The following is a 72089-nucleotide window of genomic DNA, read 5'->3' as shown; positions in this document are numbered from 1 at the left end:
CCACCCTCTCTTACAGCCCCGCCCCCCCCCCCCCCCCCCCCCCCATGTGCACTCCATCTGGGGGGGGTTTGGCGGTTGTGGCGAGGGGGTTGATGGGGGGTGCTGTCCAGGCGGGGGCTGTGGTCCTCTCAGTGTGGCACATCAAACTCTATAAAGGGAATCATTTATGTGCCACTCCCTATTACTGAACAGCATGGAGACAGCTAATGAGGGCCAAGGCAAAAGGAATATATCCACCACTTTGCTGTTAGACAGACACTGGCATGGAAAGAAAACCAGGAGTCTTCAGGGAATCATTGTTTTCAGGGAAAAAAAGGGAAGAACAAAAGGAATATGTGTGCGTGTGCATGTGTGTGTTTTTCTCACACCCGGTTTATTTATTTCTTTCTTCACCCGCTAGCGCTGTACTTAAGCTACAGTAACAGCTTGAGGTGAAGATTCTGCAAAACACACATCGTTTTGCGCGTGCTGTGTGTGCGTTATTTACCCCCCCCCCCCCCCCCCCCCCCCCCACTGGTGTATTTATGATCGGTGATGATGGGAGTAAATACGTGTGCCTTAATGGGTTAATAAATGTATATCATGGATGTGAATGTGAATGGACCCTTAGGTATAACGCTGTATGTTAGCAGTGCATGTGCATACGTGCGTGTACGTGTACGTGAATCCGCACGCGCACAAAAGGGTCTAGTGGTGCTGATAAAAAGGTAGCTGTGACATTTCCAATTTGCCATGCACCAGCCCACTCCATTTTCTTCCCTGCTGCCTCTTACATGGTAGAGTAAGCCTCTAGGATTGACAATAATTACAGCCTGCATAAAATGAAGAGGGTAATATGAACACAGCTTTGCCATAATTGCCTTTTCATTATTTGCTAACAGTGAGCTATTCAGTCATAAGAAAGAGATTGCATAGTAATTGGCTGACAATGGGAGGCTGAGGCTCTGTTCAGAGGCTGTGGTAATTTTTGTGTTGCTGTGAAGGTTTTTTGAGGGGCTTTTTTTATTTAAAATCTGAAGCATTAAACTGTAATTTAAAACTACAATTTCCAGCATGAATGAAAATCTGGGTATTAACATGAGCTCCTATTTAGAGTGGAACATCCTATTAGCAGTATTAGCACTATTTGGTAACTTTCCATATGGGCCGCCTCTCAGCCCAAATGGGATTTGAGACAGCTTTGTTTCTCTCTCAGTCAGTCTCACACATCAACAACACAAGGTTGTTTACACTGGTGGAAATTCCCTGTGTAACGTGTGTATACGCGAGTGTGTTTGTGGTAATTGAGGGGTTAGGAAAAAGTTTGACAGTCTGTGGCACACAAATGCACACTCAAAGTGGATCGGGATACATTTGCTCACTGCACACACTACACAAGTGCGCACGATACGCGCATCAAAATGTAGCTCAGTTGTGTTTTCATTGAGCAATAATTGGACAGCGATATCTATTATGAGAGGCACATACTTTAACACCCAGGCAACATGAGAATAGATATGACACGCATCCAATGATATTTTTCAAAGCAATCCATCTCATATATTACATCACAAAGGGGTTGCTGCATTGCAACCGGAGTCCTCATGTTAATTTGGCTAAACAGGATTTTGAGGTTATGCCTCGGCCTCTGGAGATGCTGCTACTATGATGTCAAGGACGATGAAACTAGACAAGTATGTTGTGTGTGTGTGTGTGTGTGTGTGTGTGTGTGCGTGGGAGAGAGACACACAGGACAATGCACCAGTGATCCTTTATAAACTTAAAGACCCTCTCACATATCAGGAAGAATTAAGGTCATCTCACATTGCACCTGTTCTATTTTGATAACTATATTTTGGCATTTACTGACACACACACACACACACACACACACACACACACACACACACACACACACACACACACACACACACACACACCTGGAATGGTCTTTTACTGAGTATGAATAATTATGTTTTTTTATAACCTTCAAAACGTAGTGGGTTAATATTGAAATGTATTATTACTTGCTAGAAATGTCACGAGTAACATAACGCTGTAGAGAACAGAAACTAATGACTTTGTCTTCTGACAAACAATGAGCTGCAATGCACACAGTGATTTGAACTGCTATTGTCTGCCGTTATTTGAAGATGTATAAAATGATATTTGCAACTGGTCCCACATTCAAAACATCAGTGATTTGAATATATTCCACTTTGAACATGCTTAACATGAAAGCGATTTGATATAATTAAAAATGTAATTAAAAATAAAAAAGACCAGATTTTTGTACTTAGTGTAATCCTGTTATATATCATGTGTTACTAATTAACCTGGCCCTGTCCAGACAGAGGACAGACATGCATGTCAGCAGGCTTTTAGCACATTGTTGCTAAATGGACAGGAGGGAAATTCATAGAAAATGATGCTGTATCGAGAAATAAAGAGATTGAGCGAGATCCAGTCTGTTTGGTTTTGGATCTGAAAGACTGAAATTCCTGTGAAATGGTCGTTTGTTGCCGAGCCAGGTCGAGCCAGCCTATTCTTTATTTGGAACAAGTTGGCACAAGACAACTCAACACTCCTCTCCCTCTCCTCTTTATAGACATCTCCTCTCACTCAGACCTGCTTCTTCACTGTAGCTAACAAACCCTCCAGTCAATCAATATTTATCTTATATAGTGTGCCGCTCCTCAGTGGCCATAATCGTTTAGCTCAAGTGCTTGCATGAGTGAGAAATAAATTACATTTACAGTGCTATCATTGAGGGCCTGATGTTTCCCAGGCATTAGCGGATATTTAGAGATGGCCAAACGTGGTAGGACATTAAAGAACAAGGCTGAAAGAGATTGATTAGATGATCAAACAACAGGCCAAGCAGATGTGAAGAGTAAGTGGAGGTTAATATGATTGCTGAACTGAAGAATTATCCATCTAAGTCACTTAAGCTAATATTGACTCTTAACTTTTTATTTTAGTTAAAAATAAGTGATGTAATTCACTCAGGGTGGCGTCCAGTCCAATTCAGCGTCTAGAATTGTTTTTTAAATGTATTTAGTTTTTCATAAAGTGATATGAACTTGTTATAGTAGTAACTTACCTCATTTAAAGACATGTTGGCTTGTTTAAAAAAATAATAATATATATTTACATGTATATATATTTATAAAATACAGATTTTAGTTTGAATGTAAAACAAAATGTTGCTACAGGAGAATTCAAGTGGTGCAGTTTGGAAACTGAAACTATATTATCTAGTTGGATTGCACTTGGCATTTAAAGATCAAAAACAGATATGAATGTGTGGGTGTGTTGTAAACATGAATATTCTCCCACATGTGCTGACGAACTTTCCGTTGTCCGTCCACTTGGCCTCTGCAGTCTCTGGTAGTCCATGCTCGATTCCTCTCCCCCCTGTGATTGTAGCCATGGAGCAGCAGACAGCCAGGTGCTCTGTGTGTTTGAGGTGCAAGTTGGTGTCATAATTATCTTACACAACGGGGTTGCTGCTCTTATTAGTAATTAGCTCCTACCAAAACTGATTGGTATGGGTTCCTTCGCTCATCCCTTTTAATGTTTAAACATTTACTTTGTGCTTGAAGGATTTGTTTGTATATATCTTGTGTGTGATGAGCGCTTTTCAAGTAATTGGCTCCTAGGGGACAACACTTTCTAACAGTTAAAGAATAATTACAGCCCTATGAAATGTTAAACTGCCCGGACTGTCTTCTCGCAGGGGCTTAATTGCGTGCAACAAGTAAGGCAGGCTTTTCATTTTGTTCCATCACAGGAACGGACTGAACTCTCATGGAAACACACAGAAATTTTGTCGAGTTGTAAATAGCTTCTCATATGGTAATTTTGTAGGACACCAAAGCAGTTTGAAGGCGTAGCTCTCATTGAAAGCGATGCCGCTAGCTTGTATTTTTTTTCATGTTGTGGAAAGGGGAAGCGAGGGCATGGTGTCTGTGTTTTTATGCTCTAATGGACTTTTGCATATATTCATTATAAGAGAATCCGTAAAGAGGGAAAGACAGCATAAAATAGCTTAAATTATGGGCGTTTGGCCGCGGATGCATGGTTGAAAGGGTTTGTTTATATCTGTCCATTATACACAGTATATATACAATAGAGCTATCTTTATCTTTTTATTATCCTTTTTTTCTCCTATTTTCATTTTTGCTAAATATGTTTGTTTGTTAAAACATTTTCCATTAAAATGAAGATAATAATGGAAAAGAGGTCATGTGGACCAAGAATATTATTCTGGCATTATTGTGTGTGTGATCCTCACAATACAAGATAAATGACGGGGTTCTTCTGAGCCCCTGGGGTGCAATAGGTCAGCCATAGGTGATATTTTCACACTTGCATAAAGTGGAGATTATTCAGATAAGCTGTCAGTTCATAGCAACAATGAATATGAATTGAACCATATATTTTCATATATTTTGTGATTCTGCATTCATTGCATTCCATTGATACGTACTGCCATACCTTGAACCCTCTGTTTTGACCGTACATTGTTATAAGTGTTGGGATTGCTTGAATGTCAGTCCAAGAAAAACATTCAATGCAATGGTCATTTTCGTTTCTTTTTTTCTTTCTACAAATATGCATAAATATGTGCATCATATGCACTGCACCTTGATAACATTCACCGACATGAATACTTACTTTTCCATACGCTGCTGTCACTCCACATGCAAATGATTTAATGTTTGGTATGCGTTGTTGTTTTCCCCACTGTGTGCTGAAATAGTGTGTTTTATTGATTTTGGTCCAGCGGGGTCCTGGCTAAATGCACCATTGATTTAAGAGGAGTGGATGGGCGTTGCGGTGTGCATGCCTAGCATTCCTCCCTAAAATACAGTCTTGCTTCGGTCCTCGCTGGGGAGGCGATGCAGGTCTCACGGCAGATAAATTGAAGGCTTTGGGTCGAGCAGGTTAGAGCAGACTGACCCTCCCGCATGGTCCTCATCATGCATCATCCTCCCTATTTTTTTAGGTACCCTGCTGTTCTTTGCTGAGGCTGATGAGTGTTGGATTAGGTTTGCCTTACAGGTATCCATCATCTCTCAGCCCCTAATAACCCAGTGTGACTAAAGCCATTCCCTTTGCCTTTCCCCAGTTGGATTGCCGGGGTAATATAATGCATTCAAGTCAATTGCATTGGGCTCCGTTTGGCAGTGCTGCCATGCATTGTGCCCAGTGGGCCCTTTGTAAATAAAATGTTATTACACGCCTGGATATTTCATGCCCTGTGTGCACATACTGTAGGACTCAATGGTGCCATACTTCCACGAGATCACACGCAGATGTTAATCAGAGATTAACACACACTCAACACAGGACTCAATCAGCCTCTCAATTGCTATGCTTCCTAACACACTGATTAAGAGAAGTGCCTTCCATGCAGAACTCTCCTGTAGCTTTTTACTCAAGGATCTTAGGTGCTGATAATTATTCTCTTAATTAGTTGATAGGCGTATGATGCAGTGAGGTATGTGTTGTATTGATGCAGATGTGATGTTCCGGAAACATTTTATATGTCTAATTTTCTCCCCTTCTGGTATTTTCTTACTTGTTTAATTACGGAGGCGTATGGAAGCGAGGCGGATGAGCTGTATTTGCTGTTCCGACTGCCAAAGTCAAAGAAAATAATATAATCAGATTAAAAACTTAATCTGCGCCAGTCTGGTCGTCTTAGTCTCTGATTCCTTGACTTGATTGTCAGATTCTCCAGTAAAGAGAGGAATGTGGATAGAGTTACATGTTTTCACACTTCTGTCAGAGTGTGTAGTCATGACAAGCTTTTCACAGGACATCCAGTTGTGGGCTGTGGAGCCCTCCAGACCTCTGTTGGTCTTGGGGGAGTTTGCTATGACTGACTCAATATAGCAGAACCTAGCCACTAGAGAAAAAAAAGACAAGTAAACCTAGACTGCTTTGTTGTTTTCAAGACAGCACTTTAATTTTGTGGACGTTTCGGTTTGGATGGCCCGTCGGGGATATGCATTTATGTCAGAAGTTAGACATATAGTGTTTCATGTTTAACGTAATTATGTACCTTTGTAACCCACCATATTTTTGGGGCACTCCATGGTAGCGGTGATGAATTTGGGAGATAGTGCTAACAGCCTGTGCCTGCTAGATTGAGCCCTATGATCCAGAGGGGGAAGAAACACAGCCCATGGCTAAACAAATCCTCCTTTGTTTTTGGGGTGTGCTGAGTGATCTCCATTGAGAGGAGGGGATGGGTAAACACTGCTAGCTCTATAGAGCTGCACATTGTAAACACACAGCGCTCATTAACTATAATGAGATGTTATGAGGAAAACTTGAGCTCATTGTGTGGCTTCTACAGAAGAACCTGCCTGCTATTGTTGTTGTTGTTGTTGTTGTTGTTTATGCAAAGCAAATCATTGCTTTAGGTAGAAGAAGAACACGGCATTCCTCTCATACTTTTCACCCACTAATCATCAACGCCAAGGGATATGGTTCAGAAACACCTTGGCCTGTGATTTTTAAAAACATTTTTTTTTACTCTTACCTTTCATGCCCTGTGTTTCCCCCTGCCTTTCAAGTAATATTTGCCTCTTTCTGTAGGTGTGCATGTTTAACATGTGTTACCATGTGTTCCCATGGCCTTGTAAACGATAGGACTCACCCTTACTTGGTGTGGTCTTAAAAGTGCAATGCCTCTCTGTAAAGCTTAGCTTTTTAATGAGGACACTAGACCCATGCTGGGTTACCGTGACCTTTCTTTGGGTTTCACCCACTGCGGCATTCCAGCCAGTCCTGCCCACTCACCCACTCTGTTAAAAACTGTAAACCTACTTTTACTCTATGGATGTGTGCTTACAGTGCTGCCTTGCCGCCTACCCAGCATGCTCTCGTTGTGTCATTTAAGGCTGCAACCGGGGCCGCGCGCCATGGAGCACTGCACCGCATTCCGAGCCTAATTACAAAAGTGGCGTCAGATGCCGGCAAAGTAACGGGGAGGGTAGGAGTCTAACATGCATGGCTAGCATAGCCTCTTTGACGACAATGAGTGGCTTCACCTTGGCTGTTAATTGCACCCCCGCTCGGGTCCCTGGCTCCCAGTTGCCGGATGCTCGCCTGCCTTTTCTTCCTTTTTCGTCTCCCCGCTGATTGGGAGCGATCTGAATCGGCTGACAGTTGGCTGAGATTTCTCAGCCACATGCAGCCTTGACACCCCTAATTAGATGCTCCTATATGGCGGTTTACATTAGACAAACATTTGTGCAGGCCGTGGGAGATGCCAGCTTTTGTTTGGAGAGCTTACACACATACAGTACACACACACACACACACACAATCTCGCTGGAGAAATAAGCGAGTTTGCTCATTTGTGCTTGTTTCCAGACTTTGTGTGTGTTGTGTGTCTGTCTGAACCATAGCATGGATTTGGATAACTGTGCAGATAATGAATTTTAAATCCTATCCCAGAGATGGCACAGTGGTAAGAAACCCTTAAAGTTAATTTGCTTCCTGAAAATCATTAACATATTTCTAGTTATTGGCAAAAGGGCTGTTGAGAAGCCTCACTGGTTGTTTTTTTTATTTTGTGCCTACAGCTTGCCAGCAGCAGACTATGGATTCACCGCTGCTGTCTGCCCTGTCTCTCTTGTTGTAGAGATGCTCACTTGATAAGCGTCCTACAACGATATGCTTAACACCGATGCAGACATATTTCCATCAGGCCTGCCTTTTAATTTTCAGAATAAAAGCCACCCGTTCACACCCCTTCCACTTATCAGCTCTGCTATCGCTGGCCCTTTCAAAGCCAACAAACCAGGTTTCAAATGGCCTGTTCAGTCTGTGACAAGATGTACCTAATTTCCCTCACAGACCCACAGCAAGGTCACCAATCTTTTAGATTCATTCTGTGGGAGGAAGAAAGAGAGGAGGGGAAGATGAGGGAGCCACAGAACAAGGCCTTGTCCTCTGCCTGGAGGTCATTCCAAAAGCCAGTCATCATATTCAGCTGGATAAGGGAATTGGAGAGATAAGTGTGTGTGTGTGTGTGTCTGCGCACCATTGAATGAGAATGTGTGTATATATATATATATATAGTATATATAATGTTTTTGTGTGTGTATGTTTGTGTTTGTTATATGTATGTACTTGGGTCCACATGTGCATGTCAATAATAAGTGTATCTGTGTGTGCGTGTGTGTGTGTGTGTTGTAGACCTGATGGAGAGGTACTACATCATTACCATATCCCCACCGTTGGCTATTCTGAGGGATTTTCTATAATAAGAGGGCCTTTGTACTTGTGCCTGTCCTCTTGTGTGGCTGCTGGGCTTGTCAGCCTGATAGTTTAATCAGCCAACCTGTCATAACCAGTGCTGGAGTGGGACTTTGCCCTGTAAATGCAGATTTATATCTAAGTTACATCATTGAATTACATTTTCTGTCTAAATAGCAGAGAAGCTGGTTGAGGGATGTAATAAAGCTAATCTACATACAGCCCTGGGTGGATAATCACATCTAATAAGTGGGACTCACGCCCCTATTAGCAGGGAAACGATGGGGGGAGGACGGAGGACAATTCAAGGAGTCAGCTGTGCTTGCTAATTATCTCTTTGCAGTCCTGATGCCTGTGTGTGTTTGTGTGAGTGCTGTTGTGACATGTGAGTGTTTGGATTTCGATTCCAGTGCTTGTGCAGCAGGTCTACTTGCTCTGCAGATGCCATGTGCATTTGTCACAGTGCTTTGGATCAATGACTGTGTGTTTGTTGCAAGTTCTATCAGAGGTTACATGCATTTCCTATGAAACTTAATATCGTTTTGTTTTCCCTTGAATAATATCTCAAATCATAACATGTTTTATATAAGCATTCTGTAAATGCTTTTATTCCTCAAGAGCTAAGGATGGTAGTTTTGCATGTGTGGCCCCAGCAGGGATCCTACATCTCAGCAGCAATAGTGCACTTGAAGTACACATCATTCTGCCCTGTGCTTGAAATAACAGTATTCGTTTTTTGGTCGAAATCCATTCTCACAATCTCCGTTTCCTTTGCTTTTGCTCTGACAGGAAGGCAGCGAAAAGAGGGAGGCTACTTTCAGTTTGAGGCTTCACGGTTTGTGTCCAAACCCTCCGTGGTTTGGCTAAATCATATGCGTACATGCCTAATAACTAGTCTATCCAGGGCCTTCCAGAGGCTGTATCCCTAAAAATAAGCCCTGACACATTAAGAAAAATGCCATCTGCTTTGAATGATGGCAGGGCCTGCTCTCAGCGTCTTCTCCTTGTGTGGGTGGAGGCCCCGAGGTGACAACCTCAACACTTCTCCTCCTTAATCTGCCTGTTCCTCTGACCCCCGGCGCTACCCTGTGCTATGGCCCTCTGGGCACCATTATCCAAAAAACCAAGGCCCTGTGTCAGACTGGACCCTGTAGCCATGTGCCCTTTCGCCTCACATCTAAGGAATGATTAGTGACAAATATGCAGGACTGATTGGCTGGAGATACAGAAAACAATCACACATTTTTGTTTATCGGCAGAGGGAGGGAGAAAGTATCATAGCTCTGGGTGTCGAGGCAGTCAGGCTCCTCTCCGCTCCCCTAGGTGGAGCTGCTGAGAGTAGGCCAAAACATCCATCCATCCCTCCTGTGCTTCGACTCTCCTCCTCTGATAGCAGCTCACTCTCATCATAACACACACACAGCAATCAATATAGATTCCCCTTTTCCTTTACATAAGTAACACAATTATTTCACCACCACAGCAAAGAGAGACAACAATGAATTTCAGAACAATATTCGTTTTTAGCTTTTTTTCCCCCGAATAAAGTAATTTGAACTTATAATAATAGAACCATAATCACATGCAACCTTTTCTATGAAGCGATTAGACGCTTTATCTCCTTGACATTTGATTTACATATGATATTGCACATGGTTTGGTTTGAAATGGAATTATTCAGAGCCCTTTCTCCCATCATTTTTACATGAATGAAAATATGATATGAAATTAATGAAGCATTAGCCATTTATGATTTTTTCCACCTCACTTATTAATACCACACCACATGTAAAAGTTGACTTTATAATTGCCGGACAACTATTTCAAACATGATCTTCAGCTAGTGCAGAAGAAGACCTCTTAATCACTGCTGCATTCTAGTCCTCATCAATTACTGATTGCTGTGTCAAATGAAGATATTTCCACCTGTACTTAAACCCACCTCCTCACATGTATACTTCCATCATGTGAGGAGAGAGGAAGGGAGCTACCCCGACAACAACAGCTTATGACACTTAACACAGCCCTGTGCAGAGCCTCAGTTTAAAATGACATGTTTGGGTGAAATTCACAAAGACATTATCATCATCGCCCCTAACTGTGCAATCTCGGGGCTCCTGTGTGTACCGCTGTGTGCCACTGGCTGTTGTTAGCCAAGCGTTTAAATGAATGCTGTTTTACCCTGATTGAACTGTCTGCGTAGCACGGAGCAGTAAAGGCCGCACAGCCAGGCTACTTAGAGGGGAGGCTGAGCCTGTCTCGCTGTTGCTTTACGCCAAAGTATTACCTCCTTAACTGAAGACTCCTGTTTCACCAGAGAGCTATCACATTTCATAACATGGAAAAATAACACTTTAGCAGGGGGGTCAGGTGGGGAAATGGCACCTCTAAATGAGGGTTAAGGCCATATCATTGTCTTCTCCGGCGGAGCCACCCCCGCCTCCAATAATTCTGCTGACCTTCGGTGCCATGCGGCTGGTTCGACATGGAAGGGTGAGCTGCCGGGGAGACGATCCTTTTCACGCAGCCCGTTCCCCTCAAAATGGCTTTTTCTTCTCCCAGACAATCATCTGATACGGAGGCTGAATGAAATCACAGATTACATAAGAAAGGTCCTCTCTCTGCCGCCGATAAGGGCTGCACCTGAAGTGACTGCTCTCACCGCTCTCCTCTCATCTTCCACTCCCTCATCTTTCTTCCTCTCCACGCTTATCTGCTCTTTTCTCCTCACCTCGTTCTTGTGCTCTCTCTCTCTCTCTGTCTCTTTTACTTTAAAACCTGAGCTCTTGATTTAAAATATGTCGATTACGGAAGGCAGAGCAGATTAATATGTAAATGTCTGTAAGCTTTTTAATTATATAAGATTAACTGTTTTGTGGTATAATACTTGAGTGAGATGGAAGTCTATTGTCATTTCTCAGATATGTAATGCTCAATTTTTCTCATACCATCCCACCTAATGTTTCCACTTTTATATCTTCTTTCTTAATATAGGGACATCATCAGAGGAAATATTTCCCCACTGCGGCACATGTGGAATTGAACTAGTATTAAATAAAGAATGATATCCATTATACATTTAAGGATGAAAAATAATACTTTATTTCCCTTGTGTACATGCACTATATATGAGAAGAGAGAACAGTTCTATTGATCTTGGGTTTCATTAGGTGAAAATGCCTCCCCCGGTGTACAACAGCAACTTTTTCAAGCCCATTGGAGTCTGGGTAAACATATAGAGGGACACTCTTGAAAATATATTCCCCCACCTGAGATATTCTTCAAACAAGGCCTGAGGAATGTAAATCTAGTGACTTCTGTGATGGAGGGATTGTAATAGATTCAGAGGCATCTGCAGCAACGAGGGTAGCTAGACGGAGCTTAATCAAACACGTGCACACACACAGGCTCGCTCTCGCACATGAGCTCACATGCACAGACTTTTAATAGTGTGAAAAGTGTGTGTGTGTGTGTGCGTGAGGGGTGGTGCAGACGGTAGGCAAAACGAGGCTCATCTCAATCGGCTTTGACTGCAACAGGAAGAGAGAAGAGCGCCACACTGTGGACTGGAGGGATATTGAAGGAAACGCTGATGAATTTGGTGTTCTTATAAATCACAAAGTGGCAGCATTTTAAGTTTTACATTTTAAATACTATACCTAGCCCAGTATTTTTTTTTGCTTCAAAGTATAGTTTCAAAAAACACCTTCAAGCACTTTGCCGCTGTCGTCATTTCTCTCTCCTTCCCGGCACTTCTCTCTGTCTCTGTCTTTCTCTCGTACAGCAGCGGCAGAGATGGGGCTGGAGGGTTGAGACTGGGTTTAAATCAGTAATCAGTAATTAAACTTGAACATGGACCTGATGGTTTTCCTTCATGTCCTGGGGATCTACTCAGTAAAATTAAATATTTTAGTGCTGGGGGGGTAAGGGGGGGGGGTGTCACTAAACCCATCAGGAATGGAAATGGGCTTAGAGCTTTTGCATAGATTATCCAAATGCTGTTTTGTCTTTAGTTTTTTTGATATTGTCTTGCTTTAAATTAATGTTAATAATAATCTGTGAAAATGAAAATATTACAATAGATTAGCATAGATTAAAAAACGTCAATGTAATGGGTATATGACTGAGAGCTGTGTGATCACAGACTCGTGAGTGGGGAGTATGGATAAGCAAACTCTTTTTGATACAACTGCAAGCAAAGGAACATTTTTACAATGTTGTTTGGGGGTGGCGGGAGCACGAGTTGTTGCAGTTTTCCTTGTTGTGATTAATCGGATATATTTACATCACAATCTTGAAAGACTTATTTATGCACCGAGTTTCTGGTATCAAGTGTTTGCGAGATAAGAGGAGGAAGCCAGGTCTTGTCAATGGCTGTACTTATCTTGGGAAGAAGTGAGAGGCAGATTGCATTTCAATCCACATGTATTATCTTAGACGCTTTGAGGTATTTTGTATAAGAGCAACTTAGCTACTTAAGAATGCTTTCAGTGTTCATCTGGGGATGCACTTCAGAAAGTTTTTTGAAAACAAACATCTGCATGGATTAAAAAATTAAAAGATTTCTTGGGAGAAGTGACCTGAATATATAATCTACAAACAATGCTTCCCAACAATTTCATTTATTTACTCACAACACAAGAATCTGATTGGCTCCTATAAATACAAATTGTAAAGTAAACTATTTTTTCACGGCAATGGCAGCTGCTCAAAATGAACCCTGTCCCGTATAGCTTAAAGGTTCACTTTCCCTCTCTCTTTTGTGTAAGGAAATGTCTAAATCAGGCGTTGTTATCTTCAGCAGCTCTTCCTGATTACAGAATGAGTTTGTGAAACTCTTTCCAACTTATTTAGTCTGATTTGTTTATCTCTGAGTAAAGGGGGTAATTTTTTCCCGATAAGTATTCCCCTGTTGAAATCCTCTTTAATTCATTGGTTAAAAAAGCACAAAGGAATGCAGAGGGCTCTAATGCCGGGACAAACCCAGGCGACGGCAGAGTGCACATCCAAGACAATCCCAGTGCTACCTGTGCCATGAAGATTAGACCATTGTGTGGGGGGAATGTTATCGTCTGCGTGCCAAGCGCCGACTATGCACTGTAAAAGTCGCCAGTAAGGTGCTTAAGATATGCAGTTTTGTCCCAGGATTTATTGATACTGTTACAGAAAAAAGGTGACCTGGTATCTTGGATATAGTCTTCAGTAGAGCTCCTTTGTGGTTTTTATGCTCATATGTGTATTTTTACTCCTCCTCAGCAATGTTTGGGGACAGTATCATAGTCGGCGAAGGCCTGACACTGTTCACTGGTTACATTTTATCTGTATTCTTCAGAGATCAGGAGCCTCAGCTCAGTACTTTGCAAGTTGAGTGCTGCTGCCAGGGGAAGTGCAGGGCTCAGGGAACCATGAACATCCCTTAGCCCCCCACACATTTAGTCCCTGAAACTGCTAAAGCTCATCTGACTGCCACTAGCACTACTGCTGTAAATCCATATGAACCAACAGAAAATCAAGTTAAAAGACTTTGAACTTAGTATGTAAAAACACAGTGTACCAAAAGTAACGGTGTGAGAGACCATGAAAAAGCATTATGATCATATAACAATAGTCATATATCTCAAGCAGACCTTATTAAAAAGACAAACAACCATGTGAAACGAGCCTGGAGCCTCGGAGCCATCTGTAGACCATTGAGTGGACTCTGGACGCCACGGCCCCCCGAGGCTGCTGGGACTGGTGAGAGCAATAAACAAATGAGGAGAATGGGAGTGGAGTGGCAGAACGTTGTGTATCAGAGCTCTGCTGTGTCGGCACTCTGATTTCGTTTGTGCTATTACGTAATTAAATTTGGAGTTGGATCATGCTTTTTAAGAGATTATGTGAGCATATGTTGCTTGAACATGTGCCAGCCTGTGAAATGGGCCTCCTTTCATGAGCACTGTATTAGGTTTAGAGAGTTTATTGAAAATCAGAATTAGTTCGCTGCCAACAGTTAATGAATTGGTGTTATGATCTTAGTCCAAAGGATGCTAGTGTGCTATAACTAAGACTTGACGTCAGAATAAAGGAGAAAGAAGTCTGCTGAACAAAGATTGTAAATTAAGATTTTTACTCTCCTCCAGTAAAGACGTTTATGTACTGCACCTTCAACTATACTGTACACTGTGATGCAGTAAATAGTAATATTGAGTCTGTGTATTATTTTAGTGTAGGGTTTACTAGATCGATGTTCAATCAAACAATTCAGATAATGTTCTTTATGTCATAATTCAGAGGAAAATATATAGAGTACATTTCATCTATATATAAATATTTGTATTCAAATAAATCTATTTATTTCAATGCTAATTGTCAGTTGATTCACCACAGCAGGAAATCCTTTCCTCACTGGCCACATGTTACTGCTTGCACAGATACAGTCTGGTGCAGGATCAGGCTTGCTTTAAACATTGTGTTCACCTTCATCTTAATACTCTGAATGGATATTCACTGCAAACTGCATTGTTTTTTTTTCTACTTCTTAGTTTTTACTTATTTTCTTTTCTTTTTTCTGTTATGTGTAAAATCACCTTTTTATTTTACCCTAAACGCATCCCAACAGCACCCTTCTCCTGACATTTTGTGTTTGCTCTCCCCTCTTGTATCAGCCCCATGCGTCACTTTTGTCTTCTCCTTCGTCCGCTTCGCTCTCCAGCTTTTCTTCTGTTTCCCTGCATTCATCAGGATGGGGATGGACAAGCCTGTTGGCTCCACTTAAAGAGACACACATATCAGGGTGCTCTCCCTTTACAACTGTCATTTTCCCTTCGGTTGAAACATGGCCCCTGTCAGTGCACTGGCTGAATATATCACTCTCTCTCTCTCTCTCTCTCTCTCTCTCTCTCTCTCTCTCTCTCTCTCTCTCTCTCTCTCTCTTTATTCCTGCCTCGCACTGCTGTCACTGCTACCATGCGGCTGTGCAGGTCCGTAAAGGTTTAAGCGGTTATTCCAGTCATTATTGGCTGTTAAATCTGGTGATGGTCGTAAAGGCTCTGCCTGTTCCCCCGTGCCTCAGAGGTCAGCTGATGGCCTGCTTTATGAGCTTGCAGCGCCGTGCATCACTGCTGGGCCACGGTTTCATTCACACACCCCCTCCTCATCCACGCTCCATCCCAGAAGCAGGACGGATGGATAGGCAGGCCACAGACTCCCATCTACTCGTGCTCGTCTGCTGTGCTAACCTGAGCCGCCGGAAAAAAGCCTCCAAAGTCCCGTATTACACCTCGGAGGCTGGGAGGCCCGTCGTGATTTGTGACTCCAGATTATATGAAGTGACTCGACTTGCATGGCCCACGAAGTGAAAGCAACCATCATCCTGGAGATGGCAAGAGCAATTCAGCAAATTTATGGCACATTTCAAGAAATTGTCATTTTTTACAATCCCATAAGCGCAAGAGTGAGTTACTCCCACTCGTAAGTTGTGTCGTTTTCTCATGCCGTTTGTTGGAGTGAAATTCCCCAGATTATCATTGAGTTTCAAAAAAGTGAATGACATCAATTTTATTTGACTTGTTTAAAGGCCTTTGCCTCATAATAAGCATTGTTATATGAGACGACTGCTCTAAACCGCTGTGCCACATCAGTTATGACTCAAGGAGAGGAGAGGACAACTTCTATCATCATCACTGGTTTTATTGAACGCTCATTCATCACATTGACACGTTATTCTCTATAAAAACGATGAAGTTTTCAAATAGAATAGAAGGTGGTCAGAGTCAGAGGGAAAACGAAACCGCCATTTCATTTTTTATTTAAGAAATCCATTTACTCATGTGAACCTCTGTTCTTTTAAAGGAAAGTCACATTTAATGGAGCCTTCGCCAATAAGGGACATTGTTCTTGCTGTAGCTACTGTGTGTGCTAATAATTCATTGGCCTGCCAATTATTATTTCTCCCACAATGGGAGACAGGAAAGAAAAGAGAAGGCAGAAGTGAGAGGAAGTACACTCTGCCTGCCTCTTGCTCAAGGACTGCTGCTCTGGAGCCAAAGACAATGGCTTTTCCATCTTTTCTTCACCCTCTTCTTTCTTAAAGGGCTTTTTTGGAGAGCTGCACACAGGCGTGCTGTCTTTACTGTGAAGTGCAGCCCCTTTATTACCAGGCCTCTGGTGACCTCACCCTGCTGAATGAAGTCATTGACTGAACTGCAGGAAGACAAACCAGCGTTCCAGGGAATTAATCAGGTCCATCAGCGGCAGAGCTGCTGGGCACTGGGCGGCCATGTTGGCTCGTTGGCTCCGCTGCCCCTGGGAGCGATGCAGGGTAGTTACCGAGTTGACAGCTAGCTGATAGCCCTGCGTCCTTCATATTACGAGCACATCAAAGGCAGGCCTCCCGGATAAAGCGCTGGGGTTGAGTCGTGGAGAATGAGGCCTCTCACCACTGCCTAGATGAGTGCAGCATGACCTCATCCCCAGCATACTCAGCCAGAGCTGGAATGATGGAGGGGACCGAGGGGCCGTTTGGGAGGGGAGCAATTTGGATGTTTAGCCACCTGAAACTCAGTTTTCTAAACATGTCTTTTCCCCATGGTGAATGAAATAATAATAATGATAATCATCTCCCCCTCCCTCTGCTCTCTGCTCCCACTTTTTCCCTCTCTCGCTGTCATTTGTGTCTCCTCTGTTGTGTTCCAGCCTGTCTGTCTATGTAATTTGCCTTGCGTGATGGCATGCGGCTCTGTCCAAAAATAAAGAGAAGACCCCCTTTAGACATCACCAATTAGAGAGACAATTAGACTGAGCCAAGCCACTCTAGGGCTGCGGAGCACTCACAAGGCTGTCCTGCCTGCCTAGTCTGAGTGTGTGTGTGTGTGTGTGTGTGTTTGTGTAGATGTGTCTGTTTCATAATGCCTTTCAAAATCTACTAATACTCATTGCAGCATGTTTATTGCTTTAGCTCACTGTGTGTCTGTCGTTGTGTGGATGTGTATAGACTTTGAGCTTGACTTTGGGGTTTCCTGTGTTTAAGTGAGGAAGGTCAGGAGCAGAAGTAAGGTGTTGTTTCAGACCACTTCATGAGGAGCATACCAGTGAAAAGCTAGTGCGCCCCTTGTCACAGATGAAGAGCCATTAGCTCACCAGCCAATGCTTTGTTATGCTAACAGTTCAGCACTCCATGCAGAAAATGACCTCTTTTTACCCTTTTTGAACAAAATAGTCTTTATTTTATCATTTTATTACCGTCTTTCTTTTCTGTGCAAGGCAGTCATTTGGTGATGTTTGATGGTGCGAGCGCGTTTGTGTGTGCCTGAAGAGAGGCGGGGGTGTTTCGCGTCTGAATTCCTGAGCTGTGTGAAAAGGATCGCTTTCTTTGGGGCTGAATTTAATGAGATGATCAATGACCCTCAAGATTCACATTCACAACAGGCAGAGGAAAAGAATGAGGGAGCTGAAGACTCAATAGGTTTACTGCGATTGTATGTCAGCTGTGGTCCCCCTTTGAAAATGTGAATTGTTTTTGAAACAAGAAATCCTTCTTTTTGATTGCCGAGGGTTGGGTTTCCTTTGATGTTGCTGAGGCAGACAGAAACAGGTCTAGGATTCTTTTTCAAGTTAGTTTCGGTATTAGAGGAGACATTGGTCAACGATAAGTATGCAAGGCTGATTAGACAACGGTGGGTTTTTATGCATGTTGCGGAGGTACTAGGGTCATTCCACCAACAGCAAATGGACTCTGATGTCTCAGCATAGTGTGATGCTGTCGGACAATTTGTTCTGACTGGTTTCAACTAATTGTACTCACCTTCCCCTCTCCTTCCCTTTGAACTGCAAAGGTAAGAAGGGAATCGGAGAGGTAGGCTTGAAACAGTACTGACAGATTGGACCGTGTTCTCACTTTGAATTATGGAGCACACAGTTGGATGTCAGAGTGTATCGCTTTTGAGATCATACAACCGTAATATTTACAAACAGTACGGGTGTACTTGTTGTGTTGTGCATATAAATTTGCCTGCAATCTGTACTAATTATGTCCTGTGATGTGTTTACATTGATATCAGCCTCAAAAGTTCAAAACTAGTCGTCGCCCACATGAAGAAAACAAACACAACAGAATATGTTGTCTGCTTGCATACATCTGGTTACTTGCTCCTTCGTGCGTGCACATTCACTGTATGTGCATATACCCACACATGTCTGCCAGTGAGGTGGGTCACATGTCATGACAGAGGAAGGACACTGTCCTCTGGTATGTTTTGCTGTGCTCTCTTCCTTAATTTGCCTATTGTGAGTGTGAAGGGGAGCCAGGGAGATGACATCATGCAGCAGGCAGTGTTTGAAGTGCCAGTCCTGAAGGAACCACTTATAGCAATTAGGATATCCTTGAACAAGCGTTTGCGAAACATTGGCTGGTTTTTGGCATTTGCCTCCCGTTCCTGCCTACTAACTAGCGAGGTTTGATCTCCCATAATTATCTACCCACCGGCTCCTCACTCCTGACAGCTCTCTCCCTGGAGAGGGCTGAATGCTGGGGCTACTCACTGATTGCATCAAAGTGTCAGAAATTGCAACATCAAAAATAATAACTGATATTCCGGCGGCAGGCTGCTCTTTGAATATTTCCTTTAAAACGCTCTCTAATTTGTGTCTCGCATGGTGCCAACGTGTGTGTGACTGTGAGGGCTTAAAGCAAATAAAAGCAGGGGAAGTGCATTCATTATTCAGCCTCTATTTACATATGGCAGACTATTCTGTCTGAACTTGCATAAAATAGATATGCGTTAATTCTGGTGCTGCTTTACGCCACCTCGCACTTCTTTCAGGACTTGCTCAGCATCTGTCCCTTTTGCCTCCTTCCTCCTGACTTTGAAATATGACTGCAGTGCCCTACAATACAGTACATCTCTGGCATCAACTAACAAAAAGTGACTGGATGGTGCAGTTGTAAGAGTGACCATCTCACAACTAAAACAACACATTTGATCCAGACAACTGTCTTATTTTAGTTTGATTTGCAGTAGCTGTTGTAAACATGTGAATTCAGAGGGTTGAAAAGATCTTTACTGACATTAGTTGCCAAACTAGGTGGACATTTCTTCACGTTTAGAGCTGAGTCACAGCTATCAAAGTTTAAGAAAAAAAATCCAATTCCCTGATTTTGCTCACTATTGAAGTGCTACTGGTAATATGACCAGCACCGCACTGTCCTCGGATAATGTTAAAAGAAATGTAAACTGATGTGCTGGCAAACACATAAATATTCTGTCAGGCCCTGTGTCCAGAGGGTCCACTTGCAGCAATGTTAGCCGGCTCTTTGAGGGTGACATCCATATTTCAACACCTATCTTGACTTCCTCGACCTTGCCGAGTTACGCATTAATAACACATTTATAATACATAATCTCTTTCTTGTTCTTAGCGTGTACATTTTTCTGTTCAGCGCTGATGGCATTCAGTTTTAATTGTGGACATCAGAGGAATAATTTGCAATGTCTCGCACGCTTTAGTGTTTCACTAAAGACCATTTGCATCACCTGCCCGGTGTCTATGGATAGGGCTTAGCCTTGCTCGTGGTGAGTATTACTTCAATGAATTGAAGGGGACAATTGTGTGTTAAAGCAATGAATTGAGATCGACAGTCAGCCAAGGTTTTTGCAAGGATGATATTAAAATCAGCACAGCGGCGAATGGGGCTGCTTTACCAGAATAAATTAATGCCACAAGAGAGGAAAGAGGCAGGTTTGCTTTGCAATGACAAATGTTGATTTCCCCCGAGGTATTTAAAGTGATTTGACCCAGTCATTCTTTTAAATCACAGACAGGAGATGATAAATGTGCTACTAATGAGGCCTCTGCATTTTATCTCTCACTCTGCCTCCTGCAGGATCGCCCAGGCTCTTAGAGGCGCCTGCTATGCCTTCACATGCATCTAAAAAGCACCCTTAGCCTGACTAAATCCCAACAATGCAGAGTACAGAAAAAAACATCTGCATGTATCCCTTTTCATGCTGTGAAAGATTGTCAGAAAATTAAAATCAAACACGCAATCGCATTGTTCTGCAAATGCGCCCTTTTAAAAGCCCCGCTAATCTGAAAAAGAGTCAGTGAAATTCAACCCTGTCAGCGTTTGTAGACATTATAATAATCTTCCTACCAAGGGCCCTGTTTTTTTTAAACTGTCTGTTCCCTCCATCTAAAAGGTAAGCACTTTGCCTATATACACATGACAAAAACCAGAGCTGCGGGAGCTGTTAACAGCACGACTCATTATCTGCAGCATTGAGCGTGCTGTGGAAGGAGACGAAGGCTCTTTTCAGGTGCAGATGTAGAGCATCATTGATAGGGTGTGCTGCTTTCCTTCTTTACAGCCGGCCTCTGATCAATCAGTGCTGACAGGGCAGGGGCTTTGTGTGCCACATAGCGGGACAAATGTCTGGCAGAGAGTGGGGCACACCTGAAAAGAGGAAGCGGCACACACCACCCAGCCCCTCGCCTGCAGATTAGCCCAAGCCCGCTTTGATGGATTAGCATGTAGAAAAATTGCTTGATTATTGATATGAAAATGTTTTGGGGGGGGGGGGGTTGAAGGGGAAGTGGAGGGTCCCGGAATGGTGTGTTTCCGAGGGATGTGCGTGTGCGGAGGTAGCGATTATCTACCTCGCTTTCCCTTCTCTCACCTGCCCCCCCCTTATCCCTGCTCTCAGAGAAAAGAGTGGTACAAAGGAAAGACGAGGACATGGGGAGGAGACCGAGTGAGCCCGGGCTCTCTCCAGGAGAGACACATTCAGCTGCCCTTCATGAAATATTGTTCATCATCATATTAACAGGGCTGAACGTGGGGAGATAAGGCCCGTCTTAAAAAAAAGTAAGCAGAATGTCCCTGTAAGATATTTCAATCCGAACCCCCCCCCCCGAACCACCCACCATACATTCTTTATTCATTCATTCAGAGTGAATATGAAATGTAGCAGGACCTTTTTTTTTTTTTTTGCCATCCCAGAAAAATGATGACATAATCACCTCACCTTTAATTGCTTGATTTTTCAATCCCTCACAATCCTGTGCTGCTGTACTGTACGTCTCCTGTCTCCAGCATCCTCTTACCTTCACATATTACCCTCAGTGACGGAGCAAGGCCTGGCATTTGCATAGTTTTGAATTATGTTGATGTTACAGTCTCAGCCCCAGAGAGTGGAATTACGGTGACATGCAGAAAGAGTAAAAAAAAAAAAAAAGTGTTGCATCTTACCTGTGGTGGTGACCTCGCACCCACAGAAGGGGGTTTACGTAGGGAAGATATCATCAGCAGCTATTCTATATCTACTTAACGCTGTGAGGAAGCTGCAGAGCTGAGGTTGAAAGCCGACGCAAGATTCCCTTTCAGAGCTCCAGTGTTTATTACCGTGTCTTGCTGAAGAGCAAAGTACCCCCATAAATGTGATTGACATAATGGTGAACTCCAGTAATATATATAAAGAATACAAGATGACAAGTAAAACCAACACCAGTCACATAAGTCATCGATACAAAGCCAACTGATGCAGGTTAAATCAAACAAAGTGTGACTTTTGTATTTGACTATCTCTAGGACATCAGGTTTGCATCAGTGTGAAAAAATAACAATATTTGACAGCTATTCTCTAACATCTTTTTTTTTACATTGACTTTCACCCTCTGTAGCTATTTAAACACAGCATGTTACCAGCACTCCAGTGGTATGGGGTTCACTTTTCCAAAAGTATCCACTCATCGTATAAGTTGCTCTGAATTAAAACATTGACCAAATAGCATAGCATTTTGAGCTGAGAGGTGCATTAAACAGATCCCATGTTTCGCATGGACTGTGTCTGGACGTATGAGCTGAGATGTGGGGGTCAGCGCAGGTGATCGGTGTCCTACAACTATCATGTGCTGTCCGCTTTTGACAGCCAGAGGATGAGGATGAGGGATTTGTGAGTGCCATGGATTAGCTTCATGGTTTCTGCTGTTCTGATCACAGGAAGTTGGGCCCTGTCTGTTAAATGTCATCCGTGACGGACGGGATCTAGCTCTCTCACGGCCCGGACCCATTACTGCAGACGGAGGCCTCTCGAAGGAGCGGTCCCTGACTAATGGAAACAGTGTGTGCAGTCTGAACTCCAGAACTCCGGTGACAAACGCAAGTAACGCAAAAAGCGTGTGTTTTACAACCCCCCCTGTAAAGGTCCAGTCGTAAACTGAGAATTTACGCCCTTCATTAGTGGTAATACAATGCACATAACTCTAACGTATAACAATTGGGAATGCTATAAAGTAACCATTTTATACCTTCTCAAATCTGTGACTTGTAGGTGACCCTGGCAGAGGCAATGTTAGGGCAGGCAGATTTACAATGGCTGCATATTCCCTCTGATAGGCCTCTGCGGTTTTAGGGAATTAAAGGTGCCAAAATATAAAATGACTTAAATAATGATTTTATGTACCCCATCAGAAATATTAGTCTCCAAAGCATAATTTACAACTTGTAACTCAAGTTTTTTGTTCAAGGAGTTTTCACATTGATTCATGTCTAACTTTGGTTTTATAGCCAGCCAGGGTAGGATAGAAACCAACCTCTGTTTTCCTGGATTTCTTACTCTAAAGCCTCACCCAGTCGGTCCATTAAGATGACATATGAGGCGTAAAAATAGCTCAGGTAAAGGTATTCAAAATTAACAGACTGTTCATAGAACCCAGTGTCAGCTGAGTTTCCTTAGAGACTTGGGTCTCTTGGGTACCTTGGGTGTACAAGGCCTTTTGTTTAACTGTGACCACATATTTAGAAATAAAGCTGCAATTCATCACAGTGGGCACGTTTTGTACACACCCTCAGTGGAAGATATGCAGCTGTGCTATATCAGTAACTGGACTGAGCAGGGGGGGGGGGGGGGGAAAGAGTTGACATCACATCCTCTTTCAGTTTTGTCAAATTGTATTTGTTAGTTTAAACCTTTTTTTACAGTACGAGCTTGTTGGCTTGATGTAAACGGTACTGTAGTTGTGAATGAAGCAGTGGAAACACGCAGGCTGCAGTCCATTCTTCTTCTGTGCAGCGTGACACAGTCAGTCACCTGACAACCATCAGTGTCAAAGGGTGGCACGCACTCAGCGGGGGATCCTGAGTGGAGCCCATTGATGAGATGAAACAGGTTGACTTATCCCTCGGTCTGAAGTGGAATGAAAAACAAATGTCATGGAGGGTGACAGAGAGCGTCTGTGTCTTATCAGCCCGGCCAATGTGAGTGATGGCTCTTATCTAACCCCCTGCTCCACGGCTGTTTATTATCCTAAGGTGGCAGGGTGGTGCTGGGAAGAGAAGAGGACTGGGAGCCCCTTCGTGATCCATCACTCCGGAGGTCTCCTTCCCCTCTTATCTGACCGCTACATGGATAACTGCAGCTCTTGTTTACAGACGCCAGCCCATTTGAATGAGTAGCAGGCGAAGGAAACGATTCCTTTGCTCTCTTTATCAGTCCAGGTGAGTTATAGGGAGGGTGGAGTGTGCCACATCATTTTCTTTGCACACCCAGACATGCACAAAAAAAAAAACGCCCAACATACACAAACACTTAAGTACGTAGTATGCACACACACACACACACACACACACACACACACACACATGCATAAACGTATGCTATTCTTCTCCTGTGAAATAAATGGAGGTTGAAGGGAAAAGAGATGGTAGAAGGTGAATGCAAGGCAGCGCTGCACACACTAGAGGATAAGCTTGTGTGTGGCTCAGTTTATCTCTTTTCATGACTTGCATTCATTTCTGTTATCATGTTTTTTTTTTTTTTCTTGGTTATCTGAGCCAGCATGTGTTGTCAGTGTATACAAGAGTGAGAGTTGATATGAGGGAAAGAAACTATCTACGCCTGTGGTGGTCAGTGGGCAACTCTTTTGAGGTTATAGCATTACACAGCATCATATCCTGAATAGGAAGTGTCGTTCCTATATTTACTTGTGTTTTTGAAAGGAAAACCTCAATAAAAATGGCAATTTTTTTCACTTGTTCCATTTCCTTTCGCCATCTCTGTTGAGATATTCATGGTGCTCCCTGGAAGGGCAAAATGTGTGGGTTTCCATTTCAAACAGGGCTCTCGTGTCCATCACAACACCAGGGGTCTCTCCTAAAATACATACCTTCTGTCAAAGCTTGGCGATAGAGGGTGGGTGGAATGGAGCAATGGCGAGTTGGGAGGGAAAGAAGCGAGGGAGAGGTGTTTAAGGCTACCGGTCGCTCATTCCCTCGGGGTTCAGTGGCAGGCAGGTTTTCTCCTCAGATCCAAGTCAGCTTTCACTGAAGCTGAAATAACTAGAGTTTGTTTGGATTTACAGAAGAGGAGAGGGGGCCTGCAGGCCACCGCCTGTGAACTGACACAGTAAATCCCAGTGAAATCTCTCCTACCGCCAACCCCGCCGACTAACGGTGACATGCCGTAGCGTGCGCCCACTCCAGTTTTAGCTTTGCAGAGCCAATAAAGCAGAACATCATGAAGGATGCTAATTGCAAACCACCAAAGACAGGCGGCCATCATGAGGCGGGGGTGGGAATTGCCCAAGTGCCAGAGTTGGGAGTGGGTATGGGGAGGTGGTGAGGGGGGGAGAACGGAATGTAAACATAAAATCCTATGCTCTCATTAAAGAGTTGTGAAAAGACCTTGAGCTCAGTGCAGCATGCCAAGCTTTGCCAGTGGAGATGCCATTCTAAAGACGAACAGGACTCTAGACATTGGCCAAGTCGTCCGCTAAGAGTGGACTTAAGAAAAAAGAAAAGAGGGTAATAGATGATATAGAGGTAACAGATGACAGTGGTTGCACTAATGCCTTCAGCGTATGAAATAACTCCATATCCCTTCTCACTAGATCTGTTGTTGTGTTTCCTGTCTCTGTACTTTATTTCTCTGTACTTACACCAACATCAAAACTGGCCTTAAATATTCTGGTGTATTGCCATATGCTTCGAAAAGTGCAGACAAAAGTGCACAACTTATTGGAACGTAACCTTGCCCGTTGACTCGATTACTCACTAGAAAACCCTGGAATAGATTGCCCACATCGAAAACACAAAATCCACTACTTTGTCCTCTCAACTTGCTCCTACTGTCTGATTTCAGCCTAAAGTTTGGATAAAACAGAGCAGTAGTTTTTAGCTAAAGTCAGAATGTAAGTAATGCCGCTATCTTAATTGTTTTGATTTACGAAAAAACATCCATCTTTGGCTCCATGTAGATAAAAGTCGATGCGTACTGCAGCTAACGGGGCTGTCTGCAGGCTGGAGTTTATGTTTGAGGTTATGTGGTAGAGTAGAAACACAACTCAGAGCTCATTTGTCCCACTCCAAGACTAAGAAAAAGCCGAATGTCTTGGCCTGATGCTTACCAGAGCGGGTCTGTTGTTTCTCCCATGTGTGCAGCCTACACACACACACACACATACACAGAGAGTGATACAGCACAGAAACACACACTGCATAATGTGTATGTATCCAGTCTGACATTGGCCAACTCTTTAAATCATTCTTTATTACAGTGTCACTAGAAATAATGAAGAAATAATGTTTCCATATTTCTTGTGTTTCTAAATCATACCAATTCAAAAGCTTAACACTACCAAAAGTAATTTATTATAATTTGTCTGTGATTCATTTGTAATGTAAAAGCAGCATTTATAAACAGGCATGATCCACCTCAACTTAATAGTATTCAATTAATCACAGGCCCGGCCCAGTTGTCGCTAAAAGAAAAAAGGCAATTTTATAACACGACGCTTATAGCAGAGCAGATTACCAAGTATTTATAAATGTCATTGGCTAGCCTGTAATACACAGTGACAGGGAAATATCCGCTAGGCCCAGCAGTGTCTGCTCCTATGTAATGCAACAAATGTACCATCCCCATAGCAAAGAGGCTATGAATAACTGTGATAATCACTGCACAATGGCTTCATTTATCAATGTATGTGGAGCGCAAACGTGGGGGCGATTAGGCTGCCTCTCTATTTTCTGTAGTGAAGGTTTGTTTTTGCTGGAGCGCTGGACAGACGTGTCTGCAGAATGATGTCACAGGTGACTCTTCAGCTGTCTGTCTCTGTGTGCCCTCTGATTTTTTATTTTTTTGCATCGTCTCTGACACATAGAGAGTGGAATAAGTCCTCGTGAGCATGTACATGGATTTGACTGCGAGTGAAAATGATTACCACAATGCCAGTGACTATGTTTTAGCAATCCACGCCAACAGAGACTGCCGTGCCAGTTCGTTCTAATAAAACTATATTATCCCTGAGACACCAGTGTGAAGTTCCATTTATAACACACACGTTTTACCGTACCTTTAATAGCCAGAGATTTGTTTAAACGTGGTCATCCGTAGATAAATAATAACATTCTCAAAGATTTTCCGAAAGCCACAACTCATCGTTAACTGATTCATTATTTGGGTGTTTAAAATTCATTTCAAGTATGATAATGACAAAATGAATTAATCGAAAACTTTGTAAAACTAGCGCAATGAAGAAATGAAAAAAAGATGCCACCACATCACAATACTGTATGTACAAAAGAAAAGACTGCTCAGTCCAATGTAAATGTTTTCAAAGAGTCCAATTACTTCAGCAGCCCAGTGAACAAGAATTCAAGTTCAAGTCTAATGACCACATGTGCAACACAACTCTTCATCTCCTTTCTGTTTGGTGTTACAATTATTTTTCATTTATGGCTTCTGCTCCCTGTCTTTTGAAGAAGCTGATATTTTTTGGTTTTTAATTCAACACACATTTCAGGATAAACTCACTGTTTGTCTGTCATTAGAAATCCTAATCCACCACCCACCACTTCAGTCCTTTAATACAGGTGTTTAAATTTACACCTGCTTCACGCAAAAGTGACCTTTTAAGTTTGAGTGAACCTTAGTTACCTTACTTGTGTGATCCTTTGTTACATTTAAAACAGAAAAAAGTTACACTGACAAAATTATCTCAACTCTACACGTCATATTTTGCTGCTTGGGTAGAAGCCCCTGGAGCCTTCTGCATCGTATCTTGACGCAGAAGGTTCATGCGCGGTCGTGGTTAACATTGTGAGATGGTGGAGGATAGTTTAACCCTTAAAACTACTTGGTTAGGGTAAGAAACAACATCATGGTTTAGCTTACAATAAGTATGCTTTTGACATTACTTAAGCTATAAATGTTATGTCATGTGACTTAATCACGAGCGTGACGTAAAAATCACTCAACTTTTGATTTTACATGGGACACGATTGGCAGTCCCGAATAAAAGTCCTGTATTTGTGTGGATCATCCACCTCCCCTTCGTCTCAGCGTCTTAGTCTGGCTTTCAATACTATGTTGGTTGCTCTGAGCGTCTAATAATGACACGGATGGGTTTACATTGGATTTACTTTAATGCCCGGTCTCTCAAGGTTGTCTTATGTTTTGGTATCAAGTCGCCGAGGACCACTACCCAAATGTCGGTATTGATGCCCTGGGAGTGAGACCATGCTGGTTTCCGTCATGTCAACCATATTTAAATACTTAGAGATTGACACAATGACAAAAATAAAATGGACAGATATATAAATATCTTTTGAGTTTTGTGAACTGTTGAACTTACCAAGTTGTATCTTGTTTGAAGTTCATTGTTTACCTTGAAACAGCAGTTGACAAAATACCAAAGGTCCATTTAGTATTACGTGTTGTAGAGCTTTTGACCAGACCACACAGTCCTCCTCAGCTGATCGAGTCAATCAGTCAGTTGCCATGTAACTGTAGACTTTCAAGCTTTCTATATTTCTGAGCTTCTCTAGAACTTCTCATCTGGGTAGACTTGAAAGTTGAGTTTTTTGTTTGTATCAACTTTTATTTTCTTTTAACCCATTTTGAATTTTATTTTTCACATAAGAAAGTGACAAATGTTTTGACAAGGAAAGTGCTTAATTATGGCTGTGACTGGGAACCCCTCAACTCCACTGACTTTCCTCCGCTGGGTATTCTGGTGGTACTCTGAAAGTTGTTGGCGTTGATATGCCACACCAGATTGTTCAGGCAATTATTTTCTCCTTTTTTTCGTGCGTCCCGTCTCATGTGGAGGAAAATGTCCCTACTAAAACGTAAAAGTGAAAGAGAAATATATTTTAGGAAATCTTTGTCTTTAAACCATGATTATAGTTTGTCACATGTTGCCTGGCTGCTTAGGTTTTGGCACTTGCATGCCTTTAATATCATTTTCAATTGCTACGTCTCACTGGATATGACTGCAAACTGCTGTTTACCTAAAAAGCAAATGGGAAAGGTATATATAAATGGTTACAATTAGAGTGTAGGGTGTGTCTGAAGTGTGTCAGAGTTTGAAGGGTCAGCCGGGTGACAAACAGCTTCCCGGCATTGTTGGCATATGAGAAGGCCATCATATGCGTTTTCATATGAAAGTAACGTTTGGTGACTGAAAACAATACTAACAGACACTAAGAATAGCTTGGGTGTTGGAAAGAGATGACTCCCATCCTGAAAGGAAAAATTCACTGCAATTACAGCTTTATTTAGATATAGTTGGTGGTCCTTCATTTGATATGTAGTTGTTTATAAGTAAGTTTTTTAGTATTCATCAGTTGCATATTAGTTACGCATTTGCACTGTGTGCAATGCTAACAATCATATCGGTGTAAACAGCTGATGAGAAGATAGATGAGCTATGGGAATTTGATCGCTTTGTTGGTGGGTCGTGTGTGTGTGTGGTGTGGTAGGGGGGGGGCTATTCTGTCCTATCACAGTAAAAAGTGTGAGATGGATAGGTTGACAAACGAAAAAAGAAGAGAGACAGCAGTGGAGCGGAGGCTGCTCAGTGGGGATGTGAGAGGAAGGAGGTAGTGGTGGAGCTGACCACCGTTGGGACCGGAGAAAGGTCATGGTGAAATGGAAACTGATTCTCCACCCTGGCTCCTTGGGAAATATCCAGTAACTCTGCCTTTCTGTCCCCCTGTACGACAGCGTTGCACTTGCCTCCACAACCTAAACTGTGTTTAGCCTAGACCAGAACAGGTCGGCGAAGGAGAGAGCAGGTCACCAAATCTGTTGGGGTACATCCTTCATCTTAACAAAAGGGGTGGGGCTGTGTCAGGGTGGGGATGCAGTTGCAGAGCAAAGTGATCATTTCTGACAGCCTTTAAGCTAAAAATCCTGACTCTACCAGAGATTCTGACCCGAGCTGAGTGATAGGAATGCAGCGTTCCGCCTCTGATGGCCCGATTTCCTCCTCGCCTCTTTGAAATGTGTGCAGGGTTGGTTTCAGCAGAACCTTCACATCAATTACCCCGAAGGAAACCAACCTGTGGCCTGACATTGTGGGTGAAGGCAGATATTCATTGTTAGGACATGCAGTAAGAGCAAAAAAAATATATGAGGAGCAGAGCTACGGTTGGTTATGCTGTGTTATGTGAGACAAAGTGTGCATGACATGAGGGTAACTAGCTCCCTGTTTGTGTTTTTATTTTCTTTCTATGCACTTTCACTACTACTACTTTATCCTCACCTAACTTTTATTTTAAATTTCAAACCACTATAACCACATTGAAAAATAAGTGCTTTAGATCAGCGGTCCCCAACCTTTTTTGCGCCATGGACCGGTTTCATATAAGACAATGTTTTCACGGACCGGCCTTCGAGGTGTGGCGGATAAACACGACGAAATAAAATGATACGGCCGGCATGAAGACAAATATAAAATGCATAAAAAATACAACTCACCATAACGCTGAATCTGCAAAGAAGCTCTCCAAAGACATTTGTTTTTTACTCATTTTCGCTAGCTTGTGGGCTTCATTTTTGAGGAAACGTATCACGTGACCGAGACAAGCGTCTCAGGCGGATGTAATTGGGAGAGAATCCGGTCATTTTTCAAGATAAAACATCTTTCAGACTCTGATAATCAATAAAATGGAAACAATATAAGTTATTTATTCTTTCTGTGCGGCCCGGTACCAAATGACCCATGGACCGGTACCGGTCCGCGGCCCTGTGGTTGGGTACCGCTGCTTTAGATAACGGCCGGCAGCCTACAGCATCACTTTTAGTGATTTTAACAGTAAACCAGTACAGTTTGTACTGTTTGTATTGTATAACATGCAGTTACAAGGGAACACGATGTGAAATGAGTGAATAAGGGGATAACAATCTGGGAACTATTTTTTACCAGCCGTTACCTATTCTATTATTATGGAGTGCAGTATGACAAAGACTACGTGTGATGATGCAATCCCTTTCAAATATCCTCTATAAAGCTGCACAGTGCCATCAAACATTTGTTGAAAACGATGACTTACCCTTGTCCAAAGCCAGTGATTTTTATTGTTGCACTGGTCATTTTCTTACCATCTCTCCTTGTTTGAAAAGGAAAATAAAAGGATCTAAGAAACTTAACCTCCCTTCTCAAGTTGGAAATTTCAGTAGTGTTACTGCGTCTCTGTCAAGCTGAGATCCTGCTGCAACCTACGAGCTGACCAAGTGCTGAGCACTCAAAAACCTTGCTTTCTGCTCCTTGTTATGCGGATTGGTATCTAACAGTCATCCTCCACCTTCTGTCTTCTCAAGCCAACACACAGCTCTGACCGGCACATACTGTACACTATTCAAATATTAAAGGCTGTGCACAACACATTCAGGGCTCAAGCCCCGAAGGACACCAGGCCGCTAAACTACACTCAGCACAAACACTTTCCCTTTCACTGTTACTCCCTGAGCAATCATGCTCAGGGGCCACGTGACGTCCTTACCCATGAGTAAATGACACAACTTTGAAAAGCCACAAGCAATGTCAGCTTTGTCCTCCTTTCAGTCCTCTAACATCTCACACTTGGGAAGGGGCAAGTAACGCAAGACAGATTGTAGGGGCCAGCGGTAGAGAATTCAGTGAACTGGACCTGAGGCGAGATTACTTTGTGAAACATTTAAAGGTTCACCCTTTAAAGTTACAATGGTGTGGTAAGTAGCCATCATAATGTGGAGTGTTTAACAGAATTGCTTCTCATTTTCACTTTCACGGATGGTTTGAGAATCTCCTGCAGTTTCGAGTGCCCCATTGTCAGATGTTCATCAGCGATCGAGATTGTTTTGGAGACGTAAAACATTGCCAAACAAGTGTAAAGGGCAGACTCAGCCACTGCATTGCCAAATGACATGTTGCAATGATAGCTTGTGATTTTTGGGGTTTTTGTAGGACGTGACTTCATGTCAATGTGACGATGCAATGCTGTTATTTTTGTGTATAAGTCCAAAACAGTTTTGCTGCCTGTTTATTTTGGTTGTCAGCACATGTTTGTGTGGGCTGGGGTTTCATGGCACCTCATCTGCTCGCTCTGTTCTTTTTTGCATAGCTGACATAGAACACAATTGTAGGCTTTTCAGACCGCATTTGTCAGCCACTCTTTTTTTCCCTTACCTTTTAGACCCAACAATAAAAATAACATTTAGAAAGTTACCCAGTCCAAACCATTATGGGACATTTGCTGCCAACTATCCAGAAAATGTGTTTCTGCTTCCTTAGACTATTATATGTTTTTCAGCAGCAAGGGGCAGGGAGGTTGGCTGGCCTCCTGATAGAGATTTATATAGGCTTCATGGTTCTTTCTTCTGTGTGTGTGTGTGTGCGGGGGGTGTACTATTTGGACATGCGCATGTGAACATTAAAGATATATGTCCCTTTTCCACTGGGAAAAATATAAGGTCAAGTTGTTCCCTTATATGTCTTGGTGATGAGTAAGCAGTAGACTGTGTGTTAGTGATAGCTTGTATTTGACTAGTGTTCAGTTGCTATAGCGCTAGATATTCCTGTGTAGTCCTCAGTCGAACCCACAGCTAAACACTGGCGGACAAGTATTCATGGACTGTTTGATTGAAAAATAGATTGGACCAGCAAGGTGTTGATGATGCTTAAGATGAATGGCTCAGCCGTGGATAATCACCCTCATCTCCCACTTTTCTGCTCAGCAGTCGCAGATAGACTCGTTCAACTCCTCACACCGGTGCTCATGAGACAAATGGCACACAAGTGTTTCATCCATACACACTCAAATACATAAGAAATGGGAGCAAGGCCCACCAGGCCGTTTTATGCAGATATCAAGAGAGTCAAATGTTCACTACGACGGAGGCACACACACTGTGTAAGCAGCCTTCACTCAAATCTATTTCATCCTGCTGTTTCCCCCGTCATCTCCATTATCCTCCCCTGTGTTGCAGATCTCTTGCACTTCTTTCGGCCTATCCCCGTTTTGTGGCCATAATTCACTATGGTCTGGCTTTTTGACATGCGTGCAAATTGGCAAATTACAGGATGGCGAGCTGTCACTAGTCAGATTCATGTGGTCACAAGGGGCTTGTGGAAGGTGGGGAGTTGGGGAGGTGCTGGTGATGGGGGTTGGGCAGAGCAAAGAGGACATTACCCCTGCTTGTTCTGGCCCAACATTGTTAACGCTGACCGCTTGATTGACACCCACTGCTGCCGGGATTTGAAAAGGCCCTCAGTGCTGCGCTGCTTTTGGAGGCCTTCTCCCCTCCCATCCCTTCTTTGTGTCCGTTTTTCCCCTTCATGTTGTTTTTCTCTCTTTTTGCCCCCACCACCTCATTTGCATCAGAGGCCGGGAGGTTTCATAGTGTACGGGAGGGAAGCGGGGGACTCCCCGACTAACCCCCTCCACACTCTTTGTCTCATCAGCCCAGGCCAGATCGAGGGCGCAGCAGGCCTCCTGCTTGGTGCTCCTGGCTGGGATGGGGCTGGTGTATCAGGGCAGGCTGCTGGGACGAACAGCATGGAGGTGTTATTGTAACTGGGCATGGTCAGGCTAAAGCAGCGTCCGCATCTCTGTGTCTGGCTCATTCAGTTGATCCCCCAGGAAAGGATGTCTCACTTCAAGGGAACAGGAAGCCGCTGTGGAGGATGGGATTTCTGGGTAAATAGCAAAGCTGCTGGGACAGTGTCTCCTGTCCCTCTTACATGGACTGTACTGTACTGTTATGAGAAAGAAATAGAAGAGGATAGGATGAGGCAATTCAACTAACAGCTGAGAGTTGACCATAAATGGAAATTAAAATGGCATCTGAAATCCTATATCATAGTATTACTATTACTCTATGGAGTAAAAAAAAGTTGTTCTGAAGAAGTTCTGTCACTCGCCCCTACTGTTATCCTCTCTCCAAAATAACCACCTCCTATACATTTCACTTGCCATGTAAACCAAAACAAACCTGTTTTCCCTGCAGATAAATGCCCCCCTCTTGCTTTTAAGTGGTTAGAACATGATCTTAGTCTGATTAATTACACCCCTTGCTGCTTGCCCCCTCTCTCTACTCTCCCAGCTAATGGCTAGTGTTAATGCTGAGAGTACAGCCGTGGTTTCAGGGGCGGGTTGGTGGTAGCGGCGCAGAATCCTCGCGCGAGGGGAGCAGTTTTAATTAACGTGGAGACAACACCTCTCTCCCTGCTCATCTTTCACCTGGGAGACATGGGGGAACTCTGACACCAGCCCGGCATGCCGCTGATTAAAGCGGGGCCTCATTTACCGTTGCCTGCTGTCAACAAAACACCACTAATGGCATTATGCCCAGGCCTGGGGGGTGGGAGAGGACAGGCCCAGGGACTATCCCCACCCAGGTTCAAATGAGAGAAAACAAACTTAACCTAATCTCTGATACAGGAGCTGAATCTCCTTGTGATCTTATCTAGGAGAGGTCTCGCATGTTATAGGACCCGACCCTGCTACTAGATGGACAGGGCTTAAGAAGGTAAAAGCTGCCCTATTCTTTCTGTTTGGGAAAGTGAGGTATAACCGAGTCAGTATTTAAAGGTGACTTAGTCCTCTTAGTGGTTTGGTAGAGGCCATATTCAGAAGCTAGTCAATGACCCTGCACTGGCAGGGAAGAAGTATTTGCGCTTCTTTCGTCACCTGATGGATGTTGGCATGGATGTTCCTTGAATTCTGACAGTGACCTCATACATGTCCGGCTCTCTTCGTCCATCACTTCCTCTATATATAGATGGGACTCATTGTTCAAATAGCTTGGGTTGTCCCTTTGATGTCCTGGCAGAACAAAGCTGCCGTGTCCTTACATACTTTGAGAACACTCCAACCTGGAATCCTGAACATGATGCTTGTGTCAACCAGTCCATTAACACCCCCACACTCCCTGTCCACATGTCCTATATGTTAAATGGATCTGTTACATATGACAGGTTTGATTCCAAAACACATTGCATACATAATAAGGAAGACTCTGAGATAAAATACAAAAAAAGAAATGCATCCAACAGGAACAACAAATCTTACCTTTAGCTATTTGTGCAATTTTCTATTACCCCAGTCCACATTTGTCTATGTTTTACTCCATTATTCTCTCTCTGCAGCCAGCTCTACTATTGGCACTCCCTGTGCTATTGCCCCAATTGTACATTTTGACAAGTTACAGATTTTAACATGAGCGGAATGGCATTATAAAATGCTAGGTCGCTTCTCTTTGGTGAGCATTGTACTTTTACAGCCTTCCTATTAGTTGCCCCAGAAAGGAAAATTTAACAGCCGCTTTTTCATTGATTTATGTCAACAGCCAGTAGTTTGGGCTTTGCCTTCTTTTTTACCGTTAATAGTGGCCTGCATTAGACTTGAGGCGCATTAATAGACCGGGGGTTATTAGTGTGAAGATTAATTAGAAAAGTTTGTTTCTTGTAAAGTGACAGCTCTTCTTTAAGCAGCCCTGTAAACGTTTATAGGACCATACAGTTGACCTCAAATTGGAAATTTGTGTTGGAAGCAGCCTGGCTCGCCATTACAGCTCCTGACTGTTGTTAATTTTATATTTGTCCAATAAAAGGCAGTCGGGGTTACGGACATGCGCTGTATGCTTCCCCATGAACCCCACTCCTCTTGAGTGGCTCTCTTTCATGTGGTTGATGAGGGGCTTCCCAGTGTTTATGCTTTTGGTCATAACCTTTACTTAGCAAGGGGTGGATGGAATCAAAAAGGTTTCTCTTCATTTGCTCTGTTTATTCTCATTCAGATTTATTCTAGTATTGTAATCTACCACTTATGCAATGCTTGTCCGACATACTCGAGTTACATTCAGAAGACAAGACATAATGGAAGTCTCACAATGACGTTAAGCAAGTCAAATCCATCAAGTTTGCAACTAAGCCAGGTTGCTGTTTCTTACTACGAATAACGTATAAGTTTTTTAAAGTGATTTCAGCTGTAAATGAAACCCACTGGATGACTAGTTTGTTTGACATCAGTGTCTGTAGTTGCCTATTGTGCTGCAGATAAGTATTGTGTGTGATAGTGCTACGTCTTACAGGCCAAGCCGTCATACTAACACAACAGGGCTTCTGTCGGACTGCCCTTTCTCAGCTGTTTATACTGAAGTCAGCGTAACGTGAAGAGGCAGAAGAGGAAGTGCACAATGAAGCTTCTTGATTACCGCTTTGGGGAAACCGAACTGTGGAACCACTTAAAAGATAATGCACAAATTATGTTTTTTGAACTCTGGCCGCCTATTTTGCGAGTTGAAACAATATCAATGATGTAAGGGAAATGGGACTTGAATGGCACTGTTTACAGTTGTTGGATGTTCACACATAAGCAGCAAGTTCCAACATAAACATCCACTTAGTGCATGTAAATCTAAGGGCTATTAATAAGCTCTTTTATCTTCTATTCTGGAGAGTGGCCCTGGAGGCCTGAGGGTAATCTGGCCCTCACTGACTAGCTCTCCAATGTGTTTCTCTTCTGTCTGTTTCTCGTTAGCAGCCTTGTGCCTTTGGGCAAAGAAACTCATTACCAAGCTTTAAACACCTCCATTTCATAGTGCCTGCTCGTTTGCTATCGAAAGTTTGTTTAAGCATTGTGCTTGCACCTCTATTCAGTCCGATGACTGTTGTGTATACCTGTATCCCAGACATACTTAAACCTCAACAACCTGCCAATGTCTCTGTTGATGTGGAAGCTTTTCACTGAAGGTTTCTCTAGCTCTCAGTTCGCTCTCCACCAGCCTGTCCCCTCTGTCTTGTGTTCAGGAGGACAGTGACAGCACTCATATGGTTGCATCTCCCTTACATATTTTCCCTCTGCAGACTGATGAGTTCTGACGGAGCGAATGCCTTTGTCTCGCACTCTCTCTTCATGCAGACCCTCTTTCAACTGTTGTTTTTCTTATTCCTGTCGACAGAAAGTTGTTTTCGCTGCCTCCCTTCCTTGCGTGTCCGTGACAGGCATACTTCCTGCATTGTGCGTGTGTGTGTGTGTGTGTGTGTGTGTGTGTGTGTGTGTGGGGGGGGGGGGGGGGGGGGGTTGTGTGTTCGGGCAAGCACGTACGCGTGTGTGCATCTATCTCTTTGTGTCTATGTATGTGTGTATGTATGTTTGAGTACTTCAGTGGAGTAGAAGCTGCTTTTATGTCAGTGCCAAGTGTGGAGAATGGTTCCGCTATAGTGAAGGACAGCCTCTCGTGCTGCACTGGGCTTCCCACTCTGTTCCGAAGAGCCAAATGCCTTTATCTGATGTTGGATCTTTGTTATTTGTCCATGAAACTACAACTGAGAACATCTTATACCTGTGGGACCGGCCGAGTGATCTCCTCCATACCAGCATGTGGACAAGAACATAAATGGGGCGGTTTGCTCCTTTGCCATCCTATATTGGTATTAACTTGCCGCCAGCTTCTTCCTTCGTCTTTCTTTGAAGTATCAAATGTAGCTGCTCACAAAGTCTTAGGATGACCATACGGGCAATATCCTGCTTGGCTGAGCCTCACTGGCATCATCCCAAAAGCTCAATGCTTGTGTCACCATGTCACACCTAAAGCGGTTCCATATTTCAGTCCTACGTCTTTTAGACGCAGAGTAGCTTTGTGGCTTGTGTTTGCGGACCGGCTGCCATCTTGAGTTGTGTGTTTCAGCCACTGTCCTGTTGTTTGGGTTGGTCCCAGGACTCGAAGCAGATGGTGGCACAGTTTAGAATGTGCAACCAATGGCACCAATTTCCATATCATATGGCATCTAGTAAAGTGGAGGCTCTTCAGTCCTATTTCCTCACTAGGTCATTGTTGTCACACCTCTGATCTCCCACAATTAGTAAGTTAACACCCACCGTCATCCTTAGTTGACAGTGGACTCTTAACTTAATAGCCATGGATTCACTCTATATAATTCTTTCTCAAATCGCCCTTTATCAACCCTTTTTCATTTCTGTTTTAAATGACCCAGAATATGTGTTTCATTATGCTTCATGTAAAAGGCTTTAATTTGCCTTCACAATATGTATGAAATACGGTATTTAAACTCAAAACACGAACAAAGAAAAAATAAAAAACACTAGCAAGTTGGTTGCAGACTTATTCTGTAAAAAATTATGAATCCTTTTCAAATAAGAGACGGACATCAAATGTCGGAGTTTGATGCTTTTGCCTGAAACATTTCTAAAGCCATTTTTCGATTTTTTTTTTTACATGCCAGAATAATGTTTAATTCTTATATCATTGCTGTACAGAACAGCAAACATCTTGCAAATGAAACCTGGAATGTCCTTCTCAGCCAGAGGTTATTGTAACCCGAGTAAATGGTTTGCAGTGTAATTCCTACATTGTAACTCTGCCTCATACTTGAGATGGAAATACTGTCTAGCTGCCAAGGATAGATGATACAGGAGGATGCTTTGATATCTGCTCACGCACCTTTGATGCTCAGAACACAAGATGTGCAGAGATATTTACTAAATCAAAGTTAAGTTCTTTCAACAGCTGAATAGAATTCGAGATAAATGGAAACAGTTGTATATCACTGAAACTTCATCACAACAGCACCTTGAGGAAAAAGTGATGTTTCCACAACTGTTGAAATGCAATACCCCAAATTTGGCTTGTATTAAATGTAGTAATATGAAAGAGATTTTCTTCACAGCTTGTGCAAGTTGTGTTATTGTGTTATTGCATCAGTTATTTGAAGGCTTTGAAATTCAACGGCATTATTAATGCTATATAAATACGTGCTGTAGGTTTAGTATAGGTTTGATCTCAAGGATATATAAGAATGTGCAGAGTGATAGAACACCTGAGACCAAAGATTGATGATTAACTCCGTAGTTTTAATGTTAGATCTGTATGTCTTGGACACAGATTTGAAGAGAGGAGCCAAACCACCAACTGAATTGTCTAACTACCATTTCATGGTAAGCTGGATCAGGTGCTGGGAAAATGCCAGAAAGACCTGATGAACCCAAATATGTAGTGAAGGTGATCAGGAGCTCCTGGCAGAAGCCTCTGTCTATGAGGTCTTCGATGGAACCTCTAGATCAGCAGACAGTTTGTGAAGACTCTGAAGAAGGACTTTTGGTTCAGCTCAAAGAGTCAATGGGAAACCATCAGATGACTCAAGGAGATGATTTTGGGCCTTACCCAGACCTGCTGACCTCAAGGTATAGGTATATATCTATGTATCTAGTCAGGCAGTTAAAAATAACTATTTGAGAAATTCCTTAATCCAACAGACACAACCTCAAAAGCGGGAAGATTAAGCGGAAGCCTTCCCCAGGTCTCCGGCAGAGGTCACCTGGATAGTTAAAAAGCTTGACAGACCAAAGATCAACAGGCAGATTGGTGCGGTGTCCACAGATGTTTAATTTATGAGTCAATCTACAGCTCAGCTCTCACCTATGGTCATAAGCCCTTGGTAATGACAGGAGAATGAACTTGCTGTGTGGCGAGTCTGGATTCACCCTTATGGACAGGGTGATGAGTGCAGATATCCACAAGGAGCTTTGAGTATCACCACAGCACTTACGCGCTACAAGGAGCTAGTTGAGGTGGTTCAAGCTTCTTGTCAGGATGCCTTCTGAACGTCTCCCTGTAGAGGTATTCCAAGCAAAATTGGAGGAGACAGACCCAGAACATGTTTGAGGTATTACACATCTTACCTGGCTTAAGAAGATAACTCAGGTAAAAGTGGAGCACATGGCTGTGGAGATGGATGTTAAGGCTGAATAAATTATCCCCTGCCAGCCATTACATATATATATATATATATATATATATATATAATACTTTAAAAATATAAAAACGTTAGTATAGCTGCACTGTTGTTGTATGTTTTGTTGACCTTCTTTCTACACTGTAGCAAAAAACAAAGTGACCAGAACACATTCAAATGCAGCACGTCCATATTTACTATTTTGCCACCAATCAGGATGATATATGTTTGAATGCTAACATTACACCTGGAAAATATATATATTTTTCAGCACTTTACACAAGTGTTGAAAACAACCCCAGAGTGAGTTTGAGTGACAGTTGAGGCATTAGAACAGGGCTGGCTAGACAGCCCATATCCCTTTCACAAGCTGGAAGTAGAGGCTGGCTGAAAATGGCATCTCCCAGGGAAAGCCAACAACTGGCTATCACCCTGACCGTTTGTCTTCATCAATCAACCTGCGTTTGTTGACCAAGCAACATGATGTCACTATTAATTTCATGCATTCCCTTAATGGGGTCCAGAGGGGAGCCCTATCCTCACAGTAGGCATTTCCTGTCCTGTTGCATTGTGGAATATGTCCACTTCCCTTTAGGAGATCAGTTGGACTTTTTCAAAGTTTTACTTTGTCTCTTGTTGTTTTTTTTCTCCCTCTTTTTCATCTCCCCTTCAATCCTGTCTGCCTTTCTCCCCCTCATGGTGTTATTTGCTTTGCTTTGTCATAGCTCCTCTGGTTTGAAGCAGCTCCACTGTGTTTGCATCCTTGTTATGTGAGTACTTGTGATGATTTCCACTTATTTGCCGAGGTATACACTGAACTGGATGTACTGAACCTTTTGATCAAGCCTCAGATTTCATGAACAGATACTGGCGCTGCGTGCTCAGATCAGTGCATTAGCGTTTCATTTGAAAGAATGGTGTCACTGTGTTGACAAGCTCCTGATAAGTTGGTGGCTTCTAAGGGAAAAATGTTTAAAGCAGATAAATGCCTCAGGACTCCATCTGTCTGTCTCATTGTCCTGATTGTAGTTTATTTTCGGTGATCATGAAAACCTGCTTTAAACAGGCTTTGGGGATGTTGGTTTATTAGCTTTAGATGAAGTATGCCCCTTGCGCGACAATTTCGCACAAGGTACTTAATGTTATCTCGTCTGACTTCTGTGAATCTGTATTTACTCTCTACATGACTGGCTTTTTTATCATTCCTTTGATTATCGCAAAGGAGGAGGGCGTTATGAATGATATTCCTTGCTCTTAGTCTCACTAACTCCCTTCCTTCTCAGTCTCTCCCCCTCTCTTTGCCTCTCTCTCCCTGTTGCTGCACCTCTCCTCTGGCTTTAAGAGGCTTAGCGGCAACTTAGCGCCCAGGTCAAACTGACCTTTGCCCTTCATCTGTCAGCCTTTTGATGTGGTGCCAGCCTGGGCTGCTTGCTACGCTCTGCTTTTAACGGCACATCCAGGGGTCAGATGAGGGCTCTGCTTCAAGACCCCCCCCCCCACACCTCAACACCTCCCCCCCCCCCAATCCACAACCGCCACCACCTCCCTTGCAGATGTGTGTCTCTGATGCCCCCCTCTCCACCACCCTCTGCCCTCCCCTGCCTCTTCCCTGCCCCGGTGCCCATTATTATTTTATAGTTTGGTTCTGCATTCCTTTCACTCAGGCTGTGGTGGAAGGCAGACCTTTGGCTTTATTGCTTACACATGTCCATGGCTTTCTCCCTCAGCAGGGAGAGACAAAACAGCAAGAGGGAGATGGCCAATAGGGGCCAGCCATCTAAACTCTCCCCACCTTGAACTAATTGTTGGGAGCCCGAGTGTGGCTCTACCTCAACCCTGTGCCAGTGGGGTTTCAATTTGTAGAGACATAAACAGATACTAAAGCCAAGGTAACAACACAGTGATTTATCAAGCCAGTTCACATCAAATTATCACAGCGCCCCCCTGCTGTCAGGCCCCATAATAGCCCCCAGCCCAGCCCCCCTGCCTCAGAGGTGCACCATGGTCACACTTCATTTAGAAGTGCACAAACATGTGTCCCTCTGTCTGGTTTCCCTCTGAGCGTGACGCTTTACACCAGCCACTGATCATCCTGGACAGAGCGTCAAGAGATTAAAGAGGATGTGAGTGTCTGCAATTGTGTGAGCGTGTGTGTGTTGACAAAGGTATATGTGTGTCCATGTGCCTCTGATGTGCACACAGGCAGTACACTTGCTCATATGCATATTCTGTAGAATATTTGTGCAATGATTGTAATTGAAGAAAATAATGATCTGTGGGGATATGTATTTGCAAATGATTATCATGCATTTAAATGTTAATAAGTATGGGTTGTTACCAACAGTCCACATGTATTATATCGAACATGTGTTGTCTTCCTTTCTTCATTTCAACACCTGGAACGGATAACTATAGTTGTGCTTGGTGGAAAAGCACCCGAGTCAAGTTGAATTGTGTGTGCCTGTGCAAGCCAGGTATGTAACAGAATCTATCTTGAAATAAACAGATTATTTTTCTGTAGCAAAATCATGTTTCACTTTAATATGGTGCCTGAACAGAGTGCTGCCTTTGATCTCCACGAGCACAGCCCAGCACATGGATAATATATCTTTCAGAGATAAAAGTAAAAATGTGTTCTAGGTGATGATGTCATGCAGTTGTGACCGCAAGCCTGGGAGAAAAGCAAACTTTCACAGGCGAGGCTGTCCCAGGGATCACTAAGGGTGCGTCTCTGAGCCTTTGGGGAAATCAATTACACATTGTCCGGACTGTGATTCCTGCTGTAGGAACTTAATCGTGCAAGCCTTCTGTAGAGTATCATCCCGATGAATTTGGACACTAGTTTTGCTCCCTAGTGTCCGCTCTTCTCTCTCGCACACACACACACGCACACGCACACACACACACACACATACACACTTCAACCTTTGCAATTCGCTACATTTGTGTGCAGCTTACAATTCTACAGAGAGTCATTCATCATCATTTGCTGGCGCATCTGTCTTGAGTGCCTTAGCTTTGATCATGTTGTATTTTATACTTAACATCTGTTCTACATTTAACCTTTTGTAATGCTGCTGCTCAGAAACTATTACCTTGGCATTACAGGGGGCTGAGAGTTTACCTGGTGACTTTGTAGCCATTGTAAATCTGGCATATTTGTCATGGCCGGCTAAATAAATGATCCAGCGGTCGAAACGTTGTGATAAGCAGATCTCCCCCTGCCATTTCCTGCATTATGGGACAGGACTCAGATCAATCCCGTGCTTCCTCTTACGTGATCTTCTCTTCTTTCAAAAGCTTATCTACTCCTAAATCATCCTCTTTGAATTGGGAGGACAGCCTTTTTTTGGTGTATTTTCTCTAACTATTTCCAGCCCAATCAGTTCCAGTCATTCTCTGAGGCTTTGCTCTCTGCTTATGTATGCTGGCACTCCACCTATGCCCCCCAACCCTGCTCCCTTCATGTCTCTCTCTCTCTCTCTCTCTCTCTCTCTCCCCCCCCTCTCCCTGGCCTCAGGAACCCAGGAGCATGAGGCCCTGACCCCCCTCTTCCTCCACCAACACACTAATCATCCCTAATCAGAAGTGAAATGCATTTTTCTAAGGAAGTAGCTGGAAAATTTCACAATCTGCATTTCTCCGACCAAGCTGATTAGAGAAACATTATCCTGCTTTCACAGTCACTTCCAATCTGCCTTTAATCTGTCACTTCAATCGCCTAATTATTTAGTCAATGACCTGGGGACGCAATCTTACAAAAGAATGAAATGCATGCCATATCATTTTCGTTTTCATTTATGCATGATATCGCTGGTTACATGTTAGGTTCCCTTGAGCTAAATATGCAAGACTTGTTCACATACACGTAGCTATGTGTGTGTCTGTCTATTTCTGGTTTGTGTGTGAGTGCATGCATTTGTGTGCGTGTGCTCTGTTCAGGTATTTATTGTCCTTGCCCATCGCATCCATACATGTGTGGATGTGTGCTTCAGTGTGTGTCAACAGTAGCTTGTTTAGAAGCTGCTGAGCTGTGAATGCTGGCTGGGGGTAATGCAGTTTAGCCCTTAGTTGGAAGAGCCTTTAGGGAATGAGACTCTGTGGGGGAGTCGTGTTATTGGAAAGGTCATGATTACAGTAGGGGGTCAAAATAACTCGCTGACACTCTTTATACACAAGTGACTGCTATTGTGCCTCAGGGTGTCAAGAACTATATTGAGTATTGACTATATGTCACAGCAATAAAAAGGAAACCTGTTCTCCGTTGCCAAATGTTCTACTTCCAAAGAGTGTGAAGTCAAGACAAAAGGTAAAAATACCTTCAATGTCAATAAGACCCTCGTGTTGACATGCTAATTTTGCTGCAGAGGAGAAACAACATTAATGTCTTTTAAGACAGCAATTCTAAATTGAAATAGAAAAAAAAACCGGACTGAAGAACTTCAGAATTGCTGCGTTTTAATCATTTACTTATGTGTACGACAAGCTACGAGTGCTTGTTGTACTTCCCCAGTAAGGAGATATCTGCATTACTGACTTAAGAAGTACATATAGTGGATAACCTCCGGGTCTCATTTGCAAGACCTCGCAATCTGTATGAAAACATGCAATCCAGGGCATTGCAAACTTCATCACACAATAGAGGTTGAATACAGAAGAAAAACACTGCTATTATTAAACTTAAAGGTGAGAGGAAAAAAGAAAAGGAGGAGAGAGGGAGGAAAGGACTTTGAACTTTCAGCACAGCACGGCCCACTTATAATAGTTCTAGTCTGACACAAGACCCAGCCAGCCCGATAAGGACCCAGACCCGTCCAGGGCAGCTGTCTCTCTTTCATCTTTGCCTTCGCTGGTTGGCAGCTCCTTCCCTTATTTGTGGCCGCCTCACTTCTCTTATCAAGTGTGGATTCTGGAGAGCCATCATGCTTATTTGTTCCTGACACCCAATCCGCTAATAAACCTGCTTGGAAATGTGCTTTTAAAAGAGTGTAAGAAAACATTCCACAATCTGGCTACAAGGCAGACCCAGAGTCCCGCTATCCCTTTGCTAAAGCCAGTGCTTAGCGCCTCCATCTATAGTGTCGCAAAACACACACCATCAGAGGTCATGAACTCTGGCACTCAGAGAGCACTTTGACCATGGGACTAGCCGTGTTAAAGTCAAAACAAACACGAGATGCACATCAAACAGAAGACATTCTGTTGGTGAAATTCCATATTTAGACTGCTGGTTTGTTGCATATTGGTCAGCATAGAATCCAATGCAATGTGTATGATAACACATTGGTCATTCCTTACAGAAATACATTTTTAAAAATTGTAAAGAGGCCCCACATTTTTTTCTTATATTTTTATATATTGGTGTTTTCTTAATTTAAGTCTCACTTCTATTGAGATTTGTTTTTTGTCTTTCCATCAGAAACCATGCAAAATTCATACATTATACAAAATGAGCTTCAAGCTGAGTCTAGATTATTCATTAATTGTCAATACAGATACTCACAAAAGCAAATAAGAGTCATAATTTGATTCTGTATGGAGTTTATTTGTTAAAGAATGCAGTGTGGCAGTTATTATTGATATCCCTAGCTGTTAAATGCAGCAGTAAACAGACAAATCAGTCCTGATGCACTAACATCAAGGTTGATAGCAATAAGCATAACTTTTGTATCAGAGCAAATATTGACTTGTTCATATGTCTGACTGGCAGAGACACTCAGCGATCAGGCTATAAGAACAGATGGTGCTGTAACAGAGAGAGAAAGGGGGGGTTGCTGGAGAGAGTTGACGTGTGAGCTATTTCAGCAATGCCGGAGAGGAAACGTATTGATCGGGACACTTAGACTTGATAAGGACGTCAGGTTTAAGAGGAGCAAGGCAATCATGAAGTACACCACTGGCAGCTGTTGTTCAAAAAATATATTTGCTGCTTCGCCTCCCCCCCCACCCCTTTCGCTTTTATTTTTTCCCCACTTTATTTGGCTCTTTCTTGCCAGAGGTGAAAAGAAAATCTCATCTCCATCAGGCTAAATTGTGGTGGGCAGCATTATCAGTTCAAAAGACCTGGGGATTTGACAGCTCCCACTCCATGGTGATTAATCACTTCTCGACTGTGGTGGGCCTTTCTCTCCCCTCTTTCTCCCGTCCTGCTGCTGTAGTGGTGGCGGTGGCTGGAGGCAACGCATGATAAGTGCTGCCCTTATTACTGGTCTCACTGGGAAAAGGCCCGGGCAGCACTGGGCTAACGTGGGCCAATCACACCCTCTGCGCCGCATGGGGCCTTGCAAGATACATGCCCTTCGTTTACTCTTTAGTGTGTAATAGAAAGGTACAGTGCTGCCAAGTTTGTGGTGTTGGGTTAAATAACCTCTTCTGCTCTTCAATCTCTCTTTCCATCCGTCCATCTCTCCTTCGCTCCCTCCCTCCAGGGCTATAAAGGGGTTTGATCTCTGCTTTAATCACTGCACCAGATAGGATAGCAACTACAGACTCTTGAGCTCTCTATTATCAACAGCCAAGGGGAAGAAAGACGCTCCTCCGTCTGATGGACAGAATTAATCACTTATGGACATCGTTTAGGACAGGCCATCTATTATAACCAGTGTAATCACACATGAGAAGTAGGCTAGCTTCAATCAACCAAAAGAGACCTCAATATAGTTAAACACTTAGCTGTGTACATATTTATTTTACAAGCCTTTGGCAGCCTTTTCCACTGCTATTTGCATTCTGGGGTTCTCAAGGTTCTGCACACAGCTGGTCCTTGAGCTTCATGTCTCCCTGTAGGCTCCACTGTTTGGCTTGTGTGTATGAGTGGCACTTTCCCTGAGGCTGTGCCTGTTCGTGTGTGTCTGTGCATGTGTTTTTTGTGTAAGTTTCTGCATATGTGTTTCTGTGTGTGTGTGTGCACATGCATTCTCGGGTGTGTGTGTGTCTAAATAAGCCTACATCGGAAAGCTCCATTATTGGACCTGTCAGTGCTGTAAGTCCCCCCGAAGGCAACGAGGTGGAGATGAGAGACAGAAAGACACGCGGTAGGGCACCATGCACACACGCCTGTCACACGCTGTCCCCAACGGTGGCCATGCAGGCCATTATGATGTCTTCCAGATGGACACATCTGTCTGTTTCCCTGGGAACAAATCTGCTAAAAGCACGGAGAGAGTCATGAAAAAGCCATCTCTGGTGAACTTTTATTTGTTTATGTCTGCCATAGCAGGCTGCCTGGATGTCATGATGTATATGGCATGACGAGATGACATCAGAAGACACCTCAGGAGACAACTCTGGAGCTACGTTAGATCCCTCAGATAACACGTGTTAATATTGTATTAAAAGCTAATGTTCTCCTATGTTCCCATACATCATTATTATAATGGAAAGGGATTTGATTACTATTTTGGAGAGTCTATTTTTATCCTACAGCATAGGCTTATGTTCCAGAACATTTTTTTTTTTTTTTTTTTACTGGCTGTAGCTTGTCATGTAGATTATTGGACCTCCATTTGTCCCTCCTCCCTCCTCTCTCTTCCAATGAGAGCAGAGAGGATGAGTGTTGTCATTACAGACAAGCAAGCAAGGTGAACCTTTCCTAGACTGGGGACCTTTTCCTGGTACGCAGAATCAGAACAACCCCTCGTTGCACCTCCCCATAATCCCTGGCATTTTGTTTTGATGCTCCACAGCATGAAAATGAGGGAATATGGCAATGTTATGGCATTTGAAGTCAATATGTATTATAAAATCAATCTAGATGAAGATCTGCCCATCCCTCTAATTAGACGGGGTGACTGGAGATTGATTTTTAATTGCAAAAGTAATTACATGGAGCAGATAGCCAGTGACATTTGATTATCTAGGTGATTGATTAAAAGGCCTGGCTGCTGGGGCAGACTGTCAGCCAGCTGAATCCAGACAAAAGAGAAAATTAAAAAAGTTGTCCCGTTTGTAATCACGAATTTCAAGGGTGAAATTACAAAGCCAAACATCCCCTTGGAGAAGCCCAGCATCCTTCCACTTTGCGGCTGTTTGCCCTCCTATCTCACCCCCCGCCGTCACAACGCCCAGAACGCAAAGACCCCCGTGACACGCTAAAAAGAGGGAAACAATGATGTGAAAAATGAATTGAGGAGTTGTTCTGTTACAGACAGCCGGGTGCGTAAATGATGGCTGCATATATCTGCTTAGCAGCCTTGTCACATCATCATAGGCAACAAGGAAAGACAGAGAGGGAGAGAGGTACAGGCAGACAGAAAGAAGGACAGAGATACAGAGTGAAGGAAAGCTATCGTCTCTCAGACTGCTCCTTTCAGTCATCTTCATCTCTTGTCATCTCCTTGCAATAGGCACCTGCACTTGTTCATTGTTGTGTGTCGACCGGTAACGGAGTGAGACTAAATAAACAGTCGAACAATGTCTTTTTTTTCTCTGGGTGTTTGGGAGAGCAAGAAGAAATCCTCTTTCATGTTGTCTTTTTCTTCTCCTCTTCATCTGACATTCTTGTGGGATCCCTCTCTTAGAAAATGAACGATGACAAGGTAAACCGTCGGGGGAGCAGCTGAACTGTTTATATAACTCTTTACGTGGCTGTGATGGACAGGGCTGCGTGATGACAGTCAGAAATTAAATACTTAATCTCTACCTGCTAGCATGTAAATTAGACAATATATCACCTGGTGGGTAGATTAAGTGAGTGAAATTTCGTCATTTAAAAAAAAAAAATGTAATTTAAAAAAAATCTTGGTATTGTAATTCCTAGCATTGTCAGTTTCAGGCTAAGCAAAAAAGAATAAAATAATGTCTTATCTCTAGTCTCACTCTATACTGTAGCTAATATCCTACTAGGTCACACTTGTTGATAAGCCCCCACTGACACACATGCACACGCACAGAGCAACATGGTCTCTGTTCACACATAACCAGGAGATCCATTTATTTCTCACCATAGGACGTGCCTATAAATTATTCCTGGTTAAGGTATCATTTAGCCTGGACTGTTAAGCCGTTCCTGTCATTTTAGTGGAAGGTTCACTCTTTGGGCTTTCCATGAAGGCAACATTTATGTCTTTAATTTACAGCTCCTTGCCTGGAGGATACTCCTCAGCTTTATGAAGTGCTATTAGGGGGCCTATTTAGTTGTCGTGGCAGAGCACTGCTCAGTGTGGTGCAGCCAGCAGAAGCCAGCCTCTGAAAAAAAGAGAGACGAGGGAGCAAAGGCAGCGATTTCAAATGAGAATCGCTGTCCTTTTAACTCAAAGAGCTCTGTAGCCTGGCAGGAGCAGCTGAGCAAGGCCTTTGAAGGGAGGGAAAGAGAGAGAGAGTGAGAGGGGAGGGGAAATGAAACGGGCCTGGGCCAGCCCCACATATTATTCCCCCTCAGGACGTACAGAGTCTATATTGGCTGAAGCAGCACGGCCCCTTGGGTCACAGTTCCTTCTCTGGCTCAGAGAGCCGCAGCACTAAGAGGGACTTTCCTCTGTCTGCCTCAGAAACAGGCCAGCGAGTGTCTGCGGGTAAACCATCACATGTGCCTCCCAGCACCAGGCCTGGGCTCTGCGGGTGAACACAAAGCAGCGGCACTTATTAAATTTCCATGAAGTTTACCGAATTTGCGGGATCAGTAGGGTGAGGCCATAAGGGAGCTCATGCCACTGCCTACAGCTTCCCTCTGTCACTGAAGCCCATGTGTGGATGTGGGCCTCACCGTCCCTCCCCATCTCCACCTTCCCCCTGTGTCTCTTCTTCCTAGCTTGACATTGGAAGAGGATTTCTACCAGTTTGGCCCTGTACCCTGCAGAACTCGCTGCCCACATCCTGCAGGGGCCCAAGAGGCCCGAATGTAGCAGGCGAAAAATAACTATAAGAGACGAAGAAATAGATACATAGCTTACATGTAAATACATGGCATATAATTTAAAGAAAAGGAGAAATGAATGCTCAGAGGAGTTGACTTTATCCAGTGAGAAATGGAAGGCAAGTTATAGCCAACCCCAGAATGTTAGGTTGATAATCCCCTGCATGTCATGGGCAGTAAATGCTGACAGCGGGCCGTTCATCACTGCCAGGACTCTTCCAGATGTGGAACCAGTTGTTAAAAAAAGGATATCACAAGGATAAAAGAGCAGGTAGAGACTGTACATAGACTAAAGTTTGTTTTTTTTGGCCTGAAGATCAGACAGACCAATTTGTAAAATTGGCAAGTATACAAGTTAAGTTGAACACACTGTCATGATATCTGAATGCTTACTTGAAAAGTTAGGTTTTTATAGAACGGAGGTTCATGAGTTTCATATTTGTGAACAATTGACTTGCATTTCCCAAGTGTCAACTAAAAGTCTCGGTTTTGTTCCTGGTGGACAATAGTGGGTCAAAACCTTTTATTTAGCCTGCCACAAATCACAAGCCTCAGTGCCTTGTTGCAAATGATTTAACTTTGCTTATGACACATTCTGTCTATTATTGAAATAGACAGAATGTAATTTTTTTGAATAAAGAACAAAAATGGCCACAAGATTATTGTACTTTTCCACTGCTGGTCTAAAGAAAGGTCTACTTATATATAGACATTGAGTAAACAAAACTGCAATGGGAAAAAGTGGAATCATTTTACCCCATTACCAAAATCTTCACATTACATCCTTTTAATAAGAATATATATATTTTGTAAACACTATTTGTATTGAATAATTCAATGTAAGTATGAGAAATTCAATGCAATACAATAAAAAATGAATGTCAAGAAAAAGATAGTTAAAAATGCTTCACAAAACCCCTCCTCGGTATATCAAAGCTAAAAAATGTTTTGTCTAGTATCTAGGTAGAGGACAACGATGTATATTACTCATGCAACACTGTATAACGCGAGGATGTGGTCAATGCAGAGTCAGCTGCAGACGGTCAATTACGGCAAGTGACAGCATATACAAATACTTTGCTTGTGCGTGCGTAAATAACAGTTTATTCCCATGTTGTTGTGTCTTTTGTGTCCTAGTCTAAACCAAGAGAAAATACCTAGGTTCTGTCGCCGTTTAGAGGAGAGCTTTTATGTGATTTATCACGCAACTTTGACCCTGCAATGAAAAGATATACACAGACAGCCATTCTGTGATTGCAGGTTGAGAAGAAAACAGGCCACAACATTTTCCAGGTGCAGATCAGCGCTGAACTGTGGACATCATTGTAGGTTAAACAAGGCTGTGTTTATTCAACCGACATCTTTCATCTTTCTCACTCAGGACCTCTAGTCTCAAGCATTGTCTGGTTCTCGATGTGATTTTGCAGCTAATGAAAAAAAGATTATTGGAAAAAACAAATGTCCTACCAAGTGTGTCAAAGGACAATCTTTTGAAAAGAGGACACATGTAGAGTCAGTTGTGACCTTAAAAGAGCGCATGGGCCCGGCCTGTTAGATCTAGATGGAGATGAGGTGTTCAAGAGTGTCCCATTAGCGCTACCTTTTCACTGCTCTCCCTCTCTGGGTCATGCTGGCCATAGTCCAAAAGGACTATGTTTTGATCCCAGGGCCTGATAAAGTCTGGCCCGTTGATGGACCTGATGACATCTGCACTGTCCGCCTGTGCTCCCAGACAAATGCAACCCAGGAAGGTTGGTGCCGGCCATTCTGCCTCTTATCAATCAATTACATTGGATCAGATTAATTGTATGGGATTGTTTGCTGCAGATAGGAACCAGGTAGATTCTGGATGGGGGGTTGGGCAGGATGCCTGTGTGATTGTCGGTGGATTGTCGTTTTGCTACTGTTTGTAGCTGTAAACTCATGTGGTTTGGGACAAAAATGATATTTGCTCAAATGAAAAGAGATCCATAATTATGTCCCTCACAGTGATGTAATACCTGTGAATGGTTATGTTTTCATATAAAATTGTCTCCAAAGTAGATTTAAATCATAATTTATATTGAATTTGAGGGTGCTTTTGACAAAGCTAGCTGGTTTGTGTCCACAAAGCTAAAACAGGGAAAGCATAATTTTCAATTCTGGTTGAGGTAGTCTGTCGCATGCCAGTGAATGCACCCCTCCACCTTTGCTTATGAAAAACTGGATTAATTATGTAATGTTCAGCTCTCTGTGGCTAATAGCTGATAATGATGTGTGAGAGGTGTGTCAGACGGGAGAGCATACTGGACTGCCAAGTGCTGTTGGACCCAGGTCAGGCTGCGTTCATCTTACTAATGAGATGTCACACGGAGAAGATGGAGCGACCGGAGCGACCAAGCGGTCATTGCAAACTAATTTCCCTCCAGCTTTGGATTGTACAAACAGCCCCAAATCCAGAGAGGAGCTTGCATGGCCTGCCAACTGACCACATCACTCTGAGGGTCCATTTTTCAGAGCGGTATTTGGCTGTGGGGGGACAGCTCCGGTTTGGCCCAGCAGCAGTGTCATTTGTAGTCCAGAGAAGCTAACGGTGGGCCTGTGGGCTTTATTGGTCGACTGAATGCAGCCGGTGATCCAGTCTCTCATTTAGTCTTTAGCTCCACTCCGAGGAGATGAGTTGAGGTTAAATCAGCGCTTGTCTCCTTCTTCTGAACATCTAAATCTGCAGTGGAGAGAAGTGATATGTGCTCCTCCCTTCATCCACGCCCTCGGGCTAGCCTCGCTTCTCTTAAGTTCTCTGCTGCATTGCCAGTGGGTCAGGTTGATCCCCCCCCCCGTCATTGAAACTCATTCAGGGGGCATTAAAGTGTAAACCAGATGAAAAAACAAAGGGCTTAAGCAAATCAGATGGCTCAAACAACAACAACAAACGCACACTCTGTAATCTGCTTAGGGAAATTAATGAGGGGGAGCCCCCTTGGCCAAGGTGGATAATGATCCTGGACCACGGGGATGAGAGGCTGCAGTGGATCAGGCAGAAGGTGAGAACTGGAAAGGGGGATTAGAGACGGACTCCCACCAGAATCAAACAGGACTCTGCCAAAGGGATCCCTCCCCTCCTATGCCCAAACTTCAAAAACTCCAGCCTAAGCTGGAAGTAGGTGTCTGTAATCCCCTCTGTGGCTGTAGATCTATGCGGTCGACTCAGGCCCAGCTTTCATCCTGCAGCTTGTTCGGCATGCTCTCCCTCCATGTCCTGGGAACGTAAACTTTTGCACTGTGGCCCCCGTGCAGATCGCAGGGATCTGCTGGCTCATTACCTCTTCATTAGCGTGCTGCATCGTTGGCTGCCAAGAGGATCAGACCATGCGTGGAGTCTAGCTGCACAGACTGCTCGTGGGGGCCAGAGACCTGGACAAGGCAGCCAGATGGACGGATGCATGCTACTGGAAACACGAGTTAGCAGCTATACATCTTTGCTCAGTTGAAAGTTTTTATGTAGCCAGTGAACTTTTCTTTGTGTGATACACGTTTTGAAGGACCCATTTGTCCTTAGCAGTGTTACCTCAATAGATTCCCTCGGAAAAATATCCTGTGATTGTTGTTATACCTGTCCATTGCTCCTGCATGGTTGTCCAATATGATCATCTGAAAGGAAAAGATGAATATTTCTTATATGTATATATATATACTCCTATTTATTAGGTTTCCAGAATTAGTGTCAAAACTGTCACTTACATCAGCTGGCTATGTTTTGAGGTACCTTTGAAATGTGACGCAAGATGCCACTCGGAGTTGGATTTATCTGCCTCTGCTTTTCTTTCTCACAATACATAGAATGCCGCATGATTTAAAGGGAGGTGTGGAATTGAGAAAATAAGCAGGCTTTGTAGTGCTTAATGGGGCCCAAAGCTCACTGTTTAAGCCCTCCCCTGCATCCAAAGCAGCCGCCGTCAGGAGCCAAGCTCCATGAAGCCAAGTCTCATCAACCACTCTGCCATCCTCTGGTGTGATAGTGGCAATACACACATACGCACATCTATTACCAGCAACCTGCATTTAAAATTATTATAAAGGCATGGAGTTGGCCACAGATCATCTAGGGTGGAATCTTGCAAAATATGTGGAATATGTCAGACATGTAGGGTTGTCACAGGAAAATTTAAAGAAAAATATTCTTACCTCCATATGCTATTATTCTAAGCTTGTTAAATCACTAAGAATTATTTTCAACTTTTTTCATTTACAATTATTTGCAAAGTTGTTGACCCTGACTTGACTGAAGGCACGTGAATAGTAGTATAGATATTTGAGAAATAATGCTTAAATAACTCCATAACCTGACTTTGCTCTGTTGTCACCTTCCTCTTGCTTTGCTGCTGGTGTGATCGCTGCATTTAAATTATGCAGTTCCTTATCTGACAGTCATTTCCAAGGCCATGCATGCAGCGTGGCCCCATGTGGTTATGGCCAGGTGTAAAAGCTTGACCTCTCTGTAGGGCAGCAGAGTCACTTTCATTAGAGCACCCACCGGCTGCTTCCCACTGAGCTCACTCATAGATTGAACACTGTGCCTGCATACAAGATGAGAGAGAGGGTAACATAATCCAATAACAATCATTAAAGGGAGATGTAAACAAGGACATGTATGAGTATTTAGAATAAGTCAATACAATAAAATGTTCCAATGCATTTTAAACTGCCATACCTCTTATGCCTTATCAATATTTGAAATAGAGGCGGGTGAGTCAGGTGTTATGAAGATAGCATAACACAAACAGCAGTTATTGTGTGCTAAATGCAGCCATCACCTTTGTAGCCGGGATGGCTGACAGGGCCCACTGTGCAAATGGACAATTTGGTGCAGATTGTTCTTCTGACTAAGTAAACATGTGTGTGCAACACAACAGACATTTGATACAAGCTGAATACACACACACACACACACACACACACACACACACACATTTTGAATGCCTCTGGATTTCCCAGCATGCTCACTTTTGCCTCCCGCCCGGGTGGTGCCGTCACGTTCTCTTTCATACGCGGTCACAGTTGTTTTTGATATTTTCATCTAATAGCCAGAGGATATTTATCTGCGGGAGCGAGGTGGCTGGAGAGCCTTTTTCAAATGTTAACAATTGCCGGGCCGCAACATGAGGAGCTCGCTAATTAATGCATCCAACATGGTCCCGCAGTTGTGCTGGATAAACTCAAACGATTAATGTGTGTCATTATATTGTAATTGCATGGTAATTCTACATCTAAAGCACACACACCTCTTTTCAGCCCTAAAGGTAGGTATATTCCACACTGCTCCTGGAAGCAGATTAAGGTCGGAGATTGTTTCTCCACGGAGAATAAGGATTAGTGTCAAAATATTCTCTTAGCTTCCTCACAACTTTATGTGTTAAATTTGTTGTGGTTTATTGTTTGTTTAGGGATACAATTTCACACGACTAGAGCATGAAAATTAACAGATTATAAAGCTGAGGGTAAAAGTCTCATCCAGGAAAAAATGACAAAACAGCCACTTGGTTGCTATAAAGGCAGAAGCATTTTTGTATTAAGCTAATGTGGAATCTACCATTCATATACTCATATAACATTTAATTTTGCTTTGTTTATTTTTTTTTTGGGTGGATTGATTAATTAATTGATAAATTGATTGAAATTTTAAGAGGAGCTACTGATTTCATCAAGCGTTGTCCAACACAACAGGGAAACACTTCATGGAAAGATGTATGTTATTCCCCTACTTTAGCATATACTGTAAGCATGCATTTACATTACATTGCAGAAGTGTGTGAGGAGAAGAGGACAGATAGATAGAGTGAGAGAGGAGGAGCGTTTGTCTACTTCAGCGTGAGTAAACTAAACTGCTGTGCAGTGGGCTCATTGGTGGTCCCCAGTGCGGAGCATCATGAAGACATATGGGCCTAAAGAGCACTTGATGTGGCTGCAACTGCCTTGCTTGTCATCCACAATTTTGCCAGCCCTAATCCCTGCTTTAATTTACTCCACTCCACAAGGCAAGCAGTGACTAAAGCTGTCCTCAGGGGTCCTTTCACTTATGCCAGCGGTGACAAGGAATATGCAAAGGTACAATTTCTCACCAGGAAGGGTGACAGAGAGCAGTTCTGCCGGGGAGCACACCGCCCGTTTCTGAGCATCTTTTAATGTCACTCGCAAGAGCACTTTGTAGTTGCAAACTGTTCTTCAGAGACCCCTTTATTAACATGTTGATCTAAGGGGTCATTAGGTGGAGATTGTTTGGCACCGAGGATGCGGCTATTGATCTGCTGAGAGATAGCTGGAAAGTTTTTGATAGTAGAGAGAGACTACAGAGACTACTTCTTCAGACTCAATCTAAAATGTTTTCAACCCCTTTATCCTTTTCTTCTGCCTTATTTTTCCCCACTCGTCTAATTTTCCCTCGGAATGCTGGGAGGGAGACGAGCCGTTGACGGGCACAAGTAATTGCTATCAGTCTGTCATTAGGTTCTCTCTCTCTTGCTCCCTCCATTTTTCTTTCTCTGTCCCTCTACACAGGCTTGTGCTCAGCATTGCTTACAAATAAGACACTTAGGAGACGAGTGGAATTTGCTCCCCAAAAGCTGTGATGTATTGGATTTTTTACGGTCAGAGCAGCTCCTCCAACCGCCTTTTCATTCTCTGTTGTCCTGAGAACCATTTTCTCTGTGTTTGCTATATTCACTCTCACTCTCTCTCTCTCTCTGCCTGCCCTCTCCTCTGCCTTTCAGGGTATCATTTGCAATTTAATGCTTACCTGGGGTGAGCCTTGACAATAGCTTCCACCATGAAATGGCCCAGGCCCTGCCTGCATGCCTAATGAGGTTGATGTTGAGCTATTTAGGTCATTTTCCCTTTACAATATCTACTTAATGCAACTCCATGGGAGTGGATTGTTGGAACGGTTAAAGATTCTATTAAGTCTTTACAAAAGCCACTCCATTCTGCTGTCCACCACATACTACCAGGGGCACTGCTCTACTTCACTTTTGCTTTGTGTGAGGCTGTCGCAACAAAGCATAGCAAGGAGGTGCAATGTTACCCTGGAGGGTCACCCCACTAATATCTCTCGAATATTTGGCAGTGTGTTTTTTTTGCAGGTGAAAAGGCAAACATCCAGTAAATCAGCAGTTCATTTTGTAACATGTGAAATCTGGATTGAGCTGGTAAACTCATATTAATCATCGCACAAAATGATCTGCCAAAACAGACGGCCAACTCCAACTATTAATCAGAGCAGAACCCGTGACAGCCTTTGGAATCGGAAGGGAAGGAGTCGGAGGGGGGGCCTCTTTGAGAGAGTACTTGATATGAAAACTGTGTTGTTGTGCTTTGTACCAGCCTGTGGGAGTTTTTAAACAAGCCCATATGGTGGTAGCCACCAGCTTTGGAGAAGGCGGGTGGGTTGGGGGGTTAGCCAGGGCCAGGATTTCACACAGTCAGTATTGAGTGGGATTGAGGAGGCGAGCTCTTAAGCTGTCTTTTCAGGCACAGCAAAAGCCCTCCATCTGGCCTCCCCTAAAACTCAGGGCGAGTTTACTCAGCTCCCTGTCGGCTGATTGGGCCTCCTGAAGCAGAAGTAACAGCATCAATAGTGTAAACCCTTGCCACTTGAGAGTATTACATTTCTTTTCATGCTTGACTTAATCAAAAGTGGGGAAGTGAAATTTACACCTTTTTGATGTTCTTTTTTCCCCGCTCACTAAGAGGGGCGACCTTAACCCATTTGATCTTCACAAGCGCCCACTAAATGGCCAAATATGCCAAGCAGACGGAAGCAGACGGTTGGCAGTTGCCAGTTTGCGCAGGGTCACTGTTGGAGCACTCCATGTGGTGGGGCAGGCAACCTCACAGAAGGCTCCAGTCTTCACAGGGTCCAGCCAAGCTTCTGTCTGGAGGCCCACTGTCCCTCGCTCACTGTCCACACCCAGCCAAAAATCAATCCACCCTCATGCTGATTCTCCCTGCTCTGCCTAAGCCAGTGTCGACTTGTGTCGACTGAGCAGCATCAATTGAACACTGTAACTGGGGCTTTATAACAAAACGGATAGACAAAAAGCACCAGCCAAGTGTCAACGCTATGATGTGTATATTTGATGGCATTAGCATGGCTTTGCAGAGTCACTTTCTAGTTTGCATGCAACTGCACATCAAATCATGTGCACACTGACAGATTGAGCCGTCAGTGAGTAGCTTGAGCTTTCTGAAAATTGCGAGGATCGCGCTTCTTATCTCTATCATTTAAATAAATGGCCATCTGATAGATGGGATAGTGGTGAGCCAGCAAATGGCAGACTGGCTTTCTCCGGTGAAAAAATGTTTTGACTATAGTGACGTCACTAATCCAAGCTGTTGTCTGATGCTGGAGCAGAGGGTGCCGACCTGGGGATGTGTGAAGATTCCCCTCAACAGGAATCTGGAGAGAGCTGCTAGCCAGTGACAGTTGCTGCAGGAGCCTGGCTTTAATGAGTGTGTGATGTCTGGAGTCTTTAACTCATGTTAAGCCCGGGCTAAGGCCAGTATCTGACTGATGGAGCCCTAGGCCTGAGTACTGTGGAGCTGTGTTTGCACCTCTTAATGAAGCTGGGGGCCAACGACACTGCCTGGCCTTCCGCCTGCCCTTCCTCTCTCCCCAGGACCAGCCCTGTGCCAGCCAAAACTGCAGCAGAGACCCACTCCATTAGTTCCTGTTTATTTCCCAGGCTTCCAAACCCTACACCCTTAGTCATCGTGTGCAGCAATTCCCCCCCTCCCCTTTCTTAAACTGTTTTTGGTTATTCATTTTGGTCCAATTTTCTCACTCACTGTTGTAGGCAAGACATGAAAAAAAACTGAGATAATTAAATGCTTGTGCCCTGTGGAAAACAATGTTTTCCCCCTCTCTGTGTTGAATGTAAATTACCATTACAGTGCCTGGGTTGCAAAAATGTGTGTCTGTGTGTGTGCGCGTCTCTGTGAGTGTGTGTGGAAGGAGTTTACTTGGTGTCAGCATGAAAAGAAGGGGCCCCCATCCAGGCAGCCAAAATCCTGCCGAGGAACTTGTCTGGGATCGTGATGTTCCGACAGCTCCACTGTGACAAGATACATAGTTTCCATTCAGCGACAAGCTTCTTATTGGTTACTATAGTTTCACTAATGCCCAATTGAAGGCGATGCCTAATCTCGACAGAATGGGTTAAAAGGTGCCGATGTCCAGAGCCACAAAACCACATGTTGAGAGTCAAGGGACCAAGGCCCCACAAAGCACAGCTCCTTCAGCTTTGATGTGGCCCTATCAGCGGCAGGAGATTGAAGAGGGTGGGGGAAGAATACACAGAGGCCCCCACATCATACAAACCCCTCGAAGGACTCACTGACAATGGCGACTGCTGAAGAGCGGGTCAGGGCCTCACAATAGGTGGGACATCTCAGGAAGAGACGCAGCACCACTTCCTCCTCCTCTTCTACCTCCATCATTTTTATCGCCACCATCACCCATTTTCTTGTTCGTATTGCCATGAACAGCATCCTTATGATAATAATTGCCTCGTCATTTGCCTGGTTATTGCAGTAACATTGTTTTGTTAGATGATGTGTTTTTCCCCTCTCTGCCCGACCTGCTATATCGCACACATGTCTGTACCCTGTGCTTCAGTGCTGTTCAGAGTAGGGAGTCGGATGGAGTTGTGAAAAGAAGGAGAACTGAATAAACAAGAAACACAGGATGAGGAGTAAGGAGCCGCTGTATGCTGAGGGGTGCTATGTTTAAGGCTCTCACATCTCAAGTACTATGCTGGAGTATCCTGTGGAGGGCAGGGTGTGTGTGTGTGTTTGTGTGTGTGTGTGTGTGTGTGTGTGTTGGGGGGTTGCTCTCTGTTTCAATAGACTGCCGCTCAATGGCTCTGAGGAGTAATTGAAAAGCTAATATTGTTCAGCATATCCCAGGGATTACGTCTTATTGTAGTAATAAGTATGCAATACTGCAATGTTTATTTTTGGTCAGGCTTTGTTGCAGCCACTAATTGGTGCTGAGTGTGAAAATGTGGACTGGGCATTACCATGGCTGAGTCATGACGGCACAAACCGTCCGGCAGTAATCACTTGCACTGTGTTATCTTTGGAAAGTATCTTGGCTGAAAATCAGACAAGCAGTCAAAGACGCGATCGATAGGCATCCTTTTACAAATGTGTTGAAAATGAGTTTGCAAATGTGTTTGAAGTGTGTGCTTGTGTTAGTCACGCTGTAAAATAAGCAGGGTTGACTCGCAAATCATCTGCTTATGATGTTTATCTCACAAACACAGAGCCAGCTGTTTGCGAGCCCATTCATTTATTAGACAGACATTAACGTTAGTGTAAAAAAATCAAAAAACCTCACTCAGCATTGCTCTATCCTCAACCATTGCCATATCTCCCCTCATTGTGCGGTTTATGGCAGATTTTAAATCAATTAAATGTAATTTGTAACAACTGCTGAGACTGGTTCAGGCCTAAACAATGGCAATGGGATAACTGCCCTTTAGTGAAGCATCAATGGGCTTACAATGTGCTGAATTAGCTGGCATATTAATGACCAGCCGCAATACCCCTCCATTCTCCTCACCCAAATCTGCTTATGCAAATGGCCCATGAATCCAGTTCAAAGGAGTCTCTTTTAAGTGAGGCCTATCCCCATCCATACTGGGGGCTGTGATAGAAAGTGACATGAGAAAAGTTAGGGACACTTGTCTTTTATTTTTTTTTCTTCTCACAGAACATGATCCAGTTAGCATGCACCTCTGCTGGTTTCTAGCATAGTAGGGGTTGTCGAGTCCATAGGATTGCTCCACGCAGAGGGGGCAGCGAGTGGGTTAATCCAGCCAATTGTGACTGTGTGTTTAAAATGTGGTGTTCAGCAGGGGGGAAAGCAGGACCCATCCAAGTTCATGCCCCTGTGTGAAAGAGAGGAGAAAGGCTGTGGGGTTCGAAGTTGAAGGAATAGAATAATCCCCTTCACATTTGTTAAAGGGCCACTGGTCTTTTGTGTTGGCCAAGACAAATTTAAAAGGCGATGTCATAATGGTTGAATTGGAATGATATCTTTGAACACAATAGATGTGGCTTCTTTCCATGAACAACTTAAAGCCCCATTGTTCCTATTATTGGGTGAGATGTTTGGATACATGCATACACTCTGAATGAGAATAAGTTGTTGTAATACAACCTGTTGTAAAATATTGAGCATGATTACACATGTTGTGGTCTCATGAATGATACAGACACAGTGAGATAGGCAGGGGAGGGGGGGCATCTCTTGATGGTGAATGTGATTTCTTTCTCCATATTGCAAAACATATGCCAACATGTTAGGACTGGATTTAGTTTAAGCACAAGGACTATTTCATTTTTCTTTTTTGTATATTTTTTTTAGAAGGCCCTGAAAATGCAACAACATTAAAACAATGTCCCTGCTTGACCTCTGTTTAAACTCTTTCAGGTAAAGGATCTTTGAACATGTTTGGTTTTCATGTTTGTTTTCTTTGGCGCTTTGACTGGCTGTGTTGCTGACATCAGTGATGATGAATATGTTGGATATAGGAGTGGACATTCTTGCTGGAGTTTAAAGGCCTCTGTTCTCACATTTCCATTCGGGGTGAAAGTACAAGACCCAATGTAAGCACTTTAATATCCCGAATAAATAAAACATTTATCACCACCAGCAGCCCTCCTGTTGGAACAGCCTTTCTTTACAATGCCTGACATCATGTGTTTGCCCGCATTTCCCAACAACTGTTGCCTGTGTATCTTGAGGCTTAATGCTAAGTTTATCCATGAAGTGCACATTCAACACACTGTTAACTCTCACAAGGAGTTGCCAATTAAACACAAAGCCTTAATTTATAAATCTAACTCTCTAAGTACACATAATACCCAATTGAGTGGTATTATTTATTATTGCCGGATTGTTCATGTGCTTGCTGAGAACAGTCCAAGTTCTGGGAGGCTGTATGCCAGCCACAGAAGCAAGGAGAAGGCTGACATCTTCATGCTCACTGCTGGACAGGGAGGTCATTCCACCGAATTTGAAAGCAAACACAGGCGAAATAGTATTATATGTGAAAAATAAATATGTAAGTGACAGTCCAGTCTTTGCTATAAAATAGCATAAACACATTTTTTTTCAGTCACTCATTCATCATATTGATATTTTGTCCATGGTTCAGGAACATTCTGAAATAAATAATAGCAACTACTAAAAAGAAAAAAGGAAAAGTAATAGGTCATAAGAGTGTGCTTCAGACAGTATAAAAAAGTAAAAGCAAAACAACTCCCTTCTAACTCCTGACCCACACCTCCTCCTCCCCATCCATCATAGCGCTGGGGGTGTTGGATGCCGGCCTCTCAGTGAATTCTCCCTCCTTAAAGAAGCTCATAATGGCTGTGTGAAGTCCCTAAGAGGGAGGGTTCCACTAGGTGACAGATTCTTCCTGTCCGTGAAATTCCCCCTGCGATAATTTGTCTTTGTGCTGATGGGCCCGTAGCTCCACGCGACATGGGTTATGGCAGCGAGGGCGGGACCATCCTCATCACCTGCCATCTCCGTGGCCCTCTTGACATCCCACACACATAACCCCCCCCCCAACCCACACCCACACACTCTCCATTCTCCTGTCCTCCCTATCCCACACCCCCCACTTTCATCTCTCCAGCAGGAGCTGTCTCCTTACTGGCAGAGCAACCAAATAATGGAGCTTGTCACAGGCCTTGTTCTTTGTGTTTTTCAGGCCCAAGAAAAATGCAAACACTCTATTGTAGTCATTAGTTTTCCCATCCTTTCTGCTGGGGCTTGTGGGTGGGGGCTTTGACCTGGTTCAAAAGGGACTCTGGGAGGAATTGGGCTTTTTAGAGAAAGTGAATTCTTGATGTCACATGCTTGGTGTGTGTGCATTATGCATTGTGAATGTGATTGCTTGTGCATGTGGCTATACTGAAGTTCTTAAGTGCATGTTTCTATGTTAGGTATGCACCACCAAAATAATTAGTTTTTTTGCTGTGTACATCACTGTTTTGTTGTGCATGTTTGCTCCCCTCTGGAGCTCATCAATCACTAGTCTCCATAGCCTCCATAGTCTGTTCAAGTCTGTTACAAATGTGTACACACTTACTTATGTAATTAGTTAATGGAACTTCATTTTGGTTTGGCCGGACTGATCCCTGTGACATGGAGTGATGGGACCAAGTGTTTCCGGGGTCCGCAGTCCGTTGTGGGTCAGGTGGGGGATGTTTGAACCAAGCTACAGGGGTCCCAGCGGAATTTAGGAGCTGCTGAAAGTTAGAGAATGTCTGCTATGGCCATCATGCAGCTCTATAAAGCTAAAAAAAAACAGACACTGGTGAAAATTGCTTACATTGCTGCATTTTTCAGCACAGCGTATTGACATCTCCTTGTGTAAATGTTACCAACAGGAAGTAGCGCATCAAAAGTGGCATCATATTTATTCATCTATTTATGAAGACTTTTCATTTTAAGTTGCACTGTGTAAACCACATGCTCCAAAGAAATATGGAGCAGCATTTCACATCCACTACTGGGTCCACACAATCTGAATTTACATTCATCAGTTTAAAAATAAAAACATAGCCAACTACAAACTAATAGCAGGGCAAGAATAAGCAAAATTTGACACTTAGAGTCAACATTTCACTTCTTGCTCGTGGAGCGCTGTGTCTAATCTGTGCATCGGTAGCAACAGTAAGTTTGCTGATCACAACAACATAACGTCAACCCTGTAACCTAATGCAGTTAATAGTGTTTTAAAGTGTTGATGGAGGTTTTGTTTACATTTGCATGGAGCAACTGTCTGCAAACCAGTTTTTAAATAATTTGTAATCATTTTTCTGTTTGCCATTGTATGGCTCAGATCAAAGACTTTACTTACAAGTGTACGTGGATTTTACCTCTGTATCTAAATCCATCATCCCACTTTGTCCATTCAGTGTCTGGTGCAACACGAAAGCCTTCAAAAGGCTTAACAGGTCTAAACAGGTACCAGATACAGTGCCTGCTATTCTCTGCCAGTGCTGTTATGATATTGTGTGGATGCTTGTAGAAACAAACCATCTGGGCCTGATTGAGAAGCTCATCAATAGGCAAGGATAGACAAAGAGGAAGCCCATGCTTGCTGCCTTTGTGCACACTTTAAATTCAGCTCTTATCTGGAATGTAACAGCTGTCCACTGTACACAAAAAACTGCTGCCTTTCCCAAACCTGATCCTGGCATTTGTGCCGAGTGAAGAGGGACTGGGGAAATACAGGCCCCAGGCCCCTGGGGTATGACTAGGGGCCCCTGGGAAGAAACTGATGGACAGGAGTGGAGGGGAGTATAGCAACAGGCTGGCACTCACACTGGGCCCTGCATGGGTCTGAAAAGAAGCTAGGCATGTGATTCAGTATGTGTGTTAGTGTTTTTATATGCAGGTGTGTGTGTGCGCATGCATGCACCAGCCTGTAAATGTGTGTCGTATTTCTGAGTGAGTTTTCCAGACATTGAAGGAAGTACTTTTAAAGAAGCATGTGTAAATATAGCCATGAAAAAACAGTGTCATGTTTACACCCAATGCATCTACACTACTACAGACTCAAGTTAGAGCCCCTTACCAGCCGATAACCAAAAGAGCATGATAGATGATGGCAGGCACTTTGAAGTCAAGCTTATCTAAATACGGCATAAAGAATTGACCTTTAACATACAACAACACGGTCAAAAACACATACCTGAGCTTCCTTGTAGGATTAATGGTTGTCAATATGAGCTCTGGAAACACATCCATCACAATTTGCTGGACTGTAATTCTCCACATGTTTGAACTCGTATAATATGAAAGGGCATTTGTGTATATGTGTCGATGCAGTGCCTTTGTTTGCTGCTCATTTTCCAGGAAGCACAGCCACTCTGGCTCATGGCTCTGTAGATGTGTATTTGTTCACAGTTCATTTGATGTTGTTATCTTGCATTAGCCACAGTATTCCTCCTCGTCTCAAGCTAGTTCTCTGCAGAGCCCTTAGGTTATAGGCCCTCGTTTCACCCATCTTACTAAACGACTTAACCAAACTAATAATTTACCCAATTAATCAGAGCAGGACCCTCTCTCTGCCCTTAAGTACTCGTTTATAGAAGGAGACCACCCCTTTGACCTCTATTCCTCGAGGGCTGTTTCAACCAGCTTCACTGCGTAACATTGAATAAATATCATTTCAAGGCCATATTAATTCCTCACATACTCATCCTTAAGTTATTAGTCACACTTACTGTACGCATTCTAGGTTGTCAATGCATGTGTGTATCAGCTGTATGTATGTGCATGCCAGCACAGAGTGGGCCCATGTTGGTGTGCCTCTGTATGTGTGTGTTTAATCCATTTAAACCAAGTCCTATTCAGCCACTTCCTCTCTTCGTCAACCTTATCTGTAGCTGCTGGGGACAAAAACCATTTGCAGTGGAGTAAAATGACTGAAAATAATGGGGAAATATCAAGTGCATCTTTTTGCTCCCCCATTTATTCCACCCGCTCTGAGTGAGCTTTATCGGGCCTAACACATCGCAACATACCCCTCCTTTTTTATTTTACTTAGATTTTATTTTGCCCACTCAAACTTTTCATTTTCTGACGGATTGAGGCACCCTATTTAACAGTTCTATTCATCTCTGCCTGCAGGCAGGGACTGACGTTACAGTCAATAAAAATGGGAGAGCTTTGCAGGAACCTCTTCTTCCCCCTTCCCTTTGTGTGCAAAGTGGCAGCCGTGAATTTAATCGAGGGAGAATGTTGTGATTACTTAATGGTTTCCCAGGCAGCCATGGACTGGAGAATTAAATTCCGCATCTGCTTTCCAAGGCGTTAATCTCCTCTCCTCACATTCCGCCTGTTATGATGTGCACACAAGAGATAATGTTTAAACCGACTAAAGCAGGGTAAACCAGCGCAGGCTGTTATTGGCTTTATAATTACATAATTAACTTTTTGTTTCTAATCGTTACAGAGGTAATGGCTCCGCTAAAACGGGGGGCATCTGCCGAGCAGAAAAACCAAATCAAAAATCAATAATCCATAGAATGTCATTACAGTAAGTGCTTAGTCTTGAATCACAAGAGAGAGAGAGAGAGAGAGAGAGAGAGGCAGAAATATGGTGCTAAAAAAAGGAGAGCAGGTTTGTCTCCTCTCGCTTTTCTTTTTCTTTCCTCCTTTTCCTGTGCGGTAAATGAATCTCATTTGGAGATGAGAGTGTTATCTGTGGGAGAGGAGGCCCAGCAGCTGTGGGGAGCAGCAGGGTATCAGACTCTGCCAGGTGCATGGCAGGAGAGAGAGAGGGCCAAGTGCCGCCGTAAATTACACCTGGCCTCCCAGCACCGCTATTGTAGGGCGATTGACCTGCTCCAAATGAATTCCATTTTCTGCAGGTCCCTCCTTATTTCTAATTTACATTGTGATCATATATGTCTGAAAAATGATATCATAAAAAAGATGAATGTACTAATTACCTCTCCTCTTATCTCTCCCTCGCCCAGTGCTCACCCCTTTGGACTTCCTCATTGCAGCATGTAAGTATGTCACTTATTTCATTGTGACAGGCGTAATGTATTCACAAAAGTGCACCATAAATACAGGCGTTCAGGTTGGCCACCTTGCACTCACATTGGGGGCCTCACAATGCCATGCCTGCTCAAATGAATGGCGAATTGACAAACATTTCTCGAGCCAAATTACCCCCGGTGTCAGTGTGAAATTAGGTTCTTGACCCGGCCTCTGATGCATGCTTATATTTCTACATATTTTCCCCATCGATTTTCATGCATGGCGTCTGGCCATTGCGCTGTGAGACGAGGCTCCCTATGAGAAAGGGGTTAGGGGTATTTTAATACACCTGTGAAATGAGACTCTACTCGTCATGAATATGCTAAAGTAGAGCTGTCACAGCAGTCAGAGTGATATCCCCTCACCTCTGCCAGATGAGCTGAGAGTGGGGATAACTGACTTCTACTCTGTGGGACGGGGGGACCGAGCTTATGCTGCCTGCCAGTGTCATTTTAACAAATAGGCTTATTAACAGTTCGGAGGCCAAGGACAACAGCAAGGTTATGCAACTATACTGACATATATGGGATAATATGAGAGAAATATTGAGTTGGCGGATAGGTACTGATTGTGTGTGTTCCCGTTTCATTACTACACAGCCTTGCCTGAATGTCTTCTATGTCCAGCCGTCAGAGAGATGGCTTCCTCAAGTGTTTATGTCTCCTCACCTTGGGATGAACTTGTAGTCTGCCTGTCAACATCTGTTTGCTTAAGATTCCAGCTTAGAAATGACTTTGACTTTGTCTTTGTCTTTGTCCGTGGTCTCTGTCTGGCGTTTCTTTTTTTCTCTGCATCTGCTAGCCTCTTCAAGCACACATGCTCCATCATTTGTCTCTGTATTCCATGACACTATGCTTTGGCACTTGACCTCCTGACCTCATTCCCAGACTGCTATAACCACCCCTCGGAGTCTAGCATGGCCAGCAATATAATGGTAATTCACTGAGGTCACTGTCGCTAACTTATATTACAACAAACCTCCCAAGAACATATGAAAGAATGTTCAGCCAGGTCACGTGCATGTCTAACAAGAGACCATTCCTAAAGTCATGTACTTAGTTTTTTTATGTTATTTCCTGTAAATTCTACTAAATATATTGTAGGTTAGCCTTTAAATTAAGAATGAAATATACACAGTGTTGTTTCCCTGTAAGATTTTGTCAGTACATCAAATTCTTATCAGTATAGTCAGCATCTTCCCGACAAATCCCTGTGAATTCAATGTACTTTGTGACTGAAGTGATTCAAATAACCAAGAAACTCATTTTCACCTCTGAAACTTTTGAAGGGGAGTACAGCCTGGCGTGACAAACAAGCCTTTCCTGAGAAACACCTCATTTTGTGTGTAGCCATTACCCTTTGGTGTCACATTTGGCATTTGTTTTAAGTTGAGTCTTTTCAGGCACAAAGGCACTATCTCTAGCTGTAAAAGCCTGTGTGAAACGCTTTGCTTAACCTGCTGACACAAAGGAACCACTTAAGCGGTTTTCCCCTTCATCCTCTACAAGCGCAATGACTCACTTTCCATTTGAAATCAATAATGGGGGATGCCGGTGACCGAAGGTAACCGCAGTAAGAGGACATACATACTGAAAGATATCAACACCAAAAGGCCACTGGGTGCATTCAGCACATGACAGATGCAAGCTGCGGAACATACAACTGCCTGTCTACTGTATATGTTCATGCATACATTTGCACATGCGAACATATGACTTTGTATCTCCAGCACTTGAAAAACTTGCCTCAAAGGTCCCTTCTCCTTTTAAACAACTTAATTCTCAGAGGAGCTTTGCAGACCTGTTGAAAGAGCAACAGAGGCTGGCTGGTGGTTGAAAAGGAGCAGACCCAGTGAGCGTATCTGACCCGGGGGGCTGGGGGTCGGTGCTGGGTACACCTTCAGCCCCTTGAGCCTGCATGGACGTCTGGAGGGCTAAGGCCACCTGGCCAAAGATGAGAGTGTCAGTGATTAATTCACCTTGTTTAGGGTGCCATCATCGGAATGAGATGGACGAGGGCTCATGATGATGGATGAGGGCCGGACCAAGGGCTGATAAGACATGGCCCATGAATCTGTTCTACATCATCGGCTCCTTTCATCACTGACAGAAGTTCAGAGATGGGCCTGTGCATCTGTCCAAACAAACAAAAGCCCCTTCCCTTCCAGAACCCTCCCTTACTCCGCCACACTGCGACCATCCACCATCCCCCAGCTCCAATACCCTGCCTCTCAGGTTAGCTTTCACTCGTAAACAACCGGCGGAGAGACAAAAATGGAATGACAGAGAGAGCATGCATCTGAGAGCAAGATGGAGTGATAAAGAAAGAAAGAGAGCGGGACATGGATTGGAAAAGACAGCAAGACAGAAAGAGAGACAGAGCAAAGTATCCATAAGGGGGGCTTGGAGCCTGTGAACCATGGCAGCACGGTTTAAAGCCCCCCAAAAGGAGCCCTCCTCTGCAATGACAGATTCGGCAGATAAGAGATGATCCATGAAAGCCGATCGGTGTGCTGACAGCAGGAGAGAGGCCTTGGCCCCGGCCGGCAGGGTGCATTACTGTGGGCAAACGCAGCTGTCAGGGCCAAACGGGCCCTCAGCTTTCTGCCATGCCACCACACTGACGTCACGCAGCAAGAGCCGAGGCCTGTCCACCCCCTACTAGATTCCCTCCAGTCACCGAACACTGCATTCCAGCACTGAAACATTCTCAGGCCAGTCTATTGCACAACTTCATTTTGGGGTGTATATCAGCTGACAGGTGTTGAAATTAACCTATCTCAGCAATTCTCTGACATATTGACAATGTGTAAAGGAATGCAGGGGCGCACTGAGTGAAGGATTTCTGACAGGTAAGGCATAAAAGATTAGACTTGGATTTATACTTGAGAATCGCATTGAGCCGCAGTTAGAAGTCTCTTTTACTCTTCTAACACTGTTAGACTAAGGAGCTTTAGCACTATCCTCAAGATAGACAGACAGAAATATGGACAGCATGGAGAATGAGATCCACTGTGTAAAACAGGAGACTTTCATGTACTTTCCCTGCTGAACACACGGCAGCGCGGCGCTTATTCCACCAGCCTCCAAAGAAAATTACCCCATCTACCAAGGGAGCCGAGAAAAAAGGAGTGCAGACGATTCCCTCAAGGAAATGAAAGGCAGTAATAAGCTATTTAATTTATACTCTAAATTATTTTATGCTCAATAGATACACTCTGGGTCCTTATTGCTATTTAAATGATTATTCTCGGCAAATTATTTTAATCCATTTTCAGAGGAAAAATTTCTACACCCTCATTTAAACAGCTAAATGGGGGCATCTTTTAACTTCATGCGGTCGACATAGTAAATTAGAGAACTAAAAGGCCTGCTTTTATTTTGGCATTCATTTCAAAGCATTAGCTCAGTAATGGATATCCTCACATACTAATGCTGAATTATTTTACATATAAATGCTGATTCAAATGCACAGTCTTATGGTTCATTGGCTTACCATTAAAATTGTTTGTTTGAGTCTGTCCTTTCATGAGGAGCATTATAAATAACCTTGAAGTAAGCAAAACCGAAATGGTGAATGGTATTGGTTTGCTTGCTCAGAGTCAGACTCACTTTAATTAACTTGAATACAATAAACGCTTTGGTGCCACTGCTTTAAGGACATGTTTCAACAAAGTGTAACGTGAACAAAGACATTTTGCAAGGACACTATGACCTTATAAACAGTAAATAGTGCAAGACATGGGCAGTCAACCATACATATCACCCTCATATAACCATTCAAAGCTCTATATCTGTATGAGATAAGAGCTAGGGATATGTACCTCATAGCGCTGACCTTGGTCTAAGAACTGATCGCTTTGGTCTTTCTCTCTTTTTGATCTTGTATCTCTCAAAGTCCTGCTTCACCTCTAAGTCCTCTCTCTGTGTCTCTTCCTCTCACTCGCTTCTTTTCTCTTCATTCTCTTGCTCACCTTTCTACTCACATTAAAAGCTGAGGTGAATACATGAAAAGATTGGTGACCTTTTAATGAAAATGTCAGTATTCCTGTAGTGGGGGGAGAGACAAGCTCTGTGTTTCAGAGACCAAGCACAGTCTCCATGACACTTGAGCTCTCACCAGCTCAACTACATGTTCCATGACAGCTCCTAAATGTCTCTTTTTCTTTTGCTCCACGTCTCCCAAGTTTTTTCTCTGACATCAAGGCGAGGTCTTCTTCGGCTACTTCCTCTTTTTAAAGTTCAGATAGTAGCAATATGTACGACCATCTTCTATCCATCCTATTACTCTTCATATGCGCTGCTAACTCAAATATAAGAAGGGGCAATAGGACACAGCGTATACACATTCCAAATCTCATCCAGATGTGCTGCATTAAAGTCAGGACAATTTAAAAGGAAGAGACTGTATGAATAATTCCTTGGTGATTTCTGCAGCAATGTTTCAAACACAACTGGGCTTGACAGACATACAGCTGAAAGAAATCACTAGGGCTAATGTCACTTTGATGTCTTCCTTTCTAGCAGCTTTGCCTTTCTTTCTTACCTTTGTGCTTAGGATTCTAAGTCCACCTTAAGAAATTGAAATGTAGATCTTCCTGAGTGGCTCACTGTAGCAGGTGCCACACAGAGCAGTCATGATCATTTGTCGACTGTACCTCTGCCTTTTGTCACATTTTGTCTTCCGTCTCTATTTTTAGTGTGGCGAAAAGACGTCAAGGCGAAGGTGTACTTTAAGTAAGTGACAACCTGACGCCCAGCTTTATTTGATGCTTGCCAGATCAAAGCCTCACTGCAGGGCACGCTAATTTGAAGTCCACCGCAGTGATGATCGCTGTGCATGATTACCCCACAATGGCACTCCTATTAATCACATCACTCTGATTATTCTAATTTGATTTGACTCAATGATGCCTCCCCCCAGTTCTACCTCTCTTTTTCTGCCTCTCTCTCTCATCACCGTTATCACAACGTCTCCCAATAAAACTGTCAAGTGGGGCGACTGCTCTCCGCAGTAAGTGGATGACATTTAAAAGGCTACAACATGACTGACAGTGTACTCACAGAGGGAGGGAGTGAGAGTGCAGAGGGGGGAGGAAGACAAGGAGAGAGAGAGAGAGAGAGACAGGGAAGATGAGGAAAGGAGGGGATGCCCATGTTAATACTTACAAATGACTAATGTCTCCCTCAGCAGGTGCCACGGCCAGACAAACTAGATAAATATTGAGATTCCTCGGAGCACAGCAGCATGCAAAATGAAACCCAACTGTTCATGATGCAGCCCTGTAGAAGTGACTGGCCCCGTCGGGTAGCTTAGCTCCGTCTCTCCCCATCACTCTGCCTGCCTAATTGTTTTATGTGTTTGGTAAATGTTTCCAGCCCATCCAAACTCGCACAGGCCCCATTTACTGTACAAATACTTTCTGACTTATGGTGTCTGCACTTATTGATATGCACAGTATGACCATAAAGCAAGGACTGCATTTCATGAGAAATAATATTATTTATCTTTTCAACAGGACTAAGATGGTCTATGATTGTAGTTATGTGATATAGTATTACTCTGTATTGGCCCTGCATTGCATAGTAAAACCTCACTTACTGAAATGTGTGCAGCATAAAGGATACAAACCAAGCCCTCTTTAAAAAATAGCTTTGTTTTTCGATTGACATCTGACAGCATATTGGCAATCATTTCGTTGTTTGACTGTTTTACGATTTTGAGTCAGCAAGCTGCAAGTAGACAAGTTTATTCTGCCTTGGAAATGATGTTAATTATGCAAAGCTTATAATTGTTACTTAAAAGTGTAATGTATAGAATTTTATGCTATCATTTATTAATTCATTTTGACAGCAAATTATAATAGCTGATTGAAAAACTTCCATTGCTGGGAAACAATACTCAGGGTGTTAACTATACGTCCATGGGTATGATTTCTTCTTATACAAATTTTTTTTTTTGATAGCACAGGGGGATGCCATGTCATGATTGTTGCTTTTATAATTAGCCAGTATCTATTAAAGTCATCTTCATGAGTGAGCCAGTTTGAAGAGTTTGAGAACCTAGGGAATCAAAGTATTATATAAACATCCATTAATTTAGTCTGGTTTGTATCTGACCGGGTGCTTTGCAGAGTTAAAGCTCCTGATTTATTAAGACTTACAAAATTAAAAAACAACCTTATAAGATTTGATCTAGCTGTGTGCAGTAGAACATCTACATTTGCATAATACTGTATAGTCCATTTCTAAAGGAGCAAGTTTTGGCTGCAGTTTACTGATGCAAAATTAGATTTTTTTATTTATCTATTTATTTTGACTTATTTTTCCTAGCAACACTCCACTGACTTAGTGACTGAATGCTTTGAAG

Source organism: Anarhichas minor, unplaced genomic scaffold, assembly GCF_050575085.1.
Source record: "Anarhichas minor isolate MPS153535 unplaced genomic scaffold, ASM5057508v1 ptg000062l, whole genome shotgun sequence".
Classification (NCBI taxonomy): domain Eukaryota; kingdom Metazoa; phylum Chordata; class Actinopteri; order Perciformes; family Anarhichadidae; genus Anarhichas; species Anarhichas minor.
Note: the sequence above shows the minus strand (reverse complement) of the source record.